Source organism: Larus michahellis, unplaced genomic scaffold (genome assembly GCF_964199755.1).
Source record: "Larus michahellis unplaced genomic scaffold, bLarMic1.1 SCAFFOLD_26, whole genome shotgun sequence".
Lineage (NCBI taxonomy): Eukaryota > Metazoa > Chordata > Aves > Charadriiformes > Laridae > Larus > Larus michahellis.
In genome coordinates this window covers 1,528,656-1,595,507 of record NW_027436225.1, presented here as the reverse complement: position 1 = coordinate 1,595,507, position 66,852 = coordinate 1,528,656, and positions in this window count along the sequence as shown.

Genomic DNA, 66,852 nt, shown 5'->3' with positions numbered 1-66,852 from the left:
TGCGAAGCATTTTCCGGTAGGGCCGCGTCTCTGGCACCGCTCCCATGCCCGAAGAGCCAGGAGGGAAAGCCATGCCTCGTTGGAAAGCTCTTTGGCAGCCGCTCGCGTGGCCCCACAGCCCGTGGGGCTGCAGGCTTTGCGGCGGCCGTCAGCCTCGGCGCCACCGGCGCATACCTGGCGCCGCCGCGCCAGCCCCCGAAGCATTTTCTGGTAGGGCCGCGGCTCTGGCCACAGCTCCCACGCCCGAAGAGCCAGGAGGGAAAGCCGTGCCTCGTTGGAAAGCTCTTTGGCAGCCGCTCGCGTGGCCCCACAGCCCATGGGGCTGCGGGCTTTGCGGCGGCCGTCAGCCTCGGCGCCACCGGCACCCACGTGGCGCCGCCGCGCCAGCCCCCGAAGCATTTTCTGGTAGGGCCGCGGCTCTGGCCACAGCTCCCACGCCCGAAGAGCCAGGAGGGAAAGCCGTGCCTCGATGGAAAGCTCTTTGGCAGCCGCTCGCGTGGCCCCACAGCCCGTGGGGCTGCGGGCTTTGCAGCGGCCGTCAGCCTCGGCACCACCGGCGCCCACCTGGCGTCGCCGCGCCAGCCCCCGAAGCATTTTTCGGTAGGGCCGCGGCTCTGGCCACAGCTCCCACGCCCGAAGAGCCAGGAGGGAAAGCCGTGCCTCGATGGAAAGCTCTTTGGCAGCCGCTCGCGTGGCCCCACAGCCCGTGGGGCTGCGGGCTTTGCGGCGGCCGTCAGCCTCGGCACCACCGGCGCCCACCTGGCGCCGCCGCGCCAGCCCCCGAAGCATTTTTCGGTAGGGCCGCGGCTCTGGCCACAGCTCCCACGCCCGAAGAGCCAGGAGGGAAAGCCGTGTCTTGATGGAAAGATCTTTGGCAGCCGCTCGCGTGGCCCCACAGCCCGTGGGGCTGCGGGCTTTCCAGCGGCCGTCAGCCTCGGTGCCACCGGCGCCCACATGGCGCCGCCGCGCCAGCCCCCGAAGCATTTTCTGGTAGGGCCGCAGCTCTGGCCACAGCTCCCACGCCCGAAGAGCCAGGAGGGAAAGCCGTGCCTTGTTGGAAAGCTCTTTGGCAGCCGCTCGCGTGGCCCCACAGCCCGTGGGGCTGCGGGCTTTGCGGCGGCCTTCAGCCTCGTTGCCACCGGTGCCCACCTGGCGCCGCCGCGCCAGCCTGCGAAGCATTTTCCGGTAGGGCCGCGGCTCTGGCCACAGCTCCCACGCCCGAAGAGCCAGGAGGGAAAGCCGTGCCTCCTTGGAAAGCTCTTTGGCAGCCGCTCGCGTGGCCCCACAGCCCGTGGGGCTGCGGGCTTTCCGGCGGCCGTCAGCCTCGGCGCCACCGGCGCCTACGTGGCGCCGCCGCGCCAGCCTGCGAAGCATTTTCCAGTAGGGCCGCGGCTCTGGCCACAGCTCCCACGCCCAAAGAGCCAGGAGGGAAAGCCGTGCCTCGTTGGAAAGCTCTTTGGCAGCCGCTCGCATGGCCCCACAGCCCGTGGGGCTGCGGGTTTTCCGGCGGCCGTCAGCCTCGGCGCCACCGGCGCCCACCTGGCGACGCCGCGCCAGCCTGCGAAGCATTTTCCAGTAGGGCCGCGGCTCTGGCCACAGCTCCCACGCCCAAAGAGCCAGGAGGGAAAGCCATGCCTCGTTGGAAAGCTCTTTGGCAGCCGCTCGCGTGGCCCCACAGCCCGTGGGGCTGCGTGCTTTCCAGCGGCCATCAGCCTCGGTGCCACCAGCGCCCACCTGTCGACGCCGCGCCAGCCTGCGAAGCATTTTCCGGTAGGGCCGCGGCTCTGGCCACAGCTCTCATGCCCGAAGAGCCAGGAGGGAAAGCCATGCCTCGTTGGAAAGCTCTTTGGCAGCCGCTCGCGTGGCCCCACAGCCCGTGGGGCTGCGGGCTTTCCGGCGGCCATCAGCCTCGGCGACACTGGCGCCCACGTGGAGCCGCCGCGCCAGCCTGCGAAGCATTTTCCGGTAGGGCCGCGGCTCTGGCCACAGCTCCCACGCCTGAAGAGCCAGGAGGGAAAGCCGTGCCTTGTTGGAAAGCACTTTGGCAGCCGCTCGCGTGGCCCCACAGCCCGTGGGGCTGCGGGCTTTCCCGCGGCCGTCAGCCTCGGCGCCACCGAAGCCTACGTGGCGCCGCCGCGCCAGCCTGCGAAGCATTTTCCGGTAGGGCCGCGGCTCCGGCCACAGCTCCCACGCCCGAAGATCCAGGAAGGAAAGCCGTGCCTCGTTGGAAACCTCTTTGGCAGCCGCTCGCGTGGCCCCACAGCCCGTGGGGCTGCGGGCTTTCCGGCGGCCGTCAGCCTCGGCGCCACCGGCGCCCACCTGGCGCCGCCGCGCCAGCCCCCGAAGCATTTTCCGGTAGGGCCGCGGCTCTGGCCACAGCTCCCACGCCCGAAGAGCCAAGAGGGAAAGCCGTGCCTCGTTGGAAAGCTCTTTGGCAGCCGCTCGCGTGGCCCCACAGCCCGTGGGGCTGCGGGCTTTGCGGCGGCCGTCAGCCTCGGCGCCACCGGCGCCTACGTGGCGCCGCCGCTCCAGCCCGCGAAGCATTTTCCGGTAGGGCCGCGGCTCTGGCCACATCTCCCACGGCCGAAGAGCCAGGAGGGAAAGCCGTGCCTCGTTGGAAAGCTCTTTGGCAGCCGCTCGCGTGGCCCCACAGCCCGTGGGGCTGCGGGCTTTGCCACGGCCGTCACCCTCGGCACCACCGGCGCCCACGTGGCGCCGCCGCGCCAGCCTGCGAAGCATTTTCCGGTAGGGCCGCGGCTCTGGCCACAGCTCCCACGCCCGAAGAGCCAGGAGGGAAAGCCGTGCCTCGTTCGAAAGCTCTTTGGCAGCCGCTCGCGTGGCCCCACAGCCCGTGGGGCTGCGGGCTTTGCGGCGGCCGTCAGCCTCGGCGACACTGGTGCCCACGTGGCGCCGCCGCGCCAGGCTGCGAAGCTTTTTCCGGTAGGGCCGCGGCTCTGGCCACAGCTTCCACGACCGAAGAGCCAGGAGGGAAAGCCATGCCTCGTTGGAAAGCTCTTTGGCAGCCGCTCGCGTGGCCCCACAGCCCGTGGGGCTGCGGGCTTTCCGGCGGCCGTCAGCCTCGGCGCCACCGGCGCCCACCTGGCGCCGCCGTGCCAGCCTGCGAAGCATTTTCCGGTAGGGCCGCGGCTCTGTCCAGAGCTCACACGCCCGAAGAGCCAGGAGGGAAAGCCGTGCCTCGTTGGAAAGCTCTTTGGCAGCCGCTCGTGTGGTCCCACAGCCCGTGGGGCTGCGGGCTTTGCGGCGGCCGTCAGCCTCGGCGCCACCAGCGCCCACGTGACGCCGCCGCGCCAGCCTGCGAAGCATTTTCCGGTAGGGCCGCGGCTCTGGCCACAGCTCCCATGCCTGAAGAGCCAGGAGGGAAAGCCGTGCCTCGTTGGAAAGCTCTTTGGCAGCCGCTCGCGTGGCCCCACAGCCCATGGGGCTGCGGGCTTTGCGGCGGCCGTCAGACTCGGCGCCACCGGCGCCCACCTGGCACCGCCGCGCCAGCCTGCGAAGCATTTTCTGGTAGGGCCGCGGCTCTGGCCACAGCTCCCACGCCCGAAGAGCCAGGAGGAAAAGCCGTGCCTCGTTGGAAAGCTCTTTGGCAGCCGCTCGTGTGGCCCCACAGCCCGTGGGGCTGCGGGCTTTGCGGCGGCCGTCAGCCTCGGCGCCACCGGCGCCCACGTGACGCCGCCGCGCCAGCCTGCGAAGCATTTTCCAGTAGGGCCGCGGCTCTGGCCACAGCTCCCACGCCTGAAGAGCCAGGAGGGAAAGCCGTGCCTCGTTGGAAAGCTCTTTGGCAGCCGCTCGCGTGGCCCCACAGCCCGTGGGGCTGCGGGCTTTCCGGCGGCCATCAGCCTCGGCGCCACCGGCGCCCACCTGGCGCCGCCGCGCCAGCCTGCGAAGCATTTTCCGGTAGGGCCGCGGCTCTGGCCACAGCTCCCACGCCCGAAGAGCCAGGAGGGAAAGCCGTGCCTCGTTGGAAAGCTCTTTGGCAGCCGCTCGCGTGGCCCCACAGCCCGTGGGGCTGCGGGCTTTGCGGCGGCCGTCAGCCTCGGCGCCACCGGCGCCCACGTGGCGCCGCCGCGCCAGCCCCTGAAGCATTTTCCGGTAGGGCCGCGTCTCTGGCCACAGCTCCCACGCCCGAAGAGCCAGGAGGAAAAGCCGTGCCTCGTTGGAAAGCTCTTTGGCAGCCGCTCGCGTGGCCCCACAGCCCGTGGGGCTGCGGGCTTTCCGGCGGCCGTCAGCCTCGGCGCCACCGGCGCCCACGAGGCGCCGCCGCGCCAGCCCGCGAAGCATTTTCAGGTAGGGCCGCGGCTCTGGCCACAGCTCCCACGCCCGAAGAGCCAGGAGGGAAAGCCGTGCCTCGTTGGAAAGCTCTTTGGCAGCCGCTTGCGTGGCCCCACAGCCCGTGGGGCTGCGGGCTTTGCGGCGGCCGTCAGCCTCGGCGCCACCGGCGCCCACCTGGCGCCGCCGGCGCCAGCCTGTGAATCATTTTCCAGTAGGGCCGCGGCTCTGGCGACAGCTCCCACGCCCGAAGAGCCAGGAGGGAAAGCCGTGCCTCGTTGGAAAGCTCTTTGGCAGCCGCTCGCGTGGCCCCACAGCCCGTGGGGCTGCGGGCTTTGCGGCGGCCGTCAGCCTCGGCGCCACCGGCGCCCACCTGGCGCAGCCGCGCCAGCCTGCGAAGCATTTTCCGGTAGGGCCGCGGCTCTGGCCACAGCTCCCATGCCCGAAGAGCCATGAGGGAAAGCCGTGCCTCGTTGGAAAGCTCTTTGGCAGCCGCTCGCGTGGCCCCACAGCGCGTGGGGCTGCGGGCTTTCCGGCGGCCGTCAGCCTCGGCGCCACCGGCGCCCACCTGGCGCCGCCGCGCCAGACCGCGAAGCGTTTTCCGGTAGGGCCGCGGCTCTGGCCACAGCTCCCACGCCTAAGAGCCAGGAGGAAAAGCCGTGCCTTGTTGGAAAGCTCTTTGGCAGCCGCTCGCGTGGCCCCACAGCCCGTGGGGCTGCGGGCTTTCCGGCGGCCGTCAGCCTCGGCGCCACCGGCACCTACGTGGCGCCGCCGCTCCAGCCCGCGAAGCATTTTCCGGTAGGGCCGCGGCTCTGGCCACATCTCCCACGGCCGAAGAGCCAGGAGGGAAAGCCGTGCCTCGTTGGAAAGCTCTTTGGCAGCCGCTCGCGTGGCCCCACAGCCCGTGGGGCTGCGGGCTTTGCCACGGCCGTCACCCTCGGCACCACCGGCGCCCACGTGGCGCCGCCGCGCCAGCCTGCGAAGCATTTTCTGGTAGGGCCGCGGCTCTGGCCACAGCTCCCACGCCCGAAGAGCCAGGAGGGAAAGCCGTGCCTCGTTGGAAAGCTCTTTGGCAGCCGCTCGTGTGGCCCCACAGCCCGTGGGGCTGCGGGCTTTGCGGCGGCCGTCAGCCTCGGCGCCACCGGCGCCCACGTGACGCCGCCGCGCCAGCCTGCGAAGCATTTTCCAGTAGGGCCGCGGCTCTGGCCACAGCTCCCACGCCTGAAGAGCCAGGAGGGAAAGCCGTGCCTCGTTGGAAAGCTCTTTGGCAGCCGCTCGCGTGGCCCCACAGCCCGTGGGGCTGCGGGCTTTCCGGCGGCCGTCAGCCTCGGCGCCACCGGCGCCCACCTGGCGCCGCCGCGCCAGACCGCGAAGCGTTTTCCGGTAGGGCCGCGGCTCTGGCCACAGCTCCCACGCCTAAGAGCCAGGAGGAAAAGCCGTGCCTTGTTGGAAAGCTCTTTGGCAGCCGCTCGCGTGGCCCCACAGCCCGTGGGGCTGCGGGCTTTCCGGCGGCCGTCAGCCTCGGCGCCACCGGCGCCTACGTGGCGCCGCCGCTCCAGCCCGCGAAGCATTTTCCGGTAGGGCCGCGGCTCTGGCCACATCTCCCACGGCCGAAGAGCCAGGAGGGAAAGCCGTGCCTCGTTGGAAAGCTCTTTGGCAGCCGCTCGCGTGGCCCCACACACCGTGGGGCTGCGGGCTTTGCCACGGCCGTCACCCTCGGCACCACCGGCGCCCACGTGGCGCCGCCGCGCCAGCCTGCGAAGCATTTTCCGGTAGGGCCGTGGCTCTGGCCACAGCTCCCACGCCCGAAGAGCCAGGAGGGAAAGCCGTGCCTCGTTCGAAAGCTCTTTGGCAGCCGCTCGCGTGGCCCCACAGCCCGTGGGGCTGCGGGCTTTGCGGCGGCCGTCAGCCTCGGCGACACTGGTGCCCACGTGGCGCCGCCGCGCCAGGCTGCGAAGCTTTTTCCGGTAGGGCCGCGGCTCTGGCCACAGCTTCCACGACCGAAGAGCCAGGAGGGAAAGCCATGCCTCGTTGGAAAGCTCTTTGGCAGCCGCTCGCGTGGCCCCACAGCCCGTGGGGCTGTGGGCTTTCCGGCGGCCGTCAGCCTCGGCGCCACCGGCGCCCACCTGGCGCCGCCGTGCCAGCCTGCGAAGCATTTTCCGGTAGGGCCGCGGCTCTGTCCAGAGCTCACACGCCCGAAGAGCCAGGAGGGAAAGCCGTGCCTCGTTGGAAAGCTCTTTGGCAGCCGCTCGTGTGGTCCCACAGCCCGTGGGGCTGGGGGCTTTCCGGCGGCCGTCAGCCTCGGCGCCACCAGCGCCCACGTGACGCCGCCGCGCCAGCCTGCGAAGCATTTTCCGGTAGGGCCGCGGCTCTGGCCACAGCTCCCATGCCTGAAGAGCCAGGAGGGAAAGCCGTGCCTCGTTGGAAAGCTCTTTGGCAGCCGCTCGCGTGGCCCCACAGCCCATGGGGCTGCGGGCTTTGCGGCGGCCGTCAGCCTCGGCGCCACCGGCGCCCACCTGGCACCGCCGCGCCAGCCTGCGAAGCATTTTCTGGTAGGGCCGCGGCTCTGGCCACAGCTCCCACGCCCGAAGAGCCAGGAGGAAAAGCCGTGCCTCGTTGGAAAGCTCTTTGGCAGCCGCTCGTGTGGCCCCACAGCCCGTGGGGCTGCGGGCTTTGCGGCGGCCGTCAGCCTCGGCGCCACCGGCGCCCACGTGACGCCGCCGCGCCAGCCTGCGAAGCATTTTCCAGTAGGGCCGCGGCTCTGGCCACAGCTCCCACGCCTGAAGAGCCAGGAGGGAAAGCCGTGCCTCGTTGGAAAGCTCTTTGGCAGCCGCTCGCGTGGCCCCACAGCCCGTGGGGCTGCGGGCTTTCCGGCGGCCGTCAGCCTCGGCGCCACCGGCGCCCACCTGGCGCCGCCGCGCCAGCCTGCGAAGCATTTTCCGGTAGGGCCGCGGCTCTGGCCACAGCTCCCACGCCCGAAGAGCCAGGAGGGAAAGCCGTGCCTCGTTGGAAAGCTCTTTGGCAGCCGCTCGCGTGGCCCCACAGCCCGTGGGGCTGCGGGCTTTGCGGCGGCCGTCAGCCTCGGCGCCACCGGCGCCCACGTGGCGCCGCCGCGCCAGCCCCTGAAGCATTTTCCGGTAGGGCCGCGTCTCTGGCCACAGCTCCCACGCCCGAAGAGCCAGGAGGGAAAGCCGTGCCTCGTTGGAAAGCTCTTTGGCAGCCGCTCGCGTGGCCCCACAGCCCGTGGGGCTGCGGGCTTTCCGGCGGCCGTCAGCCTCGGCGCCACCGGCGCCCACGAGGCGCCGCCGCGCCAGCCCGCGAAGCATTTTCAGGTAGGGCCGCGGCTCTGGCCACAGCTCCCACGCCCGAAGAGCCAGGAGGGAAAGCCGTGCCTCGTTGGAAAGCTCTTTGGCAGCCGCTTGCGTGGCCCCACAGCCCGTGGGGCTGCGGGCTTTGCGGCGGCCGTCAGCCTCGGCGCCACCGGCGCCCACCTGGCGCCGCCGGCGCCAGCCTGTGAATCATTTTCCGGTAGGGCCGCGGCTCTGGCGACAGCTCCCACGCCCGAAGAGCCAGGAGGGAAAGCCGTGCCTCGTTGGAAAGCTCTTTGGCAGCCGCTCGCGTGGCCCCACAGCCCGTGGGGCTGCGGGCTTTGCGGCGGCCGTCAGCCTCGGCGACACTGGCGCCCACCTGGCGCCGCCGCGCCAGCCTACGAAGCGTTTTCCGGTAGGGCCGCGGCTCTGGCCACAGCTCCCACGCCCAAAGAGCCAGGAGGGAAAGCCGTGCCTCGTTGGAAAGCTCTTTGGCAGCCGCTCGCGTGGCCCCACAGCCCGTGGGGCTGCGGGCTTTCCAGCGGCCGTCAGCCTCGGTGCCACCGGCGCCCACATGGCGCCGCCGCGCCAGCCCCCGAAGCATTTTCTGGTAGGGCCGCAGCTCTGGCCACAGCTCCCACGCCCGAAGAGCCAGGAGGGAAAGCCGTGCCTTGTTGGAAAGCTCTTTGGCACCCGCTCGCGTGGCCCCACAGCCCGTGGGGCTGCGGGCTTTGCGGCGGCCTTCAGCCTCGTTGCCACCGGTGCCCACCTGGCGCCGCCGCGCCAGCCTGCGAAGCATTTTCCGGTAGGGCCGCGGCTCTGGCCACAGCTCCCACGCCCGAAGAGCCAGGAGGGAAAGCCGTGCCTCGTTGCAAAGCTCTTTGGCAGCCGCTCGCGTGGCCCCACAGCCCGTGGGGCTGCGGGCTTTCCGGCGGCCGTCAGCCTCGGCGCCACCGGCGCCTACGTGGCGCCGCCGCGCCAGCCTGCGAAGCATTTTCCAGTAGGGCCGCGGCTCTGGCCACAGCTCCCACGCCCAAAGAGCCAGGAGGGAAAGCCGTGCCTCGTTGGAAAGCTCTTTGGCAGCCGCTCGCATGGCCCCACAGCCCGTGGGGCTGCGGGTTTTCCGGCGGCCGTCAGCCTCGGCGCCACCGGCGCCCACCTGGCGACGCCGCGCCAGCCTGCGAAGCATTTTCCAGTAGGGCCGCGGCTCTGGCCACAGCTCCCACGCCCAAAGAGCCAGGAGGGAAAGCCATGCCTCGTTGGAAAGCTCTTTGGCAGCCGCTCGCGTGGCCCCACAGCCCGTGGGGCTGCGTGCTTTCCAGCGGCCATCAGCCTCGGTGCCACCAGCGCCCACCTGTCGACGCCGCGCCAGCCTGCGAAGCATTTTCCGGTAGGGCCGCGGCTCTGGCCACAGCTCTCATGCCCGAAGAGCCAGGAGGGAAAGCCATGCCTCGTTGGAAAGCTCTTTGGCAGCCGCTCGCGTGGCCCCACAGCCCGTGGGGCTGCGGGCTTTCCGGCGGCCATCAGCCTCGGCGACACTGGCGCCCACGTGGAGCCGCCGCGCCAGCCTGCGAAGCATTTTCCGGTAGGGCCGCGGCTCTGGCCACAGCTCCCACGCCTGAAGAGCCAGGAGGGAAAGCCGTGCCTTGTTGGAAAGCACTTTGGCAGCCGCTCGCGTGGCCCCACAGCCCGTGGGGCTGCGGGCTTTCCCGCGGCCGTCAGCCTCGGCGCCACCGAAGCCTACGAGGCGCCGCCGCGCCAGCCTGCGAAGCATTTTCCGGTAGGGCCGCGGCTCCGGCCACAGCTCCCACGCCCGAAGATCCAGGAAGGAAAGCCGTGCCTCGTTGGAAACCTCTTTGGCAGCCGCTCGCGTGGCCCCACAGCCCGTGGGGCTGCGGGCTTTCCGGCGGCCGTCAGCCTCGGCGCCACCGGCGCCCACCTGGCGCCGCCGCGCCAGCCCCCGAAGCATTTTCCGGTAGGGCCGCGGCTCTGGCCACAGCTCCCACGCCCGAAGAGCCAAGAGGGAAAGCCGTGCCTCGTTGGAAAGCTCTTTGGCAGCCGCTCGCGTGGCCCCACAGCCCGTGGGGCTGCGGGCTTTCCGGCGGCCGTCAGCCTCGGCGCCACCGGCGCCCACCTGGCGCAGCCGCGCCAGCCTGCGAAGCATTTTCCGGTAGGGCCGCGGCTCTGGCCACAGCTCCCATGCCCGAAGAGCCAGGAGGGAAAGCCGTGCCTCGTTGGAAAGCTCTTTGGCAGCCGCTCGCGTGGCCCCACAACCCGTGGGGCTGCGGGCTTTCCGGCGGCCGTCAGCCTCGGCGCCACCGGCGCCCACCTGGCGCCGCCGCGCCAGACCGCGAAGCGTTTTCCGGTAGGGCCGCGGCTCTGGCCACAGCTCCCACGCCTAAGAGCCAGGAGGAAAAGCCGTGCCTTGTTGGAAAGCTCTTTGGCAGCCGCTCGCGTGGCCCCACAGCCCGTGGGGCTGCGGGCTTTCCGGCGGCCGTCAGCCTCGGCGCCACCGGCGCCTACGTGGCGCCGCCGCTCCAGCCCGCGAAGCATTTTCCGGTAGGGCCGCGGCTCTGGCCACATCTCCCACGGCCGAAGAGCCAGGAGGGAAAGCCGTGCCTCGTTGGAAAGCTCTTTGGCAGCCGCTCGCGTGGCCCCACAGCCCGTGGGGCTGCGGGCTTTGCGGCGGCCGTCAGCCTCGGCGACACTGGTGCCCACGTGGCGCCGCCGCGCCAGGCTGCGAAGCTTTTTCCGGTAGGGCCGCGGCTCTGGCCACAGCTTCCACGACCGAAGAGCCAGGAGGGAAAGCCATGCCTCGTTGGAAAGCTCTTTGGCAGCCGCTCGCGTGGCCCCACAGCCCGTGGGGCTGCGGGCTTTCCGGCGGCCGTCAGCCTCGGCGCCACCGGCGCCCACCTGGCGCCGCCGTGCCAGCCTGCGAAGCATTTTCCGGTAGGGCCGCGGCTCTGTCCAGAGCTCACACGCCCGAAGAGCCAGGAGGGAAAGCCGTGCCTCGTTGGAAAGCTCTTTGGCAGCCGCTCGTGTGGTCCCACAGCCCGTGGGGCTGCGGGCTTTGCGGCGGCCGTCAGCCTCGGCGCCACCAGCGCCCACGTGACGCCGCCGCGCCAGCCTGCGAAGCATTTTCCGGTAGGGCCGCGGCTCTGGCCACAGCTCCCATGCCTGAAGAGCCAGGAGGGAAAGCCGTGCCTCGTTGGAAAGCTCTTTGGCAGCCGCTCGCGTGGCCCCACAGCCCATGGGGCTGCGGGCTTTGCGGCGGCCGTCAGACTCGGCGCCACCGGCGCCCACCTGGCACCGCCGCGCCAGCCTGCGAAGCATTTTCCAGTAGGGCCGCGGCTCTGGCCACAGCTCCCACGCCCGAAGAGCCAGGAGGAAAAGCCGTGCCTCGTTGGAAAGCTCTTTGGCAGCCGCTCGTGTGGCCCCACAGCCCGTGGGGCTGCGGGCTTTGCGGCGGCCGTCAGCCTCGGCGCCACCGGCGCCCACGTGACGCCGCCGCGCCAGCCTGCGAAGCATTTTCCGGTAGGGCCGCGGCTCTGGCCACAGCTCCCACGCCTGAAGAGCCAGGAGGGAAAGCCGTGCCTCGTTGGAAAGCTCTTTGGCAGCCGCTCGCGTGGCCCCACAGCCCGTGGGGCTGCGGGCTTTCCGGCGGCCGTCAGCCTCGGCGCCACCGGCACCCACGAGGCGCCGCCGCGCCAGCCCCCGAAGCATTTTCCGGTAGGGCCGCGGCTCTGGCCACAGCTCCCACGCCCGAAGAGCCAGGAGGGAAAGCCGTGCCTTGTTGGAAAGCTCTTTGGCACCCGCTCGCGTGGCCCCACAGCCCGTGGGGCTGCGGGCTTTGCGGCGGCCTTCAGCCTCGTTGCCACCGGTGCCCACCTGGCGCCGCCGCGCCAGCCTGCGAAGCATTTTCCGGTAGGGCCGCGGCTCTGGCCACAGCTCCCACGCCCGAAGAGCCAGGAGGGAAAGCCGTGCCTCCTTGGAAAGCTCTTTGGCAGCCGCTCGCGTGGCCCCACAGCCCGTGGGGCTGCGGGCTTTCCGGCGGCCGTCAGCCTCGGCGCCACCGGCGCCTACGTGGCGCCGCCGCGCCAGCCTGCGAAGCATTTTCCAGTAGGGCCGCGGCTCTGGCCACAGCTCCCACGCCCAAAGAGCCAGGAGGGAAAGCCGTGCCTCGTTGGAAAGCTCTTTGGCAGCCGCTCGCATGGCCCCACAGCCCGTGGGGCTGCGGGTTTTCCGGCGGCCGTCAGCCTCGGCGCCACCGGCGCCCACCTGGCGACGCCGCGCCAGCCTGCGAAGCATTTTCCAGTAGGGCCGCGGCTCTGGCCACAGCTCCCACGCCCAAAGAGCCAGGAGGGAAAGCCATGCCTCGTTGGAAAGCTCTTTGGCAGCCGCTCGCGTGGCCCCACAGCCCGTGGGGCTGCGTGCTTTCCAGCGGCCATCAGCCTCGGTGCCACCAGCGCCCACCTGTCGACGCCGCGCCAGCCTGCGAAGCATTTTCCGGTAGGGCCGCGGCTCTGGCCACAGCTCTCATGCCCGAAGAGCCAGGAGGGAAAGCCATGCCTCGTTGGAAAGCTCTTTGGCAGCCGCTCGCGTGGCCCCACAGCCCGTGGGGCTGCGGGCTTTCCGGCGGCCATCAGCCTCGGCGACACTGGCGCCCACGTGGAGCCGCCGCGCCAGCCTGCGAAGCATTTTCCGGTAGGGCCGCGGCTCTGGCCACAGCTCCCACGCCTGAAGAGCCAGGAGGGAAAGCCGTGCCTTGTTGGAAAGCACTTTGGCAGCCGCTCGCGTGGCCCCACAGCCCGTGGGGCTGCGGGCTTTCCCGCGGCCGTCAGCCTCGGCGCCACCGAAGCCTACGTGGCGCCGCCGCGCCAGCCTGCGAAGCATTTTCCGGTAGGGCCGCGGCTCCGGCCACAGCTCCCACGCCCGAAGATCCAGGAAGGAAAGCCGTGCCTCGTTGGAAACCTCTTTGGCAGCCGCTCGCGTGGCCCCACAGCCCGTGGGGCTGCGGGCTTTCCGGCGGCCGTCAGCCTCGGCGCCACCGGCGCCCACCTGGCGCCGCCGCGCCAGCCCCCGAAGCATTTTCCGGTAGGGCCGCGGCTCTGGCCACAGCTCCCACGCCCGAAGAGCCAAGAGGGAAAGCCGTGCCTCGTTGGAAAGCTCTTTGGCAGCCGCTCGCGTGGCCCCACAGCCCGTGGGGCTGCGGGCTTTCCGGCGGCCGTCAGCCTCGGCGCCACCGGCGCCCACCTGGCGCAGCCGCGCCAGCCTGCGAAGCATTTTCCGGTAGGGCCGCGGCTCTGGCCACAGCTCCCATGCCCGAAGAGCCAGGAGGGAAAGCCGTGCCTCGTTGGAAAGCTCTTTGGCAGCCGCTCGCGTGGCCCCACAACCCGTGGGGCTGCGGGCTTTCCGGCGGCCGTCAGCCTCGGCGCCACCGGCGCCCACCTGGCGCCGCCGCGCCAGACCGCGAAGCGTTTTCCGGTAGGGCCGCGGCTCTGGCCACAGCTCCCACGCCTAAGAGCCAGGAGGGAAAGCCGTGCCTCGTTGGAAAGCTCTTTGGCAGCCGCTCGCGTGGCCCCACAGCCCGTGGGGCTGCGGGCTTTGCCACGGCCGTCACCCTCGGCACCACCGGCGCCCACGTGGCGCCGCCGCGCCAGCCTGCGAAGCATTTTCCGGTAGGGCCGCGGCTCTGGCCACAGCTCCCACGCCCGAAGAGCCAGGAGGGAAAGCCGTGCCTCGTTCGAAAGCTCTTTGGCAGCCGCTCGCGTGGCCCCACAGCCCGTGGGGCTGCGGGCTTTGCAGCGGCCGTCAGCCTCGGCGACACTGGTGCCCACGTGGCGCCGCCGCGCCAGCCTGCGAAGCATTTTCTGGTAGGGCCGCGGCTCTGGCCACAGCTCCCACGCCCGAAGAGCCAGGAGGAAAAGCCGTGCCTCGTTGGAAAGCTCTTTGGCAGCCGCTCGTGTGGCCCCACAGCCCGTGGGGCTGCGGGCTTTGCGGCGGCCGTCAGCCTCGGCGCCACCGGCGCCCACGTGACGCCGCCGCGCCATCCTGCGAAGCATTTTCCAGTAGGGCCGCGGCTCTGGCCACAGCTCCCACGCCTGAAGAGCCAGGAGGGAAAGCCGTGCCTCGTTGGAAAGCTCTTTGGCAGCCGCTCGCGTGGCCCCACAGCCCGTGGGGCTGCGGGCTTTCCGGCGGCCGTCAGCCTCGGCGCCACCGGCGCCCACCTGGCGCCGCCGCGCCAGCCTGCGAAGCATTTTCCGGTAGGGCCGCGGCTCTGGCCACAGCTCCCACGCCCGAAGAGCCAGGAGGGAAAGCCGTGCCTCGTTGGAAAGCTCTTTGGCAGCCGCTCGCGTGGCCCCACAGCCCGTGGGGCTGCGGGCTTTGCGGCGGCCGTCAGCCTCGGCGCCACCGGCGCCCACGTGGCGCCGCCGCGCCAGCCCCTGAAGCATTTTCCGGTAGGGCCGCGTCTCTGGCCACAGCTCCCACGCCCGAAGAGCCAGGAGGGAAAGCCGTGCCTCGTTGGAAAGCTCTTTGGCAGCCGCTCGCGTGGCCCCACAGCCCGTGGGGCTGCGGGCTTTCCGGCGGCCGTCAGCCTCGGCGCCACCGGCACCCACGAGGCGCCGCCGCGCCAGCCCGCGAAGCATTTTCAGGTAGGGCCGCGGCTCTGGCCACAGCTCCCACGCCCGAAGAGCCAGGAGGGAAAGCCGTGCCTCGTTGGAAAGCTCTTTGGCAGCCGCTTGCGTGGCCCCACAGCCCGTGGGGCTGCGGGCTTTGCGGCGGCCGTCAGCCTCGGCGCCACCGGCGCCCACCTGGCGCCGCCGGCGCCAGCCTGTGAATCATTTTCCAGTAGGGCCGCGGCTCTGGCGACAGCTCCCACGCCCGAAGAGCCAGGAGGGAAAGCCGTGCCTCGTTGGAAAGCTCTTTGGCAGCCGCTCGCGTGGCCCCACAGCCCGTGGGGCTGCGGGCTTTGCGGCGGCCGTCAGCCTCGGCGACACTGGCGCCCACCTGGCGCCGCCGCGCCAGCCTACGAAGCGTTTTCCGGTAGGGCCTCGGCTCTGGCCACAGCTCCCACGCCCAAAGAGCCAGGAGGGAAAGCCGTGCCTCGTTGGAAAGCTCTTTGGCAGCCGCTCGCGTGGCCCCACAGCCCGTGGGGCTGCGGGCTTTCCGGCGGCCGTCAGCCTCGGCGCCACCGTTGCCCACTTGGCGCCGCCGCGCCAGATCCCGAAGCATTTTCCGGTAGGGCCGCGTCTCTGGCCACAGCTCCCACGCCCGAAGAGGCAGGAGGGAAAGCCGTGCCTCGTTGCAAAACTCTTTGGCAGCCGCTCGCGTGGCCGCACAGCCCGTGGGGCTGCGGGCTTTGCGGCGGCCATCAGCCTCGGCACCACCGGCGCCCACGTGGCGCCGCCGCGCCAGCCCCCGAAGCATTTTCCGGTAGGGCCGCGGCTCTGGCCACAGCTCCCATGCCTGAAGAGCCAGGAGGGAAATCCGTGCCTTGTTGGAAAGCTCTTTGGCAGCCGCTCGCGTGGCCCCACAGCCCGTGGGGCTGCGGGCTTTCCGGCGGCCGTCAGCCTCGGCGCCACCGGCGCCTACGTGGCGCCGCCGCGCCAGCCTGCGAAGCATTTTCCGGTAGGGCCGCGGCTCTGGCGACAGCTCCCACGCCCGAAGAGCCAGGAGGGAAAGCCGTGCCTCGTTGGAAAGCTCTTTGGCAGCCGCTCGCGTGGCCCCACAGCCCATGGGGCTGCGGGCTTTGCGGCGGCCGTCAGCCTCGGCGCCACCGGCGCCCACCTGGCACCGCCACGCCAGCCTGCGAAGCATTTTCCGGTAGGGCCGCGGCTCTGGCCACAGCTTCCACGCCCGAAGAGCCAGGAGGGAAAGCCGTGCCTCGTTGGAAAGCTCTTTGGCAGCCGCTCGCATGGCCCCACAGCCCGTGGGGCTGCGGGCTTTCCAGCGGCCGTCAGCCTCGGAGCTACCGGCGCGTACATGGCGCCTCCGCGCCAGCCTGCGAAGCATTTTCCGGTAGGGCCGCGGCTCTGGCCACAGCTCCCACGCCCGAAGAGCCAGGAGGGAAAGCCGTGCCTCGTTGGAAAGCTCTTTGGCAGCCGCTCGCGTGGCCCCACAGCCCGTGGGGCTGCGGGCTTTCCGGTGGCCGTCAGCCTCGGTGCTACCGGCGCCTACATGGCGCCTCCGCGCCAGCCTGCGAAGCATTTTCCGGTAGGGCCGCGGCTCTGACCACAGCTCCCACGCCCGAAGAGCCAGGAGGGAAAGCCGTGCCTTGTTGGAAAGCTCTTTGGCAGCCGCTCGCGTGGCCCCACAGCCCGTGGGGCTGCGGGCTTTGCGGCGGCCGTCAGCCTCGGCGCCACCGGCGCCTACGTGGCGCCGCCGCGCCAGCCTGCGAAGCATTTTCCGGTAGGGCCGCGGCTCTGACGACAGCTCCCACGCCCGAAGAGCCAGGAGGGAAAGCCGTGCCTCGTTGGAAAGCTCTTTGGCAGCCGCTCGCGTGGCCCCACAGCCTGTGGGGCTGCGGGCTTTCCGGCGGCCGTCAGCCTCGGCGCCACCGGCGCCTACGTGGCGCCGCCGCGCCAGCCTGCGAAGCATTTTCCGGTAGGGCCGCGGCTCTGGCCACAGCTTCCACGACCGAAGAGCCAGGAGGGAAAGCCGTGCCTCGTTGGAAAGCTCTTCGGCAGCCGCTCGCGTGGCCCCACAGCCCGTGGGGCTGCGGGCTTTGCGGCGGCCGTCAGCCTCGGCGACACTGGCGCCCACCTGGCGCCGCCGCGCCAGCCTACGAAGCGTTTTCCGGTAGGGCCTCGGCTCTGGCCACAGCTCCCACGCCCAAAGAGCCAGGAGGGAAAGCCGTGCCTCGTTGGAAAGCTCTTTGGCAGCCGCTCGCGTGGCCCCACAGCCCGTGGGGCTGCGGGCTTTCCGGCGGCCGTCAGCCTCGGCGCCACCGTTGCCCACTTGGCGCCGCCGCGCCAGATCCCGAAGCATTTTCCGGTAGGGCCGCGTCTCTGGCCACAGCTCCCACGCCCGAAGAGGCAGGAGGGAAAGCCGTGCCTCGTTGCAAAACTCTTTGGCAGCCGCTCGCGTGGCCGCACAGCCCGTGGGGCTGCGGGCTTTGCGGCGGCCATCAGCCTCGGCACCACCGGCGCCCACGTGGCGCCGCCGCGCCAGCCCCCGAAGCATTTTCCGGTAGGGCCGCGGCTCTGGCCACAGCTCCCATGCCTGAAGAGCCAGGAGGGAAATCCGTGCCTTGTTGGAAAGCTCTTTGGCAGCCGCTCGCGTGGCCCCACAGCCCGTGGGGCTGCGGGCTTTCCGGCGGCCGTCAGCCTCGGCGCCACCGGCGCCTACGTGGCGCCGCCGCGCCAGCCTGCGAAGCATTTTCCGGTAGGGCCGCGGCTCTGGCGACAGCTCCCACGCCCGAAGAGCCAGGAGGGAAAGCCGTGCCTCGTTGGAAAGCTCTTTGGCAGCCGCTCGCGTGGCCCCACAGCCCATGGGGCTGCGGGCTTTGCGGCGGCCGTCAGCCTCGGCGCCACCGGCGCCCACCTGGCACCGCCACGCCAGCCTGCGAAGCATTTTCCGGTAGGGCCGCGGCTCTGGCCACAGCTTCCACGCCCGAAGAGCCAGGAGGGAAAGCCGTGCCTCGTTGGAAAGCTCTTTGGCAGCCGCTCGCATGGCCCCACAGCCCGTGGGGCTGCGGGCTTTCCAGCGGCCGTCAGCCTCGGAGCTACCGGCGCGTACATGGCGCCTCCGCGCCAGCCTGCGAAGCATTTTCCGGTAGGGCCGCGGCTCTGGCCACAGCTCCCACGCCCGAAGAGCCAGGAGGGAAAGCCGTGCCTCGTTGGAAAGCTCTTTGGCAGCCGCTCGCGTGGCCCCACAGCCCGTGGGGCTGCGGGCTTTCCGGTGGCCGTCAGCCTCGGTGCTACCGGCGCCTACATGGCGCCTCCGCGCCAGCCTGCGAAGCATTTTCCGGTAGGGCCGCGGCTCTGACCACAGCTCCCACGCCCGAAGAGCCAGGAGGGAAAGCCGTGCCTTGTTGGAAAGCTCTTTGGCAGCCGCTCGCGTGGCCCCACAGCCCGTGGGGCTGCGGGCTTTGCGGCGGCCGTCAGCCTCGGCGCCACCGGCGCCTACGTGGCGCCGCCGCGCCAGCCTGCGAAGCATTTTCCGGTAGGGCCGCGGCTCTGACGACAGCTCCCACGCCCGAAGAGCCAGGAGGGAAAGCCGTGCCTCGTTGGAAAGCTCTTTGGCAGCCGCTCGCGTGGCCCCACAGCCTGTGGGGCTGCGGGCTTTCCGGCGGCCGTCAGCCTCGGCGCCACCGGCGCCTACGTGGCGCCGCCGCGCCAGCCTGCGAAGCATTTTCCGGTAGGGCCGCGGCTCTGGCCACAGCTTCCACGACCGAAGAGCCAGGAGGGAAAGCCGTGCCTCGTTGGAAAGCTCTTCGGCAGCCGCTCGCGTGGCCCCACAGCCCGTGGGGCTGCGGGCTTTCTGGCGGCCGTCAGCCTCGGCGACACTGGCGCCCACCTGGCGCCGCCGCGCCAGCCTACGAAGCGATTTCCGGTAGGGCCGCGGCTCTGGCCACAGCTCCCACGCCCGAAGAGCCAGGAGGGAAAGCCGTGCCTCGTTGGAAAGCTCTTTGGCAGCCGCTCGCGTGGCCCCACAGCCCATGGGGCTGCGGGCTTTCCGGTGGCCGTCAGCCTCGGCTTCACCGGCGCCCAACTGGCACCGCCGCGCCAGCCTGCGAAGCATTTTCCGGTAGGTCCGCGGCTCTGGCCACAGCTCCCATGCCCGAAGAGCCAGGAGGGAAAGCCGTGCCTCGTTGGAAAGCTCTTTGGCAGCCGCTCGCGTGGCCCCACAGCCCGTGGGGCTGCAGGCTTTGCGGCGGCCGTCAGTCTCGGCGCCACCGGCGCCCACCTGGCGCCGCCGCGCCAGCCCCCGAAGCATTTTCCGGTAGGGCCGCGGCTCTGGCCACAGCTCCCACGCCCGAAGAGCCAGGAGGGAAAGCCGTGCCTCGTTGGAAAGCTCTTTGGCAGCCGCTCGCGTGGCCCCACAGCCCGTGGGGCTGCGAGCTTTCCGGCGGCCGTCAGCCTCGGCGACACCAGCGCCCACGTGGCGCCGCCGCGCCAGCCCCCGAAGCACTTTCTGGTAGGGCCGCGGCTCTGGCGACAGCTCCCACGCCCGAAGAGCCAGGAGGGAAAGCCGTGCCTCGTTGGAAAGCTCTTTGGCAGCCGCTCGCGTAGCCCCACAGCCCATGGGGCTGCGGGCTTTGCGGCGGCCGTCAGCCTCGGCGCCACCGGCGCCCACCTGGCACCGCCACGCCAGCCTGCGAAGCATTTTCCGGTAGGGCCGCGGCTCTGGCCACAGCTTCCACACCCGAAGAGCCAGGAGGGAAAGCCGTGCCTCCTTGGAAAGCTCTTTGGCAGCCGCTCGCATGGCCCCACAGCCCGTGGGGCTGCGGGCTTTCCAGCGGCCGTCAGCCTCGGTGCTACCCGCGCCTACATGGCGCCTCCGCGCCAGCCTGCGAAGCATTTTCCGGTAGGGCCGCGGCTCTGGCCACTGCTCCCACGCCCGAAGACCCAGGAGGGAAAGCCGTGCCTCGTTGGAAAGCTCTTTGGCAGCCGCTCGCGTGGCCCCACAGCCCGTGGGGCTGCGGGCTTTCCGGCGGCCATCAGCCTCGGCGCCACCAGCGCCCACGTGGCGCCGCCGCGCCAGCCTGCGAAGCATTTTCTGGTAGGGCCGCGGCTCTGGCGACAGCTCCCACGCCCGAAGAGCCAGGAGGGAAAGCCGTGCCTCGTTGGAAAGCTCTTTGGCAGCCGCTCGCGTGGCCCCACAGCCCATGGGGCTGCGGGCTTTGCGGCGGCCGTCAGCCTCGGCGCCACCGGCGCCCACCTGGCACCGCCACGCCAGCCTGCGAAGCATTTTCCGGTAGGGCCGCGGCTCTGGCCACAGCTTCCACGCCCGAAGAGCCAGGAGGGAAAGCCGTGCCTCGTTGGAAAGCTCTTTGGCAGCCGCTCGCATGGCCCCACAGCCCGTGGGGCTGCGGGCTTTCCAGCGGCCGTCAGCCTCGGTGCTACCGGCGCGTACATGGCGCCTCCGCGCCAGCCTGCGAAGCATTTTCCGGTAGGGCCGCGGCTCTGGCCACAGCTCCCACGCCCGAAGAGCCAGGAGGGAAAGCCGTGCCTCGTTGGAAAGCTCTTTGGCAGCCGCTCGCGTGGCCCCACAGCCCGTGGGGCTGCGGGCTTTCCGGCGGCCGTCAGCCTCGGCGTCACCGGCGCCTATGTGGCGCCGCCGCTCCAGCCCGCGAAGCATTTTCCGGTAGGGCCGCATCTCTGGCCACAGCTCCCACGCCCGAAGAGCCAGGAGGGAAAGCCGTTCCTCGTTGGAAAGCTCTTTGGCAGCCGCTCGCGTGGCCCCGCAGCCCGTGGGGTGCGGGCTTTCCGGCGGCCGTCAGCCTCGGCGCCACCGGCGCCCACAAGGCGACGCCGCGCCAGCCCCCGCAGCATTTTCCGGTAGGGCCGCGGCTCTGGCCACAGCTCCCACGCCCGAAGAGCCAGGAGGGAAAGCCGTGCCTCGATGGAAAGCTCTTTGGAAGCCGCTCGCGTGGCCCCACAGCCCGTGGGGCTGCGGGCTTTCCGGCGGCTGTCAGCCTCGGCGCCACTGGCGCCTACATGGCGCCACCGCTACAGCCTGCGAAGCATTTTCCGGTAGGGCCGCGGCTCTGGCCACAGCTCCCACGCCTGAAGAGCCAGGAGGGAAAGCCATGCCTCGTTGGAAAGCTCTTTGGCAGCCGCTCGCGTGGCCCCACAGCCCGTGGGGCTGCGGGCTTTCCGAGCGGCCGTCAGCCTCGGCCCAACCGGCGCCTACGTGGCGCCGCCGCGCCAGCCTGCGAAGCATTTTCCGGTAGGGCCGCGACTCTGGCCACAGCTCCCACGCCCGAAGAGCCATGAAGGAAAGCCGTGCCTCGTTGGAAAGCTCTTTGGCAGCCGCTCGCGTGGCCCCACAGCCCGTGGGGCTGCGGGCTTTGCGGCGGCCGTCAGCCTCGGCGCCACCGGCGCCCACGTGGCGCCGCCGTGGCAGCCTGCGAAGCATTTTCTGGTAGGGCCGCGGCTCTGGCCACAGCTCCCACGCCCGAAGAGCCAGGAGGGAAAGCCGTGCCTCGATGGAAAGCTCTTTGGCAGCCGCTCGCGTGGCCCCACAGCCCGTGGTGCTGCGGGCTTTTCGGCGGCCGTCAGCCTCGGTGCCACCGGCGCCTACATGGCGCCACCGCTCCAGCCTGCGAAGCATTTTCCGGTAGGGCCGCGGCTCTGGCCACAGCTCCCACGCCCGAAGAGCCAGGAGGGAAAGCCGTGCCTCGTTGGAAAGCTCTTTGGCAGCCGCTCGCGTGGCCCCACAGCCCGTGGGGCTGCGGGCTTTGCGGCGGCCATCAGCCTCGGTGCCACCGGTGCCTACGTAGCGCCGCCGCGCCAGTCTGCGAAGCATTATCCGGTATGGCCGCGTCTCTGGCCACAGCTCCCACGCCCGAAGAGCCAGGAGGGAAAGCCGTGCCTCCTTGGAAAGCTCTTTGGCAGCCGCTCGCGTGGCCCCACAGCCCGTGGGGCTGCGGGCTTTGCGGTGGCCGTCAGCCTCGCTGCCACCGGCGCCTACGTAGCGCCGCCGCGCCAGCCTGCGAAGCATTTTCTGGTAGGGCCGCGGCTCTGGCCACAGCTCCCACGCCCGAAGAGCCAGGAGGGAAAGCCGTGCCTCGTTGGAAAGCTCTTTGGCAGCCGCTTGTGTGGCCCCACAGCCCGTGGGGCTGCGGGCTTTGCGGCGGCCGTCAGCCTCGGCGCAACCGGCGCCCACCTGGCGCCGCCGCGCCAGCCCCCGAAGCATCTTCTGGTAGGGCCGCGTCTCTGGCCACAGCTCCCACGCCCGAAGAGCCAGGAGGGAAAGCCGTGCCTCGTTGGAAAGCTCTTTGGCAGCCGCTCGCGTGGCCCCACAGCCCGTGGGGCTGCGGGCTTTCCGACGGCCGTCAGCCTCGGCGCCACCGGTGCCCACCTGGCGCCGCCGCGCCAGCCCCCGAAGCATTTTCCGGTAGGGCCGCGGCTCTGGCCACAGCTCCCACGCCCGAAGAGCCTGGAGGGAAAGCCGTGCCTCGTTGGAAAGCTCTTTGGCAGCCGCTCGCGTGGCCCCACAGCCCGTGGGGCTGCGGGCTTTCCGGCGGCCGTCAGCCTCGGCGCCACCGGCGCCCACGTTGCGCCGCCGCGCCAGCCTGCGAAGCATTTTCCGGTAGGGCTGCGGCTCTGGCGACAGCTCCCACGCCCGAAGAGCCAGGAGGGAAAGCCATGCCTCCTTTGAAAGCTCTTTGGCAGCCGCTCGCGTGGCCCCACAGCCCGTGGGGCTGCGGGCTTTGCGGTGGCCGTCAGCCTCGGCGCCACCGGCGCCCACGTCGGGCCGCCGCGCCAGCCTGCAAAGAATTTTCCGGTAGGGCCGCGGCTCTGGCGACAGCTCCCACGCCCGAAGAGCCAGGAGGGAAAGCCGTGCCTCGTTGGAAAGCTCTGTGGCAGCCGCTCGCGTGGCCCCACAGCCCGTGGGGCTGCGGGCTTTGCGGCGGCCGTCAGCCTCGGCGCCACCGGCGGCCACGTGGCGCTGCGGCGCCATCCTGCGAAGCATTTTCCGGTAGGGCCGCGGCTCTGGCCACAGCTCCCACGCCCGAAGAGCCAGGAGGGAAAGGCGTGCCTCGTTGGAAAGCTCTTTGGCAGCCGCTCGCGTGGCCCCACAGCCCGTGGGGCTGCGGGCTTTCCGGCGGCCGTCAGTCTCGGCGCCACCGGCGCCCACGTGGCGCTGCCGCGCCAGCCTGCGAAGCATTTTCCGGTAGGGCCGCGGCTCTGGCGACAGCTCCCACGCCCGAAGAGGCAGGAGGGAAAGCCATGCCTCGTTGGAAAGCTCTTTGGCAGGCGCTCGCGTGGCCCCACAGCCCGTGGGGCTGCGGGCTTTGCGGCGGCCGTCAGTCTCGGCGCCAGGGGCGCCTACGTGGCGCCGCCGCGCCAGCCCCCGAAGCATTTTCCGGTAGGGCCGCGGCTCTGGCGACAGCTCCCAAGCCCAAAGAGCCAGTCCGGGAAAGCCGTGCCTCCTTGGAAAGCTCTTTGGCAGCCACTTGCATGGCCCCACAGCCCGTGGGGCTGCAGGCTTTGCGGCGGCCATCAGCCTCGGTGCCACCGGCGCCCACGCGGTGCCGCCGCGCCAGCCTGAAAAGCATTTTCCAGTAGGGCCGCGGCTCTGGCGACAGCTCCCATGCCCGAAGAGCCAGGAGGGAAAGCCATGCCTCGTTGGAAAGCTCTTTGGCAGCCGCTCGCGTGGCCCCACAGCCCGTGGGGCTGCGGGCTTTGCTGCGGCCATCAGCCTCGGTGCCACCGGCGCCCACGTTGCGCCGCCGCGCCAGCCCCCGAAGCATTTTCCGGTAGGGCCGCGGCTCTGGCGACAGCTCCCGCGCCCGAAGAGCCAGGAGGGAAAGCCGTGCCTCGTTGGAAAGCTCTTTGGTAGCCGCTCGCGTGGCCCCACAGCCCGTGGGGCTGCGGGCTTTCCGGCGGCCGTCAGCCTCGGCGCCACCGGCGCCCACCTGGCGCCGCCGCGCCAGCCTGCGAAGCATTTTCCGGTAGGGCCGCGGCTCTTTCGAGAGCTCCCACGCCTGAAGAGCCAGGAGGGAAAGCCGTGCCTCGTTGGAAAGCTCTTTGGCAGCCTCTCGCGTGGCCCCACACACCGTGGGGCTGCGGGATTTACGGCGGCCTTCGGCCTCGGCACCACCGGCGCCCACGTGGCGCCGCCGCGCCAGCCTGCGAAGCATTTTCCCGTAGGGCCGCGTCTCTGGCGACAGCTCACACGCCCAAAGAGCCAGGAGGGAAAGCCGTGCCTCGTTGGAAAGCTCTTTGGCAGCCGCTCGCGTGGCCCCACAGCCCGTGGGGCTGCGGGATTTGCGGTGGCCGTCAGCCTCGGCGCCACCGGCGTCCACGTGGCGCCGCCGCGCCAGCCTGCGAAGCATTTTCCGGTAGGGCCGCAGCTCTGGCGACAGCTCCCACGCCCGAAGAGTCAGGAGGGAAAGCCGTGCCTCATTGGAAAGCTCTTTGGCAGCCGCTCGCGTGGCCCCACAGCCCGTGGGGCTGCGGGCTTTGCGGTGGCCGTCAGCCTCGGCGCCACCGGTGCCCACGTCGGGCCGCCGCGCCAGCCTGCAAAGAATTTTCCGGTAGGGCATCGCTCTGGCGACAGCTCCCACGCCCGAAGAGCCAGGAGGGAAAGCCGTGCCTCGTTGGAAAGCTCTGTGGCAGCCGCTCGCGTGGCCCCACAGCCCGTGGGGCTGCGGGCTTTGCGGCGGCCGTCAGTCTCGGCGCCAGGGGCGCCTACGTGGCGCCGCCGCGCCAGCCCCCGAAGCATTTTCCGGTAGGGCCGCGGCTCTGGCGACAGCTCCCAAGCCCAAAGAGCCGGTCCGGGAAAGCCGTGCCTCCTTGGAAAGCTCTTTGGCAGCCACTTGCATGGCCCCACAGCCCGTGGGGCTGCGGGCTTTGCGGCGGCCATCAGCCTCGGTGCCACCGGCGCCCACGCGGTGCCGCCGCGCCAGCCTGAAAAGCATTTTCCAGTAGGGCCGCGGCTCTGGCGACAGCTCCCATGCCCGAAGAGCCAGGAGGGAAAGCCATGCCTCGTTGGAAAGCTCTTTGGCAGCCGCTCGCGTGGCCCCACAGCCCGTGGGGCTGCGGGCTTTGCTGCGGCCATCAGCCTCGGTGCCACCGGCGCCCACGTTGCGCCGCCGCGCCAGCCCCCGAAGCATTTTCCGGTAGGGCCGCGGCTCTCGCGACAGCTCCCACGCCCGAAGAGCCAGGAGGGAAAGCCATGCCTCCTTTGAAAGCTCTTTGGCAGCCGCTCGCGTGGCCCCACAGCCCATGGGGCTGCGGGCTTTGCGGTGGCCGTCAGCCTCGGCGCCACCGGCGCCCACGTCGGGCCGCCGCGCCAGCCTGCAAAGAATTTTCCGGTAGGGCCGCGGCTCTGGCCACAGCTCCCACGCCCGAAGAGCCAGGAGGGAAAGCCGTGCCTCCTTGGAAAGCTCTGTGGCAGCCGCTCGCGTGGCTCCACAGCCCGTGGGGCTGCGGGCTTTGCGGCGGCCATCAGCCTCGGCGCCACCGGCGGCCACGTGGCGCTGCCGCGCCATCCTGCGAAGCATTTTCCGGTAGGGCCGCGTCTCTGGCGACAGCTCCCACGCCCGAAGAGCCAGGAGGGAAAGGCGTGCCTCGTTGGAAAGCTCTTTGGCAGCCGCTCACGTGGCCCCACAGCCCGTGGGGCTGCGGGCTTTCTGGCCGCTGTCAGCCTCGGCGCCACCGGCGCCCACGTTGCTCCGCCCCGCTAGCCTGCGAAGCATTTTCCGGTAGGGCCGCGGCTCTGGCCACAGCTCCCACGCCCGAAGAGCCAGGAGGGAAAGGCATGCCTCATTGGAAAGCTCTTTGGCAGGCGCTCGCATGGCCCCACAGCCCGTGGGGCTGCGGGCTATGAGGCGACCGTCAGCCTCCGCGCCACCGGCGCCCACGTGGCGCCGCCGAACCAGCCTGCGAAGCATTTTCCGGTAGGGCCGCGGCTCTGGCGACAGCTTCCATGCCCAAAGAGCCAGGAGGGAAAGCCGTGCCTCCTTGGAAAGCTCTTTGGCAGCCGCTCGCGTGGCCCCACAGCCCGTGGGGCTGCGGGATTTGCGGCGGCCGTCAGCCTCGGCGCCAGCGGCGACACGTGGCGCCGCCGCGCCAGCCTGTGAAGCATTTTCCGGTAGGGCCGCGGCTCTGGCGAGAGCTCCCACGCCCGAAGAGCCAGGAGGGAAAGCCGTGCCTCGTTGGAAAGGTCTTTGGTAGCCGCTCGCGTGGCCCCACAGGCCGTGGGGCTGCGGGCTTTGCGGCGGCCGTCAGCCTTGGCGCCAGCGGCCCACACGTGGCGCCGCCGCGCCAGCCTGCGAAGCATTTTCCGGTAGGGCCGCGGCTCTGGCGACAGCTCCCACGCCCGAAGAGCCAGGAGGGAAAGCCGTGCCTCCTTGGAAAGCTCTTTGGCAGCCGCTCGCGTGGCCCCACAGCCTGTGGGGCTGCGGGCTTTGAGGCGGCCGTCAGCCTCGGCGCCAGCGGCGTCCATGTGGCGCCGCCGCGCCAGCCTGCGAAGCATTTTCCAGTAGGGACGCGGCTCTGGCCACAGCTCCAACGCCCGAAGAGCCAGGAGGGCAAGCCGTGCCTCGTTGGAAAGCTCTTAGGCAGCCGCTCGCGTGGCCCCACAGCCCGTGGGGCTGCGGGATTTGCGGCGGCCGTCAGCCTCGGCGCCAGCGGCGACACGTGGCGCCGCCGCGCCAGCCTGTGAAGCATTTTCCGGTAGGGCCGCGGCTCTGGCGAGAGCTCCCACGCCCGAAGAGCCAGGAGGGAAAGCCGTGCCTCGTTGGAAAGGTCTTTGGTAGCCGCTCGCGTGGCCCCACAGGCCGTGGGGCTGCGGGCTTTGCGGCGGCCGTCAGCCTCGGCGCCAGCGGCGCCCACGTGGCGCCGCCGCGCCAGCCTGCGAAGCATTTTCCGGTAGGGCCGCAGCTCTGGCGACAGCTCCCACGCCCGAAGAGCCAGGAGGGAAAGCCGTGCCTCATTGGAAAGCTCTTTGGCAGCCGCTCGCGTGGCCCCACAGCCCGTGGGGCTGCGGGCTTTGCGGTGGCCGTCAGCCTCGGCGCCACCGGCGCCCACGTCGGGCCGCCGCGCCAGCCTGCAAAGAATTTTCCGGTAGGGCCTCGGCTCTGGCGACAGCTCCCACGCCCGAAGAGCCAGGAGGGAAAGCCGTGCCTCGTTGGAAAGCTCTGTGGCAGCCGCTCGCGTGGCCCCACAGCCCGTGGGGCTGCGGGCTTTGCGGCGGCCATCAGCCTCGGTGCCACCGGCGCCCACGCGGTGCCGCCGCGCCAGCCTGAAAAGCATTTTCCAGTAGGGCCGCGGCTCTGGCGACAGCTCCCATGCCCGAAGAGCCAGGAGGGAAAGCCATGCCTCGTTGGAAAGCTCTTTGGCAGCCGCTCGCGTGGCCCCACAGCCCGTGGGGCTGCGTGCTTTCCGGCGGCCGTCAGCCTCGGCGCCACCGGCGCCCACGTGGCGCCGCCGCGCCAGCCCCCGAAGCATTTTCCGGTAGGGCCGCGGCACTGGCCACAGCTCCCACGCCCGAAGAGCCAGGAGGGAAAGCCGTGCCTCGTTGGAAAGCTCTTTGGCAGCCGCTCGCGTGGCCCCACAGCCCGTGGGGCTGCGGGCTTTCCGGCGGCCGTCAGCCTTGGCGACAGTGGCGCCCACCTGGCGCCGCCGTGCCAGCCTGCGAAGCATTTTCCGGTAGGGCCGCGGCTCTGGCCACAGCTCCCACGCCCGAAGAGCCAGGAGGGAAAGCCGTGCCTCCTTGGAAAGCTCTTTGGCAGCCGCTCGCGTGGCCCCACAGCCCGTGGGGCTGGGGCTTTCCGGCGTCCGTCAGCCTCGGCGCCACCGGCGCCCACGTGGCGCTGCTGCGCCAGCCCCCGAAGAATTTTCCGGTAGGGCCGCGGCTCTGGCCACAGCTCCCACGCCCAAAGAGCCAGGAGGGAAAGCCGTGCCTCGTTGGAAAGCTCTTTGGCAGCCGCTCGCGTGGCCCCACAGCCCGTGGGGCTGCGGGCTTTCCGGCGGCCGTCAGCCTCGGTGCCACCGGCGCCCACGTGGCGCCGCCGCGCCAGCCTGCGAATCATTTTCCGGTAGGGCCGCGGCTCTGGCCACAGCTCCCACGCCCGAAGAGCCAGGAGGGAAAGCCGTGCCTCGTTGGAAAGCTCTTTGGCAGCCGCTTGTGTGGCCCCACAGCCCGTGGGGCTGCGGGCTTTCCGGCGGCCGTCAGCCTTGGCGACACTGGCGCCCACCTGGCGCCGCCGCGCCAGCCCCCGAAGCATTTTCCGGTAGGGCCGCGGCACTGGCCACAGCTCCCACGCCCGAAGAGCCAGGAGGGAAAGCCGTGCCTCGTTGGAAAGCTCTTTGGCAGCCGCTCGCGTGGCCCCACAGCCTGTGGGGCTGCGGGCTTTCCGGCGGCCGTCAGCCTCGGCGCCACCGGCGCCCACGTGGCGCCGCCGTGCCAGCCTGCGAAGCATTTTCCGGTAGGGCCGCGGCTCTGGCCACAGCTCCCACGCCCGAAGAGCCAGGAGGGAAAGCCGTGCCTCGATGGAAAGCTCTTTGGAAGCCGCTCGCGTGGCCCCACAGCCCGTGGGGCTGCGGGCTTTCCGGCGGCTGTCAGCCTCGGCGCCACTGGCGCCTACATGGCGCCACCGCTACAGCCTGCGAAGCATTTTCCGGTAGGGCCGCGGCTCTGGCCACAGCTCCCACGCCTGAAGAGCCAGGAGGGAAAGCCATGCCTCGTTGGAAAGCTCTTTGGCAGCCGCTCGCGTGGCCCCACAGCCCGTGGGGCTGCGGGCTTTCCGAGCGGCCGTCAGCCTCGGCCCAACCGGCGCCTACGTGGCGCCGCCGCGCCAGCCTGCGAAGCATTTTCCGGTAGGGCCGCGACTCTGGCCACAGCTCCCACGCCCGAAGAGCCATGAAGGAAAGCCGTGCCTCGTTGGAAAGCTCTTTGGCAGCCGCTCGCGTGGCCCCACAGCCCGTGGGGCTGCGGGCTTTGCGGCGGCCGTCAGCCTCGGCGCCACCGGCGCCCACGTGGCGCCGCCGTGGCAGCCTGCGAAGCATTTTCTGGTAGGGCCGCGGCTCTGGCCACAGCTCCCACGCCCGAAGAGCCAGGAGGGAAAGCCGTGCCTCGATGGAAAGCTCTTTGGCAGCCGCTCGCGTGGCCCCACAGCCCGTGGGGCTGCGGGCTTTTCGGCGGCCGTCAGCCTCGGTGCCACCGGCGCCTACATGGCGCCACCGCTCCAGCCTGCGAAGCATTTTCCGGTAGGGCCGCGTCTCTGGCCACAGCTCCCACGCCCGAAGAGCCAGGAAGGAAAGCCATGCCTCGTTGGAAAGCTCTTTGGCAGCCGCTCGCGTGGCCCCACAGCCCGTGGGGCTGCGGGCTTTGCGGCGGCCATCAGCCTCGGTGCCACCGGTGCCTACGTAGCGCCGCCGCGCCAGTCTGCGAAGCATTATCCGGTATGGCCGCGTCTCTGGCCACAGCTCCCACGCCCGAAGAGCCAGGAGGGAAAGCCGTGCCTCGTTGGAAAGCTCTTTGGCAGCCGCTCGCGTGGCCCCACAGCCCGTGGGGCTGCGGGCTTTGCGGTGCCCGTCAGCCTCGCTGCCACCGGCGCCTACGTAGCGCCGCCGCGCCAGCCTGCGAAGCATTTTCTGGTAGGGCCGCGGCTCTGGCCACAGCTCCCACGCCCGAAGAGCCAGGAGGGAAAGCCGTGCCTCGTTGGAAAGCTCTTTGGCAGCCGCTTGTGTGGCCCCACAGCCCGTGGGGCTGCGGGCTTTGCGGCGGCCGTCAGCCTCGGCGCAACCGGCGCCCACCTGGCGCCGCCGCGCCAGCCCCCGAAGCATCTTCTGGTAGGGCCGCGTCTCTGGCCACAGCTCCCACGCCCGAAGAGCCAGGAGGGAAAGCCGTGCCTCGTTGGAAAGCTCTTTGGCAGCCGCTCGCGTGGCCCCACAGCCCGTGGGGCTGCGGGCTTTCCGACGGCCGTCAGCCTCGGCGCCACCGGTGCCCACCTGGCGCCGCCGCGCCAGCCCCCGAAGCATTTTCCGGTAGGGCCGCGGCTCTGGCCACAGCTCCCACGCCCGAAGAGCCTGGAGGGAAAGCCGTGCCTCGTTGGAAAGCTCTTTGGCAGCCGCTCGCGTGGCCCCACAGCCCGTGGGGCTGCGGGCTTTCCGGCGGCTGTCAGCCTCGGCGCCACCGACGCCCACGTGGCGCCGCCACGGCAGCCTGCAAAGCATTTTCCAGTAGGGCCGCGGCTCTGGCCACAGCTCCCACGCCCGAAGAGCCAGGAGGGAAAGCCGTGCCTCGTTGCAAAGCTCTTTGGCAGCCGCTCGCGTGGCCCCACAGACCGTGGGGCTGCGGGCTTTCCGGCGGCCGTCAGCCTTGGCGCCACCGGCGCCTACGTGGCGCTGCCGCGCCAGACTGCAAAGCATTTTCCGGTAGGGCCGCGGCTCTGGCCACAGCTCCCACGCCCGAAGAGCCAGGAGGGAAAGCCGTGCCTCGTTGGAAAGCTCTTTGGCAGCCGCTCGCGTGGCCCCACACACCGTGGGGCTGCGGGCTTTGCGGCGGCCGTCAGCCTCGGCGCCACCGGCGCCCATGTGGCGCCGCCGCGCCAGCCCCCGAAGCATTTTCCGGTAGGGCCGCGGCTCTGGCGACAGCTCACACGCCTGAAGAGCCAGGAGGGAAAGCCGTGCCTCATTGGAAAGCTCTTTGGCAGCCGCTCGCATGGCCCCACAGCCCGTGGGGCTGCGGGCTTTGCGGCGGCCGTCAGCCTCGGCGCCACCGGCGCCCACGTGGCGCCGCCGTGCCAGCCTGCAAAGCATTTTCTGGTAGGGCCGCGGCTCTGGCCACAGCTCCCACGCCCGAAGAGCCAGGAGGGAAAGCCGTGCCTCGATGGAAAGCTCTTTGGCAGCTGCTCGCGTGGCCCCACAGCCCGTGGGGCTGCGGGCTTTGCGGCGGCCGTCAGCCTCGGCGCCACCGGTGCCTACATGGCGCCACCGCTCCAGCCTGCGAAGCATTTTCCGGTAGGGCCGCGGCTCTGGCCACAGCTCCCACACCCGAAGAGCCAGGAGGGAAAGCCATACCTCGTTGGAAAGCTCTTTGGCAGCCGCTCGCGTGGCCCCACAGCCCGTGGGGCTGCGGGCTTTGCGGCGGCCGTCAGCCTCGGTGCCACCGGCGCCTACGTAGCGCCGCCGCGCCAGCCTGCGAAGCATTTTCCGGTAGGGCCGCGGCTCTGGTGACAGCTCCCACGCCCGAAGAGCCAGGAGGGAAAGCCGTGCCTCGTTGGAAAGCTCTTTGGCAGCCGCTCGCGTGGCCCCACAGCCCGTGGGGCTGCGGGCTTTCCGGCGGCCGTCAGCCTCGGCGCCACCGGCGCCCACGTTGCGCCGCCGCGCCAGCCTGCGAAGCATTTTCCGGTAGGGCTGCGGCTCTGGCCACAGCTCCCACGCCCGAAGAGCCAGGAGGGAAAGCCATGCCTCCTTTGAAAGCTCTTTGGCAGCCGCTCGCGTGGCCCCACAGCCCGTGGGGCTGCGGGCTTTGCGGTGGCCGTCAGCCTCGGCGCCACCGGCGCCCACGTCGGGCCGCCGCGCCAGCCTGCAAAGAATTTTCCGGTAGGGCCGCGGCTCTGGCGACAGCTCCCACGCCCGAAGAGCCAGGAGGGAAAGCCGTGCCTCGTTGGAAAGCTCTGTGGCAGCCGCTCGCGTGGCCCCACAGCCCGTGGGGCTGCGGGCTTTGCGGCGGCCGTCAGCCTCGGCGCCACCGGCGGCCACGTGGCGCTGCGGCGCCATCCTGCGAAGCATTTTCCGGTAGGGCCGCGGCTCTGGCCACAGCTCCCACGCCCGAAGAGCCAGGAGGGAAAGGCGTGCCTCGTTGGAAAGCTCTTTGGCAGCCGCTCACGTGGCCCCACAGCCCGTGGGGCTGCGGGCTTTCCGGCGGCCGTCAGTCTCGGCGCCACCGGCGCCCACGTGGCGCTGCCGCGCCAGCCTGCGAAGCATTTTCCGGTAGGGCCGCGGCTCTGGCGACAGCTCCCAAGCCCAAAGAGCCAGTCCGGGAAAGCCGTGCCTCCTTGGAAAGCTCTTTGGCAGCCACTTGCATGGCCCCACAGCCCGTGGGGCTGCGGGCTTTGCGGCGGCCATCAGCCTCGGTGCCACCGGCGCCCACGCGGTGCCGCCGCGCCAGCCTGAAAAGCATTTTCCAGTAGGGCCGCGGCTCTGGCGACAGCTCCCATGCCCGAAGAGCCAGGAGGGAAAGCCATGCCTCGTTGGAAAGCTCTTTGGCAGCCGCTCGCGTGGCCCCACAGCCCGTGGGGCTGCGGGCTTTGCTGCGGCCATCAGCCTCGGTGCCACCGGCGCCCACGTTGCGCCGCCGCGCCAGCCCCCGAAGCATTTTCCGGTAGGGCCGCGGCTCTGGCGACAGCTCCCACGCCCGAAGAGCCAGGAGGGAAAGCCGTGCCTCGTTGGAAAGCTCTTTGGTAGCCGCTCGCGTGGCCCCACAGCCCGTGGGGCTGCGGGCTTTCCAGCGGCCGTCAGCCTCGGCGCCACCGGCGCCCACGTGGCGCCGCCGCGCCAGCCTGCGAAGCATTTTCCGGTAGGGCCGCGGCTCTTTCGAGAGCTCCCACGCCTGAAGAGCCAGGAGGGAAAGCCGTGCCTCGTTGGAAAGCTCTTTGGCAGCCTCTCGCGTGGCCCCACACACCGTGGGGCTGCGGGATTTACGGCGGCCGTCGGCCTCGGCACCACCGGCGCCCACGTGGCGCCGCCGCGCCAGCCTGCGAAGCATTTTCCCGTAGGGCCGCGTCTCTGGCGACAGCTCACACGCCCAAAGAGCCAGGAGGGAAAGCCGTGCCTCGTTGGAAAGCTCTTTGGCAGCCGCTCGCGTGGCCCCACAGCCCGTGGGGCTGCGGGATTTGCGGTGGCCGTCAGCCTCGGCGCCACCGGCGCCCACGTGGCGCCGCCGCGCCAGCCTGCGAAGCATTTTCCGGTAGGGCCGCAGCTCTGGCGACAGCTCCCACGCCCGAAGAGCCAGGAGGGAAAGCCGTGCCTCATTGGAAAGCTCTTTGGCAGCCGCTCGCGTGGCCCCACAGCCCGTGGGGCTGCGGGCTTTGCGGTGGCCGTCAGCCTCGGCGCCACCGGCGCCCACGTCGGGCCGCCGCGCCAGCCTGCAAAGAATTTTCCGGTAGGGCCTCGCTCTGGCGACAGCTCCCACGCCCGAAGAGCCAGGAGGGAAAGCCGTGCCTCGTTGGAAAGCTCTGTGGCAGCCGCTCGCGTGGCCCCACAGCCCGTGGGGCTGCGGGCTTTGCGGCGGCCGTCAGTCTCGGCGCCAGGGGCGCCTACGTGGCGCCGCCGCGCCAGCCCCCGAAGCATTTTCCGGTAGGGCCGCGGCTCTGGCGACAGCTCCCAAGCCCAAAGAGCCGGTCCGGGAAAGCCGTGCCTCCTTGGAAAGCTCTTTGGCAGCCACTTGCATGGCCCCACAGCCCGTGGGGCTGCGGGCTTTGCGGCGGCCATCAGCCTCGGTGCCACCGGCGCCCACGCGGTGCCGCCGCGCCAGCCTGAAAAGCATTTTCCAGTAGGGCCGCGGCTCTGGCGACAGCTCCCATGCCCGAAGAGCCAGGAGGGAAAGCCATGCCTCGTTGGAAAGCTCTTTGGCAGCCGCTCGCGTGGCCCCACAGCCCGTGGGGCTGCGGGCTTTGCTGCGGCCATCAGCCTCGGTGCCACCGGCGCCCACGTTGCGCCGCCGCGCCAGCCCCCGAAGCATTTTCCGGTAGGGCCGCGGCTCTGGCCACAGCTCCCACGCCCGAAGAGCCAGGAGGGAAAGCCGTGCCTCCTTGGAAAGCTCTGTGGCAGCCGCTCGCGTGGCTCCACAGCCCGTGGGGCTGCGGGCTTTGCGGCGGCCATCAGCCTCGGCGCCACCGGCGGCCACGTGGCGCTGCCGCGCCATCCTGCGAAGCATTTTCCGGTAGGGCCGCGTCTCTGGCGACAGCTCCCACGCCCGAAGAGCCAGGAGGGAAAGGCGTGCCTCGTTGGAAAGCTCTTTGGCAGCCGCTCACGTGGCCCCACAGCCCGTGGGGCTGCGGGCTTTCCGGCCGCCGTCAGCCTCGGCGCCACCGGCGCCCACGTTGCTCCGCCCCGCTAGCCTGCGAAGCATTTTCCGGTAGGGCCGCGGCTCTGGCCACAGCTCCCACGCCCGAAGAGCCAGGAGGGAAAGGCATGCCTCATTGGAAAGCTCTTTGGCAGGCGCTCGCATGGCCCCACAGCCCGTGGGGCTGCGGGCTATGAGGCGACCGTCAGCCTCCGCGCCACCGGCGCCCACGTGGCGCCGCCGAACCAGCCTGCGAAGCATTTTCCGGTAGGGCCGCGGCTCTGGCGACAGCTCCCATGCCCAAAGAGCCAGGAGGGAAAGCCGTGCCTCGTTGGAAAGCTCTTTGGCAGCCGCTCGCGTGGCCCCACAGCCCGTGGGGCTGCGGGATTTGCGGCGGCCGTCAGCCTCGGCGCCAGCGGCGACACGTGGCGCCGCCGCGCCAGCCTGTGAAGCATTTTCCGGTAGGGCCGCGGCTCTGGCCACAGCTCCCACGCCCGAAGAGCCAGGAGGGAAAGCCGTGCCTCGTTGGAAAGGTCTTTGGTAGCCGCTCGCGTGGCCCCACAGGCCGTGGGGCTGCGGGCTTTGCGGCGGCCGTCAGCCTTGGCGCCAGCGGCGCACACGTGGCGCCGCCGCGCCAGCCTGCGAAGCATTTTCCGGTAGGGCCGCGGCTCTGGCGACAGCTCCCACGCCCGAAGAGCCAGGAGGGAAAGGCGTGCCTCGTTGGAAAGCTCTTTGGCAGCCGCTCGCGTGGCCCCACAGCCTGTGGGGCTGCGGGCTTTGCGGCGGCCGTCAGCCTCGGCGCCAGCGGCGTCCATGTGGCGCCGCCGCGCCAGCCTGCGAAGCATTTTCCAGTAGGGACGCGGCTCTGGCCACAGCTCCAACGCCCGAAGAGCCAGGAGGGCAAGCCGTGCCTCGTTGGAAAGCTCTTAGGCAGCCGCTCGCGTGGCCCCACAGCCCGTGGGGCTGCGGGATTTGCGGCGGCCGTCAGCCTCGGCGCCAGCGGCGACACGTGGCGCCGCCGCGCCAGCCTGTGAAGCATTTTCCGGTAGGGCCGCGGCTCTGGCGAGAGCTCCCACGCCCGAAGAGCCAGGAGGGAAAGCCGTGCCTCGTTGGAAAGGTCTTTGGTAGCCGCTCGCGTGGCCCCACAGGCCGTGGGGCTGCGGGCTTTGCGGCGGCCGTCAGCCTCGGCGCCAGCGGCGCCCACGTGGCGCCGCCGCGCCAGCCTGCGAAGCATTTTCCGGTAGGGCCGCAGCTCTGGCGACAGCTCCCACGCCCGAAGAGCCAGGAGGGAAAGCCGTGCCTCATTGGAAAGCTCTTTGGCAGCCGCTCGCGTGGCCCCACAGCCCGTGGGGCTGCGGGCTTTGCGGTGGCCGTCAGCCTCGGCGCCACCGGCGCCCACGTCGGGCCGCCGCGCCAGCCTGCAAAGAATTTTCCGGTAGGGCCTCGGCTCTGGCGACAGCTCCCACGCCCGAAGAGCCAGGAGGGAAAGCCGTGCCTCGTTGGAAAGCTCTGTGGCAGCCGCTCGCGTGGCCCCACAGCCCGTGGGGCTGCGGGCTTTGCGGTGGCCGTCAGCCTCGGCGCCACCGGCGCCCACGTGGAGCCACCGCGCCAGCCTGCAAAGCATTTTCCGGTAGGGCCGCGGCTCTGGCGACAGCTCCCACGCCCGAAGAGCCAGGAGGGAAATCCGTGCCTCGTTGGAAAGCTCTTTGGCAGCCGCTCGCGTGGCCCCACAGCCCGTGGGGCTGCGGGCTTTGCGGCGGCCGTCAGCCTCGGCGCCACCGGCGCCCACGTCGGGCCGCCGCGCCAGCCTGCGAAGCATTTTCCCGCAGGGCCGCGTCTCTGGCGACAGCTCCCACGCCCAAAAAGCCAGGAGGGAAAGCCGTGCCTCGTTGGAAAGCTCTTTGGCAGCCGCTCGCGTGGCCCCACAGCCCGTGGGGCTGCGGGCTTTGCGGTGGCCGTCAGCCTCGGCGCCACCGGCGCCCACGTGGAGCCACCGCGCCAGCCTGCAAAGCATTTTCCGGTAGGGGCGCGGCTCTGGCGACAGCTCCCACGCCCGAAGAGCCAGGAGGGAAATCCGTGCCTCGTTGGAAAGCTCTTTGGCAGCCGCTCGCGTGGCCCCACAGCCCGTGGGGCTGCGGGCTTTGCGGCGGCCGTCAGCCTCGGCGCCACCGGCGCCCACGTTGCTCCGCCCCGCTAGCCTGCGAAGCATTTTCCGGTAGGGCCGCGGCTCTGGCCACAGCTCCCACGCCCGAAGAGCCAGGAGGGAAAGCCATGCCTCATTGGAAAGCTCTTTGGCAGGCGCTCGCATGGCCCCACAGCCCGTGGGGCTGCGGGCTATGAGGCGACCGTCAGCCTCCGCGCCACCGGCGCCCACGTGGCGCCGCCGCACCAGCCTGCGAAGCATTTTCCGGTAGGGCCGCGGCTCTGGCGACAGCTCCCATGCCCGAAGAGCCAGGAGGGAAAGCCGTGCCTCCTTGGAAAGCTCTTTGGCAGCCGCTCGCGTGGCCCCACAGCCCGTGGGGCTGCGGGATTTGCGGCGGCCGTCAGCCTCGGCGCCAGCGGCGACACGTGGCGCCGCCGCGCCAGCCTGTGAAGCATTTTCCGGTAGGGCCGCGGCTCTGGCGAGAGCTCCCACGCCCGAAGAGCCAGGAGGGAAAGCCGTGCCTCGTTGGAAAGGTCTTTGGTAGCCGCTCGCGTGGCCCCACAGGCCGTGGGGCTGCGGGCTTTGCGGCGGCCGTCAGCCTTGGCGCCACCGGCGCACACGTGGCGCCGCCGCGCCAGCCTGCGAAGCATTTTCCGGTAGGGCCGCGTCTCTGGCGACAGCTCCCACGCCCGAAGACACAGGAGGGAAAGCCGTGCCTCCTTGGAAAGCTCTTTGGCAGCCGCTCGCGTGGCCCCACAGCCCGTGGGGCTGCGGGCTTTGTGGCGGCCATCAGCCTCGGCGCCACCGGCGCCCACGTGGAGCCGCCGCGCCAGCCTGCGAAGCATTTTCCAGTAGGGCCGCGGCTCTGGCGACAGCTCCCACGCCCGAAGAGCCAGGAGGGAAAGCCATGCCTCATTGGAAAGCTCTTTGGCAGGCGCTCGCATGGCCCCACAGCCCGTGGGGCTGCGTGCTATGCGGCGGCTGTCAGCCACGGCGTCACCGTCGTCCATGTGGCGCTGCCGCGCCAGCCTGCGAAGCATTTTCCAGTAGGGCCGCCGCTCTGGCCACAGCTCCCACGCCCGAAGAGCCAGGAGGGAAAGCCGTGCCTCGTTGGAAAGCTCTTTGGCAGCTGCTCGCGTGGCCCCACAGCCCGTGGGGCTGCGGGCTTTGCGGCGGCCGTCAGCCTCGGCGCCACCGGCGCCCACGTGGCGCCGCCGCGCCAGCCTGCGAAGCATTTTCTGGTAGGGCCACGGCTCTGGCGACAGCTCCCACGCCCGAAGAGCCAGGAGGGAAAGCCGTGCCTCGTTGGAAAGCTCTTTGGCAGCCGCTCGCGTGGCCCCACAGCCCGTGGGGCTGCGGGCTTTGCGGCGGCCGTCAGCCTCGGCGCCACCGGCGCGCACTTGTTGCTGCCGCACTAACCTGCGAGGCATTTTCCAGTAGTGCCGCGGCTCTGGCAACAGCTCCCACGCCCGAAGAGCCAGGAGGGAAAGCCGTGCCTCGTTGGAAAGCTCTTTGGCAGCCGCTCGCGTGGCCCCATAGACCGTGGGGCTGCGGGCTTTGCGGCGGCCGTCAGCCTCGGCGCCAGCGGCGCCCACGTGGCGCCGACGCGCCAGCCCCCGAAGCATTTTCCGGTAGGGCCGCGGATCTGGCCACAGCTCCCACGCCCGAAGAGCCAGGAGGGAAAGCCATGCCTCATCGGAAAGCTCTTTGGCAGTCGCTCGCATGGTCCCACAGCCCGTGGGGCTGCGTGATATGCGGCGGCCGTCAGCCTCGGCGCCTCCGACGCGCACGTGGCACCGCCGCGCCAGCCCCCGAAGCATTTTCCAGTAGGGCCGCGGCTCTGGCGACAGCTCCCACGCCCGAAGAGCCAGGAGGGAAAGCCGTGCCTCCTTGGAAAGCTCTTTGGCAGCCGCTCGCGTGGCCCCACAGCCCGTGGGGCTGCGGGCTTTGCGGCGGACGTCAGCCTCGGCGCCACCGGCGCCCAGGTGGCGCCGCCGCACCAGCCTGTGAAGCATTTTCCGGTAGGGCCGCGGCTCTGGCGACAGCTCCCACGCCCGAAGAGCCAGGAGGGAAAGCCGTGCCTCCTTGGAAAGCTCTTTGGCAGCCACTCGCGTGGCCCCACAGCCCGTAGGGCTGCGGGCTTTGCGGCGGTGGTCAGCCTCGGCACCACCGGCGCCCACATGGCGCCGCCGCGCCAGCCTGCGAAGCATTTTCCGGGAGGGCCGCGGCTCTGGCGACAGCTCCCACGCCCGAAGAGGCAGGAGGGAAAGCCGTGCCTCGTTGGAAAGCTCTTTGGCAGCCGCTCGCGTGGCCCCACACACCGTGGGGCTGCGGGCTTTCCGGCGGACGTCAGCCTCGGCGCCACCGGCGCCCACATGGCGCCGCCGCGCCAGCCTGCGAAGCATTTTCCGGTAGGGCCGCGGCTCTGGCGACAGCTCCAACACCCGAAGAGCCAGGAGGGAAAGCCGTGCCTCGTTGGAAAGCACTTTGGCAGCCGCTCACGTGGCCCCTCAACCCGTGGGTCTGCGGGCTTTGCGGCGGCCGTCAGCCTCGGCGCCACCGGTTTCCAGGTGGGGCCGCCGCGCCAGCCTGCGAAGCATTTTCCGGTAGGGCCGCGACTCTAGCGACAGCTCCCACGCCCGAAGAGCCAGGAGGGAAAGCCGTGCCTCGTTGGAAAGCTCTTTGGCAGCCGCTCGCGTGGCCCCACAGCCCGTGGGGCTGCGGGCTTTCCGGCGGACGTCAGCCTGGGCGACACCGGCGCCGACGTGGCGCAGCCGCGCCAGCCTGCGAAGCATTTTCCGGTAGGGCCGCGGCTCTGGCGACAGCTCCCATGCCCGAAGAGCCAGGAGGGAAAGCCGTGCCACCTTGGAAAGCTCTTTGGCAGCCACTCGCATGGCCCCACAGCCCTTTGGGCTGTGTGCTAGGCGGCGACCGTCAGCCTCGGCGCCACCGGCGCCCACGTGGCGCCGCCGCGCCAGCCTGCGAAGCATTTTCCGGTAGGGCCGCGGCTCTGGCCACAGCTCCCACGCCGGAAGAGCCAGGAGGGAAAGCCATGCCTCATTGGAAAGCTCTTTGGCAGCCGCTCGCGTGGCCCCACAGCCCGTGGGGCTGCGGGCTTTGCAGCGGCCGTCAGCCTCGGCGCCACCGTCGTCCATGTGGCGCTGCCGCGCCAGCCTGCGAAGCATTTTCCAGTAGGGCCGCCGCTCTGGCCACAGCTCCCACGCCCGAAGAGCCAGGAGGGAAAGCCGTGCCTCGTTGGAAAGCTCTTTGGCAGCTGCTCGCGTGGCCCCACAGCCCGTGGGGCTGCGGGCTTTGCGGCGGCCGTCAGCCTCGGCGCCACCGGCGCCCACATGGCGCCGCCGCGCCAGCCTGCGAAGCATTTTCTGGTAGGGCCACGGCTCTGGCGACAGCTCCCACGCCCGAAGAGCCAGGAGGGAAAGCCGTGCCTCGTTGGAAAGCTCTTTGGCAGCCGCTCGCGTGGCCCCACAGCCCGTGGGGCTGCGGGCTTTCCGGCGGCCGTCAGCCTCGGCGCCACCGGCACGCACTTGTTGCTGCCGCACTAACCTGCGAGGCATTTTCCAGTAGTGCCGCGGCTCTGGCAACAGCTCCCACGCCCGAAGAGCCAGGAGGGAAAGCCGTGCCTCGTTGGAAAGCTCTTTGGCAGCCGCTCGCGTGGCCCCATAGACCGTGGGGCTGCGGGCTTTGCGGCGGCCGTCAGCCTCGGCGCCAGCGGCGCCCACGTGGCGCCGACGCGCCAGCCCCCGAAGCATTTTCCGGTAGGGCCGCGGATCTGGCCACAGCTCCCACGCCCGAAGAGCCAGGAGGGAAAGCCATGCCTCATCGGAAAGCTCTTTGGCAGTCGCTCGCATGGTCCCACAGCCCGTGGGGCTGCGTGATATGCGGCGGCCGTCAGCCTCGGCGCCTCCGACGCGCACGTGGCACCGCCGCGCCAGCCCCCGAAGCATTTTCCAGTAGGGCCGCGGCTCTGGCGACAGCTCCCACGCCCGAAGAGCCAGGAGGGAAAGCCGTGCCTCGTTGGAAAGCTCTTTGGCAGCCGCTCGCGTGGCCCCACAGCCCGTGGGGCTGCGGGCTTTGCGGCGGACGTCAGCCTCGGCGCCACCGGCGCCCAGGTGGCGCCGCCGCACCAGCCTGTGAAGCATTTTCCGGTAGGGCCGCGGCTCTGGCGACAGCTCCCACGCCCGAAGAGCCAGGAGGGAAAGCCGTGCCTCCTTGGAAAGCTCTTTGGCAGCCACTCGCGTGGCCCCACAGCCCGTAGGGCTGCGGGCTTTGCGGCGGTGGTCAGCCTCGGCACCACCGGCGCCCACATGGCGCCGCCGCGCCAGCCTGCGAAGCATTTTCCGGGAGGGCCGCGGCTCTGGCGACAGCTCCCACGCCCGAAGAGGCAGGAGGGAAAGCCGTGCCTCGTTGGAAAGCTCTTTGGCAGCCGCTCGCGTGGCCCCACACACCGTGGGGCTGCGGGCTTTCCGGCGGACGTCAGCCTCGGCGCCACCGGCGCCCACATGGCGCCGCCGCGCCAGCCTGCGAAGCATTTTCCGGTAGGGCCGCGGCTCTGGCGACAGCTCCCACGCCCGAAGAGCCAGGAGGGAAAGCCGTGCCTCCTTGGAAAGCTCTTTGGCAGCCGCTCGCGTGGCCCCACAGCCCGTGGGGCCGCGGGCTTTCCGGCGGATGTCAACCTCCACGCCACCGGCACCCACATGGCGCCGCCGCGCCAGCCTGCGAAGCATTTTCCGGTAGGGCGGCGGCTCTGGCGACAGCTCCCACGCCCGAAGAGGCAGGAGGGAAAGCCGTGCCTCGTTGGAAAGCTCTTTGGCAGCCGCTCGCGTGGCCCCACAGCCCGTGGTGCTGCGGGCTTTGCGGGGGCCGTCAGCCTCGGTGCCACCGGCGCCCACGTGGCGCCGCCGCGCCAGCCTGCGAAGCATTTTCCGTTAGGGCCGCGGCCTTGGCGACAGCTCCCACGCACGAAGAGCCAGGAGGGAAAGCCGTGCCTCGTTGGAAAGCTCTTTGGCAGGCGCTCGCGTGGCCCCACAGCCCATGGGGCTGCGGGCTTTGCGGCGGCCGTCAGCCTCGGCGCCACCGACGCCCACGTGGCACCGCCGCGCCAGCCTGCGAAGCATTTTCCAGTAGGGCGGCGGCTCTGGCGACAGCTCCCACGCCCGAAGAGGCAGGAGGGAAAGCCATGCCTCGTTGGAAAGCTCTTTGGCAGCCGCTCACGTGGCCCCACAGCCTGTGGGGCTGTGGGCTTTCCGGCGGCCGTCAGCCTCGGCGCCACCGGTTTCCAGGTGGGGCCGCGGCGCCAGCCTGCGAAGCATTTTCCGGTAGGGCCGCGACTCTAGCGACAGCTCCCACGCCCGAAGAGCCAGGAGGGAAAGGCGTGCCTCGTTGGAAAGCTCTTTGGCAGCCGCTCACGTGGCCCCACAGCCCGTGGGGCTGCGGGCTTTCCGGCCGCCGTCAGTCTCGGCGCCACCGGCGCCCACGTGGCGCTGCCGCGCCAGCCTGCGAAGCATTTTCCGGTAGGGCCGCGGCTCTGGCCACAGCTCCCACGCCCGAAGAGGCAGGAGGGAAAGCCATGCCTCGTTGGAAAGCTCTTTGGCAGCCGCTCGCGTGGCCCCACAGCCCGTGGGGCTGCGGGCTTTGCGGCGGCCGTCAGTCTCGGCGCCAGGGGCGCCTACGTGGCGCCGCCGCGCCAGCCTGCGAAGCATTTTCCGGTAGGGCCGCGTCTCTGGCGACAGCTCCCAAGCCCGAAGAGCCAGTCCGGGAGAGCCGTGCCTCCTTGGAAAGCTCTTTGGCAGCCACTTGCATGGCCCCACAGCCCGTGGGGCTGCGGGCTTTGCGGCGGCCATCAGCCTCGGTGCCACCGGCGCCCACGTTGCGCCGCCGCGCCAGCCCCCGAAGCATTTTCCGGTAGGGCCGCGGCTCTGGCCACAGCTCCCACGCCCGAAGAGCCAGGAGGGAAAGCCGTGCCTCCTTGGAAAGCTCTTTGGCAGCCGCTCGCGTGGCCCCACAGCCCGTGGGGCTGCGGGCTTTCCGGCGGCCGTCAGCCTCGGCGCCACCGGCGCCCACGTGGCGCCGCCGCGCCAGCCTGCGAAGCATTTTCCGGTAGGGCCGCGGCTCTGGCCACAGCTCCCACGCCCAAAGAGCCAGGAGGGAAAGCCGTGCCTCGTTGGAAAGCTCTTTGGCAGCCGCTCGCGTGGCCCCACAGCCCGTGGGGCTGCGGGCTTTGCTGCGGCCATCAGCCTCGGTGCCACCGGCGCCCACGTTGCGCCGCCGCGCCAGCCCCCGAAGCATTTTCCGGTAGGGCCGCGGCTCTGGCCACAGCTCCCACGCCCGAAGAGCCAGGAGGGAAAGCCATGCCTCATTGGAAAGCTCTTTGTCAGGCGCTCGCATGGCCCCACAGCCCGTGGGGCTGCGGGCTATGAGGCGACCGTCAGCCTCCGCGCCACCGGCGCCCACGTTGCGCCGCCGCACCAGCCTGCGAAGCATTTTCCGGTAGGGCCGCGGCTCTGGCGACAGCTCCCATGCCCGAAGAGCCAGGAGGGAAAGCCGTGCCTCGTTGGAAAGGTCTTTGGTAGCCGCTCGCGTGGCCCCACAGCCCGTGGGGCTGCGGGCTTTGCGGCGGCCGTCAGCCTCGGCGCCAGCGGCGTCCATGTGGCGCCGCCGCGCCAGCCTGCGAAGCATTTTCCAGTAGGGACGCGGCTCTGGCCACAGCTCCAACGCCCGAAGAGCCAGGAGGGCAAGCCGTGCCTCGTTGGAAAGCTCTTTGGCAGCCGCTCGCGTGGCCCCACAGCCCGTGGGGCTGCGGGATTTGCGGCGGCCGTCAGCCTCGGCGCCAGCGGCGACACGTGGCGCCGCCGCGCCAGCCTGTGAAGCATTTTCCGGTAGGGCCGCGGCTCTGGCGACAGCTCCCACGCCCGAAGAGCCAGGAGGGAAAGCCGTGCCTCGTTGGAAAGCTCTTTGGCAGCCGCTCGCGTGGCCCCACAGCCCGTGGGGCTGCGGGCTTTGCGGTAGCCGTCAGCCTCGGCGCCACCGGCGCCCACGTCGGGCCGCCGCGCCAGCCTGCAAAGAATTTTCCGGTAGGGCCTCGGCTCTGGCGACAGCTCCCACGCCCGAAGAGCCAGGAGGGAAAGCCGTGCCTCGTTGGAAAGCTCTGTGGCAGCCGCTCGCGTGGCCCCACAGCCCGTGGGGCTGCGGGCTTTGCGGCGGCCATCAGCCTCGGTGCCACCGGCGCCCACGCGGTGCCGCCGCGCCAGCCTGAAAAGCATTTTCCAGTAGGGCCGCGGCTCTGGCGACAGCTCCCATGCCCGAAGAGCCAGGAGGGAAAGCCATGCCTCGTTGGAAAGCTCTTTGGCAGCCGCTCGCGTGGCCCCACAGCCCGTGGGGCTGCGGGCTTTGCTGCGGCCATCAGCCTCGGTGCCACCGGCGCCCACGTTGCGCCGCCGCGCCAGCCTGCGAAGCATTTTCCGGTAGGGCCGCGGCTCTTTCGAGAGCTCCCACGCCTGAAGAGCCAGGAGGGAAAGCCGTGCCTCGTTGGAAAGCTCTTTGGCAGCCGCTCGCGTGGCCCCACACACCGTGGGGCTGCGGGATTTACGGCGGCCGTCGGCCTCGGCACCACCGGCGCCCACGTGGCGCCGCCGCGCCAGCCTGCGAAGCATTTTCCCGTAGGGCCGCGTCTCTGGCGACAGCTCACACGCCCAAAGAGCCAGGAGGGAAAGCCGTGCCTCGTTGGAAAGCTCTTTGGCAGCCGCTCGCGTGGCCCCACAGCCCGTGGGGCTGCGGGCTTTGCGGTGGCCGTCAGCCTCGGCGCCACCGGCGCCCACGTGGCGCCGCCGCGCCAGCCTGCGAAGCATTTTCCGGTAGGGCCGCAGCTCTGGCGACAGCTCCCACGCCCGAAGAGACAGGAGGGAAAGCCGTGCCTCATTGGAAAGCTCTTTGGCAGCCGCTCGCGTGGCCCCACAGCCCGTGGGGCTGCGGGCTTTGCGGTGGCCGTCAGCCTCGGCGCCACCGGCGCCCACGTTGCGCCGCCGCGCCAGCCTGCGAAGCATTTTCTGGTAGGGCCGCGGCTCTGGCGACAGCTCCCACGCCCAAAGAGCCAAGAGGGAAAGCCGTGCCTCGTTGGAAAGCTCTTTGGCAGGCGCTCGCGTGGCCCCACAGCCCTTGGGGCTGCGGGCTTTCCGGCGGCCGTCAGCCTCGGCGCCACCGGCGGCCACGTGGCGCTGCCGCGCCATCCTGCGAAGCATTTTCCGGTAGGGCCGCGTCTCTGGCGACAGCTCCCACGCCCGAAGAGCCAGGAGGGAAAGGCGTGCCTCGTTGGAAAGCTCTTTGGCAGCCGCTCACGTGGCCCCACAGCCCGTGGGGCTGCGGGCTTTCCGGCGGCCGTCAGTCTCGGCGCCACCGGCGCCCACGTGGCGCTGCCGCGCCAGCCTGCGAAGCATTTTCCGGTAGGGCCGCGGCTCTGGCGACAGCTCCCACGCCCGAAGAGGCAGGAGGGAAAGCCATGCCTCGTTGGAAAGCTCTTTGGCAGCCGCTCGCGTGGCCCCACACACCGTGGGGCTGCGGGCTTTGCGGCGGCCGTCAGTCTCGGCGCCAGGGGCGCCTACGTGGCGCCGCCGCGCCAGCCTGCGAAGCATTTTCCGGTAGGGCCGCGTCTCTGGCGACAGCTCCCAAGCCCGAAGAGCCAGTCCGGGAGAGCCGTGCCTCCTTGGAAAGCTCTTTGGCAGCCACTTGCATGGCCCCACAGCCCGTGGGGCTGCGGGCTTTGCGGCGGCCATCAGCCTCGGTGCCACCGGCGCCCACGTTGCGCCGCCGCGCCAGCCCCCGAAGCATTTTCCGGTAGGGCCGCGGCTCTGGCCACAGCTCCCACGCCCGAAGAGCCAGGAGGGAAAGCCGTGCCTCATTGGAAAGGTCTTTGGTAGCCGCTCGCGTGGCCCCACAGGCCGTGGGGCTGCGGGCTTTGCGGCGGCCGTCAGCCTTGGCGCCACCGGCGCCCACGTGGCGCCGCCGCGCCAGCCTGCGAAGCATTTTCCGGTAGGGCCGCGGCTCTGGCGAGAGCTCCCACGCCTGAAGAGCCAGGAGGGAAAGCCGTGCCTCGTTGCAAAGCTCTTTGGCAGCCGCTCGCGTGGCCCCACACACCGTGGGGCTGCGGGATTTACGGCGGCCGTCAGCCTCGGCACCACCGGCGCCCACGTGGCGCCGCCGCGCCAGCCTGCGAAGCATTTTCCCGTAGGGCCGCGTCTCTGGCGACAGCTCCCACGCCCAAAAAGCCAGGAGGGAAAGCCGTGCCTCGTTGGAAAGCTCTTTGGCAGCCGCTCGCGTGGCCCCACAGCCCGTGGGGCTGTGGGCTTTGCGGTGGCCGTCAGCCTCGGCGCCACCGGCGCCCACGTGGAGCCACCGCGCCAGCCTGCAAAGCATTTTCCGGTAGGGCCGCGGCTCTGGCGACAGCTCCCACGCCCGAAGAGCCAGGAGGGAAAGCCGTGCCTCGTTGCAAAGCTCTTTGGCAGCCGATCGCGTGGCCCCACAGCCCGTGGGGCTGCGGGCTTTGCGGCGGCCGTCAGCCTCGGCGCCACCGGCGCCCACGTTGCTCCGCCCCGCTAGCCTGCGAAGCATTTTCCGGTAGGGCCGCGGCTCTGGCCACAGCTCCCACGCCCGAAGAGCCAGGAGGGAAAGGCATGCCTCATTGGAAAGCTCTTTGGCAGGCGCTCGCATGGCCCCACAGCCCGTGGGGCTGCGGGCTATGAGGCGACCGTCAGCCTCCGCGCCACCGGCGCCCACGTGGCGCCGCCGCACCAGCCTGCGAAGCATTTTCCGGTAGGGCCGCGGCTCTGGCGACAGCTCCCATGCCCGAAGAGCCAGGAGGGAAAGCCGTGCCTCCTTGGAAAGCTCTTTGGCAGCCGCTCGCGTGGCCCCACAGCCCGTGGGGCTGCGGGATTTGCGGCGGCCGTCAGCCTCGGCGCCAGCGGCGACACGTGGCGCCGCCGCGCCAGCCTGTGAAGCATTTTCCGGTAGGGCCGCGGCTCTGGCGAGAGCTCCCACGCCCGAAGAGCCAGGAGGGAAAGCCGTGCCTCGTTGGAAAGGTCTTTGGTAGCCGCTCGCGTGGCCCCACAGGCCGTGGGGCTGCGGGCTTTGCGGCGGCCGTCAGCCTTGGCGCCAGCGGCGCACACGTGGCGCCGCCGCGCCAGCCTGCGAAGCATTTTCCGGTAGGGCCGCGTCTCTGGCGACAGCTCCCACGCCCGAAGAGCCAGGAGGGAAAGCCGTGCCTCCTTGGAAAGCTCTTTGGCAGCCGCTCGCGTGGCCCCACAGCCCGTGGGGCCGCGGGCTTTGCGGCGGCCGTCTGCCTCGGCGCCAGCGGCGTCCATGTGGCGCCGCCGCGCCAGCCTGCGAAGCATTTTCCGGTAGGGACGCGGCTCTGGCCACAGCTCCAACGCCCAAAGAGCCAGGAGGGCAAGCCGTGCCTCGTTGGAAAGCTCTTAGGCAGCCGCTCGCGTGGCCCCACAGCCCGTGGGGCTGCGGGATTTGCGGCGGCCGTCAGCCTCGGCGCCAGCGGCGACACGTGGCGCCGCCGCGCCAGCCTGTGAAGCATTTTCCGGTAGGGCCGCGGCTCTGGCGAGAGCTCCCACGCCCGAAGAGCCAGGAGGGAAAGCCGTGCCTCGTTGGAAAGGTCTTTGGTAGCCGCTCGCGTGGCCCCACAGGCCGTGGGGCTGCGGGCTTTCCAGCGGCCGTCAGCCTCGGCGCCAGCGGCGCCCACGTGGCGCAGCCGCGCCAGCCTGCGAAGCATTTTCCGGTAGGGCCGCAGCTCTGGCGACAGCTCCCACGCCCGAAGAGCCAGGAGGGAAAGCCGTGCCTCATTGGAAAGCTCTTTGGCAGCCGCTCGCGTGGCCCCACAGCCCGTGGGGCTGCGGGCTTTGCGGTGGCCGTCAGCCTCGGCGCCACCGGCGCCCACGTTGCGCCGCCGCGCCAGCCTGCGAAGCATTTTCTGGTAGGGCCGCGGCTCTGGCGACAGCTCCCACGCCCGAAGAGCCAAGAGGGAAAGCCGTGCCTCGTTGGAAAGCTCTTTGGCAGGCGCTCGCGTGGCCCCACAGCCCTTGGGGCTGCGGGCTTTCCGGCGGCCGTCAGCCTCGGCGCCACCGGCGCCCACCTGGCGCTGCCGCGCCATCCTGCGAAGCATTTTCCGGTAGGGCCGCGTCTCTGGCGACAGCTCCCACGCCCGAAGAGCCAGGAGGGAAAGCCGTGCCTCCTTAGAAAGCTCTTTGGCAGCCGCTCGCGTGGCCCCACAGCCTGTGGGGCTGCGGGCTTTGCGGCGGACGTCAGCCTCCGCGCCACCGGCGCGCACTTGTTGCTGCCGCACCAACCTGCGAAGCATTTTCCGGTAGTGCCGCGGCTCTGGCAACAGCTCCCACGCCCGTAGAGCCAGGAGGGAAAGCCGTGCCGCCTTGGAAAGCTCTTTGGCAGCCGCTCGCGTGGCCTCACAGCCCGTGGGTCTACGGGGTTTGCGGCGGCCGTCAGCCTCGGCGCCACCGGTTTCCAGGTGGGGCCGCCGCGCCAGCCTGCGAAGCATTTTCCGGTAGGGCCGCGTCTCTGGCCACAGCTCCCACGCCCGAAGAGCCAGGAGGGAAAGCCGTGCCTTGTTGGAAAGCTCTTTGGCAGCCGCTCGCGTGGCCCCACAGCCCGTGGGGCTGCGGGCTTTGCGGCGGCCGTCAGCCTCGGCGCCACCGGCGCCCACGTGGCTCCGCCGCGCCAGCCTGCGAAGCATTTTCCGGTAGGGCCGCGGCTCTGGCGACAGCTCCCACGCCCAAAGAGCCAGGAGGGAAAGCCATGCCTCATTGGAAAGCTCTTTGGCAGGCGCTCGCGTGGCCCCACAGCCCTTTGGGCTGCGGGCTTTGCGGCGGCCGTCAGCCTCGGCGCCACCGACTCCCACGTGGCACCGCCGCGCCAGCCTGCGAATCATTTTCCAATAGGGCCGCGTCTCTGGCCACAGCTCCCACGCCCGAAGAGCCAGGAGGGAAAGCCGTGCCTCCTTGGAAAGCTCTTTGGCAGCCGCTCACGTAGCCCCACAGCCCGTGGGACTGCGGGCTTTGCGGCGGTGGTCAGCCTCGGCACCACCGGCGCCCACATGGCGCCGCCGCGCCAGCCTGCGAAGCATTTTCCGGGAGGGCCGCGGCTCTGGCGACAGCTCCCACGCCCGAAGAGGCAGGAGGGAAAGCCGTGCCTCGTTGGAAAGCTCTTTGGCAGCCGCTCGCGTGGCCCCACAGCCCGTGGGGCTGCGGGCTTTCCGGCGGACGTCAGCCTCGGCGCCACCGGCGCCCACATGGCGCCGCCGCGCCAGCCTGCGAAGCATTTTCCGGTAGGGCCGCGGCTCTGGCCACAGCTCCCACGCCCGAAGAGCCAGGAGGGAAAGCCGTGCCTCCTTGGAAAGCTCTTTGGCAGCCGCTCGCGTGGCCCCACAGCCCGTGGGGCCGCGGGCTTTCCGGCGGATGTCAACCTCCACGCCACCGGCACCCACATGGCGCCGCCGCGCCAGCCTGCGAAGCATTTTCCGGTAGGGCGGCGGCTCTGGCGACAGCTCCCACGCCCGAAGAGGCAGGAGGGAAAGCCGTGCCTCGTTGGAAAGCTCTTTGGCAGCCGCTCGCGTGGCCCCACAGCCCGTGGTGCTGCGGGCTTTGCGGGGGCCGTCAGCCTCGGTGCCACCGGCGCCCACGTGGCGCCGCCGCGCCAGCCTGCGAAGCATTTTCCGTTAGGGCCGCGGCCTTGGCGACAGCTCCCACGCACGAAGAGCCAGGAGGGAAAGCCGTGCCTCGTTGGAAAGCTCTTTGGCAGCCGCTCGCGTGGCCCCACAGCCCATGGGGCTGCGGGCTTTGCGGCGGCCGTCAGCCTCGGCGCCACCGACGCCCACGTGGCACCGCCGCGCCAGCCTGCGAAGCATTTTCCAGTAGGGCGGCGGCTCTGGCGACAGCTCCCACGCCCGAAGAGGCAGGAGGGAAAGCCATGCCTCGTTGGAAAGCTCTTTGGCAGCCGCTCACGTGGCCCCACAGCCTGTGGGGCTGTGGGCTTTCCGGCGGCCGTCAGCCTCGGCGCCACCGGTTTCCAGGTGGGGCCGCGGCGCCAGCCTGCGAAGCATTTTCCGGTAGGGCCGCGGCTCTGGCCACAGCTCCCACGCCCGAAGAGCCAGGAGGGAAAGCCGTGCCTTGTTGGAAAGCTCTTTGGCAGCCGCTCGCGTGGCCCCACAGCCCGTGGGGCTGCGGGCTTTCCGGCGGCCGTCAGCCTCGGCGCCACCGGCGCCCACGTGGCGCCGCCGCGCCAGCCCCCGAAGCATTTTCCGGTAGGGCCGCGGCTCTGGCCACAGCTCCCACGCCCGAAGAGCCAGGAGGGAAAGCCGTGCCTCGTTGGAAAGGTCTTTGGTAGCCGCTCGCATGGCCCCACAGCCCGTGGGGCTGCGGGCTTTGCGGCGGCCGTCAGCCTCGGCGCCACCGGCGCCCACGTGGCGCCGCCACGCCAGCCTGCGAAGCATTTTCCGGTAGGGCCGCGGCTCTGGCTACAGCTCCCACGCCCAAAGAGCCAGGAGGGAAAGCCATGCCTCATTGGAAAGCTCTTTGGCAGGCGCTCGCGTGGCCCCACAGCCCTTTGGGCTGCGTGCTATGCGGCGGCCGTCAGCCTCGACGCCACCGACGCCCACGTGGCACCGCCGCGCCAGCCTGCGAAGCATTTTCCAGTAGGGCCGCGGCTCTGGCGACAGCTCCCACGCCCGAAGAGCCAGGAGGGAAAGCCGTGCCTCCTTGGAAAGCTCTTTGGCAGCCACTCGCGTGGCCCCACAGCCCGTGGGTCTGCGGGATTTGCGGCGGCCGTCAGCCTCGGCGTCACCGGTTTCCAGGTGGGGCCGCCGCGCCAGCCTGCGAAGCATTTTCCGGTAGGGCCGCGGCTCTGGCAACAGCTCCCACGCCCGAAGAGGCAGGAGGGAAAGACGTGCCTTCTTGGAAAGCTCTTTGGCAGCCGCTCGCGTGGCCCCACAGCCCGTGGGGCTGCGGGCTTTCCGGCGGCCGTCAGCCTCGGCGCCACCGGCGCCCACCTGGCGCCACCGCGCCAGCCTGCGAAGTATTTTCCGGTAGGGCCGCGGCTCTGGCCACAGCTCCCACACCTGAAGAGCCAGGAGGGAAAGCCGTGCCTCGTTGGAAAGCTCTTTGGCAGACGCTCGCGTGGCCCCACAGCCCATGGGGCTGCGGGCTTTGCAACGGCCGTCAGCCTCGGCGCCACCGGCGCGCACTTGTCGCTGCCGCACCAACCTGCGAAGCATTTTCCGGTAGGGCCGCGGCTCTGGCCACAGCTCCCACGCCGGAAGAGCCAGGAGGGAAAGCCGTGCCGCCTTGGAAAGCACTTTGGCAGCCACTCGCGTGGCCCCACAGCCCGTGGGGCTGCGGGCTTTGCGGCGGCCGTCAGCCTCGGCGCCACCGGCGTCCATGTGGCGCCGCCGCGCCAGCCTGCGAAGCATTTTCCGGGAGGGCCGCGGCTCTGGCCACAGCTCCCACGCCCGAAGAGCCAGGAGGGAAAGCCGTGCCTCGTTGGAAAGCTCTTTGGCAGCCGCTCGCGTGGCCCCACAGCCCGTGGGGCTGCGGGCTTTGCGGCGGCCGTCAGCCTCGGCGCCAGCGGTGCACACGTGGCGCCACCGCGCCAGCCTGCGAAGCATTTTCCGGTAGGGCCGCGGCTCTGGCCAAAGCTCCCACGCCCGAAGAGGCAGGAGGGAAAGCCGTGCCTCATTGGAAAGCTCTTTGGCAGCCGCTCGCGTGGCCCCACAGCCCGTGGGGCTGCGGGCTTTGCGGCGGCCGTCAGCCTCGGCGCCACCGGCGCCCACGTGGCGCCGCCGCGCCAGCCTGCGAAGCATTTTCTAGTAGGGCCGCGGCTCTGGCGACAGCTCCCACGCCCGAAGAGCCAGGAGGGAAAGCCCTACCTCGTTGGAAAGCTCTTTGGCAGCCGCTCGCGTGGCCCCACAGCCCGTGGGGCTGCGGGCTTTGCGGCGGCCGTCAGCCTCGGCGCCACCGGCGCCCACATGGCGCCACCGCGCCAGCCTGCGAAGTATTTTCCGGTAGGGCCGCGGCTCTGGCCACAGCTCCCACGCCCGAAGAGGCAGGAGGGAAAGCCGTGCCTCGTTGGAAAGCTCTTTGGCAGCCGCTCGCGTGGCCCCACAGCCCGTGGGGCTGCGGGCTTTGCGGCGGCCGTCAGCCTCGGCGCCAACGGTGCCCACCTGGCGCCGCCGCGCCAGCCTGCGAAGCATTTTCCGGTAGGGCCGCGGCTCTGGCCACAGCTCCCACGCCCGAAGAGCCAGGAGGGAAGCCGTGCCTCGTTGGAAAGCTCTTTGGCAGCCGCTCGCGTGGCCCCACAGCCCGTGGGGCTGCGGGCTTTACGGCGGCCGTCAGCCTCGGCGCCACCGGCGCCTAGGTGGCGCCGCCGCGCCAGCCTGCGAAGCATTTTCCGGTAGGGCCGCGGCTCTGGCCACAGCTCCCACGCCCGAAGAGCCAGGAGGGAAAGCCGTGCCTCCTTGGAAAGCTCTTTGGCAGCCGCTCGCGTGGCCCCACAGCCCGTGGGGCTGCGGGCTTTCCGGCAGCCGTCAGCCTCGGCGCCACCGGTGTCCACCTGGTGCCGCCGCGCCAGCCTGCGAAGCATTTTCCGGTAGGGCCACGGCTCTGGCCACAGCTCCCACGCCCGAAGAGCCAGGAGGGAAAGCCGTGCCTTGTTGGAAAGCTCTTTGGCAGCCGCTCGCGTGGCCCCACAGCCCGTGGGGCTGCAGGCTTTCCGGCGGCCGTCAGACTCGGCGCCACCGGCGCCCACCTGGAACAGCCGTGCCAGCCCCCGAAGCATTTTCCGGTAGGGCCGCGGCTCTGGCCACAGCTCCCACGCCCGAAGAGCCAGGAGGGAAAGCCGTGCCTCGTTGCAAAGCTCTTTGGCAGCCGCTCGCGTGGCCCCACAGCCCGTGGGGCTGCGGGCTTTCCGGCGGCCGTCAGCCTCGGCGCCACCGGCGCCCACCTGGCGCCGCCGCGCCAGCCTGCGAAGCATTTTCCGGTAGGGCCGCGGCTCTGGCCACAGCTCCCACGCCCGAAGAGCCAGGAGGGAAAGCCGTGCCTCGTTGGAAAGCTCTTTGGCAGCCGCTCGCGTGGCCCCACAGCCCGTGGGGCTGCGGGCTTTCCGGCGGCCGTCAGCCTCGTTGCCACCGGCGCCCACCTGGCACCGCCGCGCCAGCCCCCAAAGCATTTTCCGGTAGGGCCGCGTCTCTGGCCACAGCTCCCACGCCCGAAGAGCTAGGAGGGAAAGCCGTGCCTCGTTGGAAAGCTCTTTGGCAGCCACTCGCGTGGCCCCACAGCCCGTGGGGCTGCGGGCTTTCCGGCGGCCGTCAGCCTCGGCGCCACCCGCGCCCACCTGGCGCCGCCGTGCTAGCCTGCGAAGCATTTTCCGGTAGTGCCGCGGCTCTGGCCACAGCTCCCACGCCCGAAGAGCCAGTGGGGAAAGCCGTGCCTCGTTGGAAAGCTCTTTGGCAGCCGCTCGCGTGGCCCCACAGCCCGTGGGGCTGTGGGCTTTGCGGAGGCCGTCGGCCTCGGCGCCACCGGCGCCCACGTGGCGCCGCCGCGCCAGCCTGCGAAGCATTTTCCGGTAGGGCCGTGGCTCTGGCCACAGCTCCCACGCCCGAAGAGCCAGGAGGGAAAGCCGTGCCTCGTTGGAAAGCTCTTTGGCAGCCGCTCGCGTGGCCCCACAGCACGTGGGGCTGCGGGCTTTCCGGCAGCCGTCAGCCTCGGCGCCACCTGCGCCTACGTAGCGCTGCCGCACCAGCCCCCGAAGCATTTTCCGGTAGGGCCGCGTCTCTGGCCACAGCTCCCACGCCCGAAGAGCCAGGGGGGAAAGCCGTGCCTTGTTGGAAAGCTCTTTGGCAGCCGCTCGCGTGGCCCCACAGCCCGTGGGGCTGTGGGCTTTGCGGAGGCCGTCAGCCTCGGCGCCACCGGCGCCTACGTATTGCTGCCGCACCAGGCTACGAAGCATTTTCCGGTAGGGATGCGGCTCTGGCCACAGCTCCCACGCCCGAAGAGCCAGGAGGGAAAGCCATGCCTCGTTGGAAAGCTCTTTGGCAGCCGCTCGCGTGGCCCCACAGCACGTGGGGCTGCGGGCTTTACGGCGGCCGTCAGCGTCGGCGCCACCTGCGCCCACGTGGCGCCGCCGCGCCAGCCTGCGAAGCATTTTCCGGTAGGGCCGCGTCTCTGGCCACAGCTCCCACGCCCGAAGAGCCAGGAGGAAAAGCCGTGCCTCGTGGGAAAGCTCTTTGGCAGCCGCTCGCGTGGCCCCACAGCCCGTGGGGCTGCGGGCTTTCCGGCGGCCGTCAGCCTCGGCGCCACCTGCGCCTACGTGGCGCCGCCGCGCCAGCCTGCGAACCATTTTCCGGTAGGGCCGCGGCTCTGGCCACAGCTCCCACGCCCGAAGAGCCAGGAGGAAAAGCCGTGCCTTGTTGGAAAGTCCTTTGGCAGCCGCTCGCGTGGCCCCACAGCCCGTGGGGCTGCGGGCTTTACGGCGGCCGTCAGCCTCGGCGCCACCTGCGCCTACATAGCGCTGCCGCACCAGTCTGCGAAGCATTTTCCGGTAGGGCCGCGGCTCTGGCCACAGCTCCCACGCCCGAAGAGCCAGGAGGGAAAGCCGTGCCTCGTTGGAAAGCTCTTTGGCAGCCGCTCGCGTGGCCCCACAGCCCGTGGGGCTGCGGGCTTTGCGGCGGCCGTCAGCCTCGGCGCCACCGGCGCCCACCTGGCGCCGCCGCGCCAGCCCCCGAAGCATTTTCCGGTAGGGCCGCTTCTCTGGCCACAGCTCCCACACCCAAAGAGCCAGGAGGGAAAGCCGTGCCTCGTTGGAAAGCTCTTTGGCAGCCGCTCGCGTGGCCCCACAGCCCGTGGGGCTGCGGGCTTTCCGGCGGCCGTCAGCCTCGGCGCCACCGGCGCCCACCTGTCGCCGCCGCGCCAGCCCCCGAAGCATTTTCCGGTAGGGCCGCGGCTCTGGCCACAGCTCCCACGCCCAAAGAGCCAGGAGGGAAAGCCGTGCCTTGTTGGAAAGCTCTTTGGCAGCCGCTCGCGTGGCCCCACAGCCCGTGGGGCTGCGGGCTTTCCGGCGGCCGTCAGCCTCGGTGCCACCTGCGCCTACGTGGCGCCGCCGCGCCAGCCTGCGAAGCATTTTCCGGTAGGGCCGCGGCTCTGGCCACAGCTCCCACGCCCGAAGAGCCAGGAGGAAAAGCCGTGCCTTGTTGGAAAGCCCTTTGGCAGCCGCTCGCGTGGCCCCACAGCCCGTGGGGCTGCGGGCTTTACGGCGGCCGTCAGCCTCGGCGCCACCGGCGCCCACATGGCGCCGCCGCGCCAGCCCCCGAAGCATTTTCCGGTAGGGCCGCGTCTCTGGCCACAGCTCCCACACCCAAAGAGCCAGGAGGGAAAGCCGTGCCTCGTTGGAAAGCTCTTTGGCAGCCCCTCGCGTGGCCCAACAGCCCGTGGGGCTGCGGGCTTTCCGGCGGCCGTCAGCCTCGGCGCCACCGGCGCCCACCTGGCGCCGCCGCGCCAGCCCCCGAAGCATTTTCCGGTAGGGCCGCGGCTCTGGCCACAGCTCCCACGCCCGAAGAGCCAGGAGGGAAAGCCGTGCCTCGTTGCAAAGATCTTTGGCAGCCGCTCGCGTGGCCCCACAGCCCGTGGGGCTGCGGGCTTTCCGGCGGCCGTCAGCCTCGGCGCCACCGGCGCCCACGTGGCGCCGCCGCGCCAGGCTGCGAAGCATTTTCTGGTAGGGCCGCAGCTCTGGCCACAGCTCCCACGCCCGAAGAGCCAGGAGGAGAAGCCGTGCCTTGTTGGAAAGCTCTTTGGCAGCCGCTCGCGTGGCCCCACAGCCCTTGGGGCTGCGGGCTTTACGGCGGCCGTCAGCCTCGGCGCCACCGGCGCCCACCTGGCGCCGCGGCGCCAGCCTGCGAAGCATTTTCCGGTAGGGCCGCGGCTCTGGCCACAGCTCCCACGCCCGAAGAGCCAGGAGGGAAAGCCGTGCCTCGTTGGAAAGCTCTTTGGCAGCCGCTCGCGTGGCCCCACAGCCCGTGGGGCTGCGGGCTTTGCCTCGGCCGTCAGCCTCGGCGCCACCGGCGCCCACCTGGCGCCGCGGCGCCAGCCTGCGAAGCATTTTCCGGTAGGGCCGCGGCTCTGGCCACAGCTCCCACGCCCGAAGAGCCAGGAGGGAAAGCTGTGCCTTGTTGGAAAGCTCTTTGGCAGCCGCTCGCGTGGCCTCACAGCCCGTGGAGCTGCGGGCTTTCCGGCGGCCGTCAGCCTCGGCGCCACAGGACCCACCTGGAACAGCCGTGCCAGCCCCAGAAGCATTTTCCGGTAGGGCCGCGGCTCTGGCCACAGCTCCCATGCCCGAAGAGCCAGGAGGGAAAGCCGTGCCTCGTTGGAAAGCTCTTTGGCAGCCGCTCGCGTGGCCCCACACACCGTGGGGCTGCGAGCTTTCCGGCGGCCGTCAGCCTCGGCGCCACCTGCGCCTACACAGCGCTGCAGCACCAGCCTGCGAAGCATTTTCCGGTAGGGCCGCGTCTCTGGCCACAGCTCCCACGCCCGAAGAGCCAGGAGGGAAAGCCGTGCCTTCTTGGAAAGCTCTTTGGCAGCCGCTCGTGTGGCCCCACAGCCCGTGGGGCTGTGGGCTTTGCGGCTGCCGTCAGCCTCGGCGCCACCGGCGCCCACGTGGCGCCGCCGCGCCAGCCTGCGAAGCATTTTCCAGTAGGGCCGTGGCTCTGGCCACAGCTCCCACGCCCGAAGAGCCAGGAGGGAAAGCCGTGCCTCGTTGGAAAGCTCTTTGGCAGCCGCTCGCGTGGCCCCACAGCACGTGGGGCTGCGGGCTTTCCGGCAGCCGTCAGCCTCGGCGCCACCTGCGCCTACGTAGCGCTGCCGCACCAGCCCCCGAAGCATTTTCCGGTAGGGCCGCGGCTCTGGCCACAGCTCCCACGCCCGAAGAGCCAGGGGGGAAAGCCGTGCCTTGTTGGAAAGCTCTTTGGCAGCCGCTCGCGTGGCCCCACAGCCCGTGGGGCTGCGGGCTTTCCGGCGGCCGTCAGCCTCGGCGCCACCGGCGCCTACGTAGTGCTGCCGCACCAGGCTACGAAGCATTTTGCGGTAGGGATGCGGCTCTGGCCACAGCTCCCACGCCCGAAGAGCCAGGAGGGAAAGCTGTGCCTCGTTGGAAAGCTCTTTGGCAGCCGCTCGCGTGGCCCCACAGCCCGTGGGGCTGCGGGCTTTACGGCGGCTGTAAGCGTCGGCGCCACCTGCGCCCACTTGGCGCCGCCGCGCCAGCCTGCGAAGCATTTTCCGGTAGGGCCACGGCTCTGGCCACAGCTCCCACACCCAAAGAGCCAGGAGGGAAAGCCGTGCCTCGTTGGAAAGCTCTTTGGCAGCCGCTCGCGTGGCCCCACAGCCCGTGGGGCTGCGGGCTTTCCGGCGGCCGTCAGCCTCGGCGCCACCGGCGCCCACGTGGCGCCGCCGCGCCAGGCTGCGAAGCATTTTCTGGTAGGGCCGCAGCTCTGGCCACAGCTCCCACGCCCGAAGAGCCAGGAGGAGAAGCCGTGCCTTGTTGGAAAGCTCTTTGGCAGCCGCTCGCGTGGCCCCACAGCCCTTGGGGCTGCGGGCTTTACGGCGGCCGTCTGCCTCGGCGCCACTGGCGCCCACCTGGCGCCGCGGCGCCAGCCTGCGAAGCATTTTCCGGTAGGGCCGCGGCTCTGGCGACAGCTCCCATGCCCGAAGAGCCAGGAGGGTAAGCCGTGCCTTGTTGGAAAGCTCTTTGGCAGCCCCTCGCGTGGCCCCACAGCCCGTGGGGCTGCGGGCTTTGCCTCGGCCGTCAGCCTCGGCGCCACCGGCGCCCACCTGGCGCCGCGGCGCCAGCCTGCGAAGCATTTTCCGGTAGGGCCGCGTCTCTGGCCACAGCTCCCACGCCCGAAGAGCCAGGAGGGAAAGCTGTGCCTTGTTGGAAAGCTCTTTGGCAGCCGCTCGCGTGGCCCCACAGCCCGTGGGGCTGCGGGCTTTCCGGCGGCCGTCAGCCTCGGCGCCACCGGCGCCTACATAGCGCTGCCGCACCAGCCTGCGAAGCATTTTCCGGTAGGGCCGCGGCTCTGGCCACAGCTCCCACGCCCGAAGAGCCAGGAGGGAAAGCCGTGCCTCGTTGGAAAGCTCTTTGGCAGCCGCTCGCGTGGCCTCACAGCCCGTGGGGCTGCGGGCTTTCCGGCGGCCGTGAGCCTCGGTGCCACTGGACCCACCTGGAACAGCCGTGCCAGCCCCCGAAGCATTTTCCGGTAGGGCCGCGGCTCTGGCCACAGCTCCCACGCCCAAAGAGCCAGGAGGGAAAGCCGTGCCTTGTTGGAAAGCTCTTTGGCAGCCGCTCGCGTGGCCCCACAGCCCGTGGGGCTGCGGGCTTTCCGGCGGCCGTCAGCCTCGGTGCCACCTGCGCCTACGTGGCGCCGCCGCGCCAGCCTGCGAAGCATTTTCCGGTAGGGCCGCGGCTCTGGCCACAGCTCCCACGCCCGAAGAGCCAGGAGGAAAAGCCGTGCCTTGTTGGAAAGCCCTTTGGCAGCCGCTCGCGTGGCCCCACAGCCCGTGGGGCTGCGGGCTTTACGGCGGCCGTCAGCCTCGGCGCCACCGGCGCCCACATGGCGCCGCCGCGCCAGCCCCCGAAGCATTTTCCGGTAGGGCCGCGTCTCTGGCCACAGCTCCCACACCCAAAGAGCCAGGAGGGAAAGCCGTGCCTCGTTGGAAAGCTCTTTGGCAGCCCCTCGCGTGGCCCAACAGCCCGTGGGGCTGCGGGCTTTCCGGCGGCCGTCAGCCTCGGCGCCACCGGCGCCCACCTGGCGCCGCCGCGCCAGCCCCCGAAGCATTTTCCGGTAGGGCCGCGGCTCTGGCCACAGCTCCCACGCCCGAAGAGCCAGGAGGGAAAGCCGTGCCTCGTTGCAAAGATCTTTGGCAGCCGCTCGCGTGGCCCCACAGCCCGTGGGGCTGCGGGCTTTCCGGCGGCCGTCAGCCTCGGCGCCACCGGCGCCCACGTGGCGCCGCCGCGCCAGGCTGCGAAGCATTTTCTGGTAGGGCCGCAGCTCTGGCCACAGCTCCCACGCCCGAAGAGCCAGGAGGAGAAGCCGTGCCTTGTTGGAAAGCTCTTTGGCAGCCGCTCGCGTGGCCCCACAGCCCTTGGGGCTGCGGGCTTTACGGCGGCCGTCAGCCTCGGCGCCACCGGCGCCCACCTGGCGCCGCGGCGCCAGCCTGCGAAGCATTTTCCGGTAGGGCCGCGGCTCTGGCCACAGCTCCCACGCCCGAAGAGCCAGGAGGGAAAGCCGTGCCTCGTTGGAAAGCTCTTTGGCAGCCGCTCGCGTGGCCCCACAGCCCGTGGGGCTGCGGGCTTTGCCTCGGCCGTCAGCCTCGGCGCCACCGGCGCCCACCTGGCGCCGCGGCGCCAGCCTGCGAAGCATTTTCCGGTAGGGCCGCGGCTCTGGCCACAGCTCCCACGCCCGAAGAGCCAGGAGGGAAAGCTGTGCCTTGTTGGAAAGCTCTTTGGCAGCCGCTCGCGTGGCCTCACAGCCCGTGGAGCTGCGGGCTTTCCGGCGGCCGTCAGCCTCGGCGCCACAGGACCCACCTGGAACAGCCGTGCCAGCCCCAGAAGCATTTTCCGGTAGGGCCGCGGCTCTGGCCACAGCTCCCATGCCCGAAGAGCCAGGAGGGAAAGCCGTGCCTCGTTGGAAAGCTCTTTGGCAGCCGCTCGCGTGGCCCCACACACCGTGGGGCTGCGAGCTTTCCGGCGGCCGTCAGCCTCGGCGCCACCTGCGCCTACACAGCGCTGCAGCACCAGCCTGCGAAGCATTTTCCGGTAGGGCCGCGTCTCTGGCCACAGCTCCCACGCCCGAAGAGCCAGGAGGGAAAGCCGTGCCTTCTTGGAAAGCTCTTTGGCAGCCGCTCGTGTGGCCCCACAGCCCGTGGGGCTGTGGGCTTTGCGGCTGCCGTCAGCCTCGGCGCCACCGGCGCCCACGTGGCGCCGCCGCGCCAGCCTGCGAAGCATTTTCCAGTAGGGCCGTGGCTCTGGCCACAGCTCCCACGCCCGAAGAGCCAGGAGGGAAAGCCGTGCCTCGTTGGAAAGCTCTTTGGCAGCCGCTCGCGTGGCCCCACAGCACGTGGGGCTGCGGGCTTTCCGGCAGCCGTCAGCCTCGGCGCCACCTGCGCCTACGTAGCGCTGCCGCACCAGCCCCCGAAGCATTTTCCGGTAGGGCCGCGGCTCTGGCCACAGCTCCCACGCCCGAAGAGCCAGGGGGGAAAGCCGTGCCTTGTTGGAAAGCTCTTTGGCAGCCGCTCGCGTGGCCCCACAGCCCGTGGGGCTGCGGGCTTTCCGGCGGCCGTCAGCCTCGGCGCCACCGGCGCCTACGTAGTGCTGCCGCACCAGGCTACGAAGCATTTTGCGGTAGGGATGCGGCTCTGGCCACAGCTCCCACGCCCGAAGAGCCAGGAGGGAAAGCTGTGCCTCGTTGGAAAGCTCTTTGGCAGCCGCTCGCGTGGCCCCACAGCCCGTGGGGCTGCGGGCTTTACGGCGGCTGTAAGCGTCGGCGCCACCTGCGCCCACTTGGCGCCGCCGCGCCAGCCTGCGAAGCATTTTCCGGTAGGGCCACGGCTCTGGCCACAGCTCCCACACCCAAAGAGCCAGGAGGGAAAGCCGTGCCTCGTTGGAAAGCTCTTTGGCAGCCGCTCGCGTGGCCCCACAGCCCGTGGGGCTGCGGGCTTTCCGGCGGCCGTCAGCCTCGGCGCCACCGGCGCCCACGTGGCGCCGCCGCGCCAGGCTGCGAAGCATTTTCTGGTAGGGCCGCAGCTCTGGCCACAGCTCCCACGCCCGAAGAGCCAGGAGGAGAAGCCGTGCCTTGTTGGAAAGCTCTTTGGCAGCCGCTCGCGTGGCCCCACAGCCCTTGGGGCTGCGGGCTTTACGGCGGCCGTCTGCCTCGGCGCCACTGGCGCCCACCTGGCGCCGCGGCGCCAGCCTGCGAAGCATTTTCCGGTAGGGCCGCGGCTCTGGCGACAGCTCCCATGCCCGAAGAGCCAGGAGGGTAAGCCGTGCCTTGTTGGAAAGCTCTTTGGCAGCCCCTCGCGTGGCCCCACAGCCCGTGGGGCTGCGGGCTTTGCCTCGGCCGTCAGCCTCGGCGCCACCGGCGCCCACCTGGCGCCGCGGCGCCAGCCTGCGAAGCATTTTCCGGTAGGGCCGCGTCTCTGGCCACAGCTCCCACGCCCGAAGAGCCAGGAGGGAAAGCTGTGCCTTGTTGGAAAGCTCTTTGGCAGCCGCTCGCGTGGCCCCACAGCCCGTGGGGCTGCGGGCTTTCCGGCGGCCGTCAGCCTCGGCGCCACCGGCGCCTACATAGCGCTGCCGCACCAGCCTGCGAAGCATTTTCCGGTAGGGCCGCGGCTCTGGCCACAGCTCCCACGCCCGAAGAGCCAGGAGGGAAAGCCGTGCCTCGTTGGAAAGCTCTTTGGCAGCCGCTCGCGTGGCCTCACAGCCCGTGGGGCTGCGGGCTTTCCGGCGGCCGTGAGCCTCGGTGCCACTGGACCCACCTGGAACAGCCGTGCCAGCCCCCGAAGCATTTTCCGGTAGGGCCGCGGCTCTGGCCACAGCTCCCATGCCCGAAGAGCCAGGAGGGAAAGCCGTGCCTCGTTGGAAAGCTCTTTGGCAGCCGCTCGCGTGGCCCCACACACCGTGGGGCTGCGAGCTTTCCGGTGGCCGTCAGCCTCGGCGCCACCTGTGCCTACACAGCGCTGCAGCACCAGCCTGCGAAGCATTTTCCGGTAGGGCCGCGTCTCTGGCCACAGCTCCCACGCACGAAGAGCCAGGAGGGAAAGCCGTGCCTCGTTGGAAAGCTCTTTGGCAGCCGCTCGCGTGGCCCCACAGCCCGTGGGGCTGTGGGCTTTGCGGAGGCCGTCAGCCTCGGCGCCACCGGCGCCCACGTGGCGCCGCCGCGCCAGCCTGCGAAGCATTTTCCGGTAGGGCCGTGGCTCTGGCCACAGCTGCCACGCCCGAAGAGCCAGGAGGGAAAGCCGTGCCTCGTTGGAAAGCTCTTTGGCAGCCGCTCGCGTGGCCCCACAGCACGTGGGGCTGCGGGCTTTCCGGCAGCCGTCAGCCTCGGCGCCACCTGCGCCTACGTAGCGCTGCCGCACCAGCCCCCGAAGCATTTTCCGGTAGGGCCGCGGCTCTGGCCACAGCTCCCACGCCCGAAGAGCCAGTGGGGAAAGCCGTGCCTCGTTGGAAAGCTCTTTGGCAGCCGCTCGCGTGGCCCCACAGCCCGTGGGGCTGTGGGCTTTGCGGCGGCCGTCAGCCTCGGCGCCACCGGCGCCTACGTAGTGCTGCCGCACCAGGCTACAAAGCATTTTGCGGTAAGGATGCGGCTCTGGCCACAGCTCCCACGCCCGAAGAGCCAGGGGGGAAAGCCGTGCCTCGTTGGAAAGCTCTTTGGCAGCCGCTCGCGTGGCCCCACAGCCCGTGGGGCTGCGGGCTTTACGGCGGCTGTCAGCGTCGGCGCCACCTGCGCCCACGTGGCGCCGCCGCGCCAGCCTGCGAAGCATTTTCCGGTAGGGCCACGGCTCTGGCCACAGCTCCCACGCCCGAAGAGCCAGGAGGAAAAGCCGTGCCTCGTGGGAAAGCTCTTTGGCAGCCGCTCGCGTGGCCCCACAGCCCGTGGGGCTGCGGGCTTTCCGGCGGCCGTCAGCCTCGGCGCCACCTGCGGCTACCTGGCGCCGCCGCGCCAGCCTGCGAAGCATTTTCCGGTAGGGCCGCGGCTCTGGCCACAGCTCCCACGCCCGAAGAGCCAGGAGGAAAAGCCGTGCCTTGTTGGAAAGCCCTTTGGCAGCCGCTAGCGTGGCCCCACAGCCCGTGGGGCTGCGGGCTTTACGGCGGCCGTCAGCCTCGGCGCCACCGGCGCCTACGTAGCGCTGCCGAAACCAGTCTGCGAAGCATTTTCCGGTAGGGCCGCGGCTCTGGCCACAGCTCCCACGCCCGAAGAGCCAGGAGGGAAAGCCGTGCCTCGTTGGAAAGCTCTTTGGCAGCCGCTCACGTGGCCCCACAGCCCGTGGTGCTGCGGGCTTTCCGGCGGCCGTCAGCCTCAGCGCCACCGGCGCCTACGTGGCGCCGCCGCGCCAGCCTGCGAAGCATTTTCCGGTAGGGCCGCTGCTCTGGCCACAGCTCCCACGCCCGAAGAGCCAGGAGGGTAAGCCGTGCCTTGTTGGAAAGCTCTTTGGCAGCCGCTCGCGTGGCCCCACAGCCCGTGGGGCTGCGGGCTTTGCCTCGGCCGTCAGCCTCGGCGCCACCGGCGCCCACCTGGCGCCGCGGCGCCAGCCTGCGAAGCATTTTCCGGTAGGGCCGCGTCTCTGGCCACAGCTCCCACGCCCGAAGAGCCAGGAGGGAAAGCTGTGCCTTGTTGGAAAGCTCTTTGGCAGCCGCTCGCGTGGCCCCACAGCCCGTGGGGCTGCGGGCTTTCCGGCGGCCGTCAGCCTCGGCGCCACCGGCGCCTACATAGCGCTGCCGCACCAGCCTGCGAAGCATTTTCCGGTAGGGCCGCGGCTCTGGCCACAGCTCCCACGCCCGAAGAGCCAGGAGGGAAAGCCGTGCCTCGTTGGAAAGCTCTTTGGCAGCCGCTCGCGTGGCCTCACAGCCCGTGGGGCTGCGGGCTTTCCGGCGTCCGTCAGCCTTTGTGCCACCGGCGCCCACCTGGCGCCGCCGCGCCAGCCCCCGAAGCATTTTCCGGTAGGGCCGCAGCTCTGGCCACAGCTCCCACGCCCGAAGAGCCAGGAGGGAAAGCCGTGCCTCGTTGGAAAGCTCTTTGGCAGCCGCTCTCGTGGCCCCACAGACCGTGGGGCTGCGGGCTTTCCGGCGGCCGTCAGCCTCAGCGCCACCGGCGCCTACGTGGCGCCGCCGCGCCAGCCTGCGAAGCATTTTCCGGTAGGGCCGCTGCTCTGGCGACAGCTCCCACGCCCGAAGAGCCAGGAGGGTAAGCCGTGCCTTGTTGGAAAGCTCTTTGGCAGCCGCTCGCGTGGCCCCACAGCCCGTGGGGCTGCGGGCTTTGCCTCGGCCGTCAGCCTCGGCGCCACCGGCGCCCACCTGGCGCCGCGGCGCCAGCCTGCGAAGCATTTTCCGGTAGGGCCGCGTCTCTGGCCACAGCTCCCACGCCCGAAGAGCCAGGAGGGAAAGCTGTGCCTTGTTGGAAAGCTCTTTGGCAGCCGCTCGCGTGGCCCCACAGCCCGTGGGGCTGCGGGCTTTCCGGCGGCCGTCAGCCTCGGCGCCACCGGCGCCTACATAGCGCTGCCGCACCAGCCTGCGAAGCATTTTCCGGTAGGGCCGCGGCTCTGGCCACAGCTCCCACGCCCGAAGAGCCAGGAGGGAAAGCCGTGCCTCGTTGGAAAGCTCTTTGGCAGCCGCTCGCGTGGCCTCACAGCCCGTGGGGCTGCGGGCTTTCCGGCGGCCGTGAGCCTCGGTGCCACCGGACCCACCTGGAACAGCCGTGCCAGCCCCCGAAGCATTTTCCGGTAGGGCCGCGGCTCTGGCCACAGCTCCCATGCCCGAAGAGCCAGGAGGGAAAGCCGTGCCTCGTTGGAAAGCTCTTTGGCAGCCGCTCGCGTGGCCCCACACACCGTGGGGCTGCGAGCTTTCCGGTGGCCGTCAGCCTCGGCGCCACCTGTGCCTACACAGCGCTGCAGCACCAGCCTGCGAAGCATTTTCCGGTAGGGCCGCGTCTCTGGCCACAGCTCCCACGCACGAAGAGCCAGGAGGGAAAGCCGTGCCTTCTTGGAAAGCTCTTTGGCAGCCGCTCGCGTGGCCCCACAGCCCGTGGGGCTGTGGGCTTTGCGGAGGCCGTCAGCCTCGGCGCCACCGGCGCCCACGTGGCGCCGACGCGCCAGCCTGCGAAGCATTTTCCGGTAGGGCCGTGGCTCTGGCCACAGCTGCCACGCCCGAAGAGCCAGGAGGGAAAGCCGTGCCTCGTTGGAAAGCTCTTTGGCAGCCGCTCGCGTGGCCCCACAGCACGTGGGGCTGCGGGCTTTCCGGCAGCCGTCAGCCTCGGCGCCACCTGCGCCTACGTAGCGCTGCCGCACCAGCCCCCGAAGCATTTTCCGGTAGGGCCGCGGCTCTGGCCACAGCTCCCACGCCCGAAGAGCCAGTGGGGAAAGCCGTGCCTCGTTGGAAAGCTCTTTGGCAGCCGCTCGCGTGGCCCCACAGCCCGTGGGGCTGCGGGCTTTCCGGCGGCCGTCAGCCTCGGCGCCACCTGCGGCTACCTGGCGCCGCCGCGCCAGCCTGCGAAGCATTTTCCGGTAGGGCCGCGGCTCTGGCCACAGCTCCCACGCCCGAAGAGCCAGGAGGAAAAGCCGTGCCTTGTTGGAAAGCCCTTTGGCAGCCGCTCGCGTGGCCCCACAGCCCGTGGGGCTGCGGGCTTTACGGCGGCCGTCAGCCTCGGCGCCACCGGCGCCTACGTAGCGCTGCCGAAACCAGTCTGCGAAGCATTTTCCGGTAGGGCCGCGGCTCTGGCCACAGCTCCCACGCCCGAAGAGCCAGGAGGGAAAGCCGTGCCTCGTTGGAAAGCTCTTTGGCAGCCGCTCACGTGGCCCCACAGCCCGTGGTGCTGCGGGCTTTCCGGCGTCCGTCAGCCTTTGTGCCACCGGCGCCCACCTGGCGCCGCCGCGCCAGCCCCCGAAGCATTTTCCGGTAGGGCCGCAGCTCTGGCCACAGCTCCCACGCCCGAAGAGCCAGGAGGGAAAGCCGTGCCTCGTTGGAAAGCTCTTTGGCAGCCGCTCTCGTGGCCCCACAGACCGTGGGGCTGCGGGCTTTCCGGCGGCCGTCAGCCTCAGCGCCACCGGCGCCTACGTGGCGCCGCCGCGCCAGCCCCCGAAGCATTTTCCGGTAGGGACGCAGCTCTGGCCACAGCTCCCACGCCCGAAGAGCCAGGAGGGAAAGCCGTGCCTCGTTGGAAAGCTCTTTGGCAGCCGCTCTCGTGGCCCCACAGACCGTGGGGCTGCGGGCTTTCCGGCGGCCGTCAGCCTCGGCGCCACCGGCGCCTACGTGGCGCCGCCGCGCCAGCCTGCGAAGCATTTTCCGGTAGGGCCGCTGCTCTGGCCACAGCTCCCACGCCCGAAGAGCCAGGAGGGAAAGCCGTGCCTTGTTGGAAAGCTCTTTGGCAGCCGCTCGCGTGGCCCCACAGCCCGTGGGGCTGCGGGCTTTGCCTCGGCCGTCAGCCTCGGCGCCACCGGCGCCCACCTGGCGCCGCGGCGCCAGCCTGCGAAGCATTTTCCGGTAGGGCCGCGTCTCTGGCCACAGCTCCCACGCCCGAAGAGCCAGGAGGGAAAGCTGTGCCTTGTTGGAAAGCTCTTTGGCAGCCGCTCGCGTGGCCCCACAGCCCGTGGGGCTGCGGGCTTTCCGGCGGCCGTCAGCCTCGGCGCCACCGGCGCCTACATAGCGCTGCCGCACCAGCCTGCGAAGCATTTTCCGGTAGGGCCGCGGCTCTGGCCACAGCTCCCACGCCCGAAGAGCCAGGAGGGAAAGCCGTGCCTCGTTGGAAAGCTCTTTGGCAGCCGCTCGCGTGGCCTCACAGCCCGTGGGGCTGCGGGCTTTCCGGCGTCCGTCAGCCTTTGTGCCACCGGCGCCCACCTGGCGCCGCCGCGCCAGCCCCCGAAGCATTTTCCGGTAGGGCCGCAGCTCTGGCCACAGCTCCCACGCCCGAAGAGCCAGGAGGGAAAGCCGTGCCTCGTTGGAAAGCTCTTTGGCAGCCGCTCTCGTGGCCCCACAGACCGTGGGGCTGCGGGCTTTCCGGCGGCCGTCAGCCTCAGCGCCACCGGCGCCTACGTGGCGCCGCCGCGCCAGCCTGCGAAGCATTTTCCGGTAGGGCCGCTGCTCTGGCGACAGCTCCCACGCCCGAAGAACCAGGAGGGTAAGCCGTGCCTTGTTGGAAAGCTCTTTGGCAGCCGCTCGCGTGGCCCCACAGCCCGTGGGGCTGCGGGCTTTGCCTCGGCCGTCAGCCTCGGCGCCACCGGCGCCCACCTGGCGCCGCGGCGCCAGCCTGCGAAGCATTTTCCGGTAGGGCCGCGTCTCTGGCCACAGCTCCCACGCCCGAAGAGCCAGGAGGGAAAGCTGTGCCTTGTTGGAAAGCTCTTTGGCAGCCGCTCGCGTGGCCCCACAGCCCGTGGGGCTGCGGGCTTTCCGGCGGCCGTCAGCCTCGGCGCCACCGGCGCCTACATAGCGCTGCCGCACCAGCCTGCGAAGCATTTTCCGGTAGGGCCGCGGCTCTGGCCACAGCTCCCACGCCCGAAGAGCCAGGAGGGAAAGCCGTGCCTCGTTGGAAAGCTCTTTGGCAGCCGCTCGCGTGGCCTCACAGCCCGTGGGGCTGCGGGCTTTCCGGCGGCCGTGAGCCTCGGTGCCACCGGACCCACCTGGAACAGCCGTGCCAGCCCCCGAAGCATTTTCCGGTAGGGCCGCGGCTCTGGCCACAGCTCCCATGCCCGAAGAGCCAGGAGGGAAAGCCGTGCCTCGTTGCAAAGCTCTTTGGCAGCCGCTCGCGTGGCCCCACACACCGTGGGGCTGCGAGCTTTCCGGTGGCCGTCAGCCTCGGCGCCACCTGTGCCTACACAGCGCTGCAGCACCAGCCTGCGAAGCATTTTCCGGTAGGGCCGTGTCTCTGGCCACAGCTCCCACGCACGAAGAGCCAGGAGGGAAAGCCGTGCCTTCTTGGAAAGCTCTTTGGCAGCCGCTCGCGTGGCCCCACAGCCCGTGGGGCTGTGGGCTTTGCGGAGGCCGTCAGCCTCGGCGCCACCGGCGCCCACGTGGCGCCGACGCGCCAGCCTGCGAAGCATTTTCCGGTAGGGCCGTGGCTCTGGCCACAGCTGCCACGCCCGAAGAGCCAGGAGGGAAAGCCGTGCCTCGTTGGAAAGCTCTTTGGCAGCCGCTCGCGTGGCCCCACAGCACGTGGGGCTGCGGGCTTTCCGGCAGCCGTCAGCCTCGGCGCCACCTGCGCCTACGTAGCGCTGCCGCACCAGCCCCCGAAGCATTTTCCGGTAGGGCCGCGGCTCTGGCCACAGCTCCCACGCCCGAAGAGCCAGTGGGGAAAGCCGTGCCTCGTTGGAAAGCTCTTTGGCAGCCGCTCGCGTGGCCCCACAGCCCGTGGGGCTGCGGGCTTTCCGGCGGCCGTCAGCCTCGGCGCCACCTGCGGCTACCTGGCGCCGCCGCGCCAGCCTGCGAAGCATTTTCCGGTAGGGCCGCGGCTCTGGCCACAGCTCCCACGCCCGAAGAGCCAGGAGGAAAAGCCGTGCCTTGTTGGAAAGCCCTTTGGCAGCCGCTCGCGTGGCCCCACAGCCCGTGGGGCTGCGGGCTTTACGGCGGCCGTCAGCCTCGGCGCCACCGGCGCCT